The 54,253-nt window shown below is 40.9% G+C and overlaps 8 protein-coding genes across 16 annotated transcripts; 4 read left to right on the top strand and 4 right to left on the bottom strand.

Annotated features, from left to right (window-relative positions):
* Window positions 1–11,418: 11,418 nt before the first annotated feature.
* Window positions 11,419–16,132, top strand: LOC131103993 (polyhomeotic-like protein 2). 4 transcript variants are annotated; one of them, XM_078796656.1, is made up of 7 exons: window positions 11,419–11,718; window positions 12,148–12,310; window positions 13,596–13,674; window positions 13,955–14,066; window positions 14,638–14,764; window positions 14,904–15,120; window positions 15,207–16,132. In XM_078796656.1, exons 2-7 carry the CDS (start codon window positions 12,173–12,175, stop codon window positions 15,359–15,361), a joined length of 828 nt encoding a protein of 275 aa, XP_078652782.1. In that variant the 5' UTR covers window positions 11,419–11,718; window positions 12,148–12,172; the 3' UTR covers window positions 15,362–16,132. The 4 variants fall into 4 exon arrangements, with proteins under 4 accessions (XP_078652782.1, XP_057906622.1, XP_057906621.1 ...); XM_058050639.2 differs by having other exon boundaries at window positions 11,420–11,607; window positions 14,886–15,120; window positions 15,207–16,125; XM_058050638.2 differs by having other exon boundaries at window positions 11,421–11,718; window positions 14,886–15,120; window positions 15,207–16,125.
* Window positions 16,034–19,528, bottom strand: kiaa2013 (KIAA2013 ortholog). The gene is made up of 2 exons (XM_058050634.2): window positions 18,216–19,528; window positions 16,034–18,133 (listed from the first exon to the last, which is right to left on the bottom strand). The coding sequence occupies exons 1-2, from the start codon at window positions 19,189–19,191 to the stop codon at window positions 17,274–17,276; spliced, it is 1,836 nt and encodes a 611-aa protein (XP_057906617.2). The 5' UTR covers window positions 19,192–19,528; the 3' UTR covers window positions 16,034–17,273.
* Window positions 19,529–20,228: 700 nt separating this feature from the next.
* Window positions 20,229–31,029, top strand: plod1a (procollagen-lysine, 2-oxoglutarate 5-dioxygenase 1a). 4 transcript variants are annotated; one of them, XR_009119718.2, is made up of 19 exons: window positions 20,229–20,652; window positions 21,435–21,526; window positions 22,177–22,310; window positions 22,813–22,976; window positions 23,344–23,456; window positions 23,527–23,590; window positions 24,093–24,190; window positions 24,342–24,443; window positions 24,538–24,669; window positions 25,354–25,475; window positions 25,573–25,677; window positions 25,763–25,888; window positions 26,141–26,282; window positions 26,386–26,499; window positions 26,574–26,639; window positions 27,668–27,772; window positions 27,906–28,052; window positions 28,220–28,724; window positions 29,904–29,933. XR_009119718.2 is itself a non-coding variant. In XM_058050629.2 (19 exons), exons 1-19 carry the CDS (start codon window positions 20,565–20,567, stop codon window positions 30,057–30,059), a joined length of 2,196 nt encoding a protein of 731 aa, XP_057906612.2. In that variant the 5' UTR covers window positions 20,230–20,564; the 3' UTR covers window positions 30,060–31,029. The 4 variants fall into 4 exon arrangements, 3 of the variants coding, with proteins under 3 accessions (XP_057906612.2, XP_057906611.2, XP_078652885.1); XM_058050629.2 differs by having other exon boundaries at window positions 20,230–20,652; window positions 28,220–28,345; window positions 29,904–31,029; XM_058050628.2 differs by having other exon boundaries at window positions 20,232–20,652; window positions 28,599–28,724; window positions 29,904–31,028.
* On the bottom strand, window positions 30,626–35,429 carry tpx2 (TPX2 microtubule nucleation factor). Of its 2 annotated transcripts, none has more exons than XM_058050630.2 (16): window positions 35,268–35,429; window positions 34,898–35,016; window positions 34,541–34,663; window positions 34,376–34,448; window positions 34,239–34,301; window positions 34,047–34,145; window positions 33,753–33,840; window positions 33,347–33,512; window positions 33,129–33,267; window positions 32,844–33,057; window positions 32,664–32,759; window positions 31,922–32,086; window positions 31,689–31,835; window positions 31,326–31,437; window positions 31,048–31,214; window positions 30,626–30,861 (listed from the first exon to the last, which is right to left on the bottom strand). In XM_058050630.2, exons 2-16 carry the CDS (start codon window positions 34,992–34,994, stop codon window positions 30,751–30,753), a joined length of 1,860 nt encoding a protein of 619 aa, XP_057906613.2. In that variant the 5' UTR covers window positions 34,995–35,016; window positions 35,268–35,429; the 3' UTR covers window positions 30,626–30,750. The 2 variants fall into 2 exon arrangements, with proteins under 2 accessions (XP_057906613.2, XP_057906614.2); XM_058050631.2 differs by having other exon boundaries at window positions 31,048–31,211.
* Window positions 35,430–35,712: 283 nt separating this feature from the next.
* rhoaa (ras homolog gene family, member Aa) lies at window positions 35,713–41,035 on the top strand. Of its 2 annotated transcripts, none has more exons than XM_058050642.2 (5): window positions 35,713–35,853; window positions 36,759–36,914; window positions 37,518–37,638; window positions 37,726–37,856; window positions 38,413–41,035. In XM_058050642.2, exons 2-5 carry the CDS (start codon window positions 36,759–36,761, stop codon window positions 38,584–38,586), a joined length of 582 nt encoding a protein of 193 aa, XP_057906625.1. In that variant the 5' UTR covers window positions 35,713–35,853; the 3' UTR covers window positions 38,587–41,035. The 2 variants fall into 2 exon arrangements, with proteins under 2 accessions (XP_057906625.1, XP_057906624.1); XM_058050641.2 differs by having other exon boundaries at window positions 35,740–35,874.
* Window positions 41,036–41,115: 80 nt separating this feature from the next.
* tpk2 (thiamin pyrophosphokinase 2) lies at window positions 41,116–44,638 on the bottom strand. The gene is made up of 8 exons (XM_058050637.2): window positions 44,440–44,638; window positions 44,131–44,372; window positions 43,556–43,619; window positions 43,357–43,487; window positions 42,427–42,545; window positions 42,216–42,348; window positions 42,051–42,147; window positions 41,116–41,431 (listed from the first exon to the last, which is right to left on the bottom strand). Exons 1-8 carry the CDS (start codon window positions 44,507–44,509, stop codon window positions 41,385–41,387), a joined length of 903 nt encoding a protein of 300 aa, XP_057906620.2. The 5' UTR covers window positions 44,510–44,638; the 3' UTR covers window positions 41,116–41,384.
* A 121-nt stretch (window positions 44,639–44,759) lies between these two features.
* Window positions 44,760–50,809, top strand: gmeb2 (glucocorticoid modulatory element binding protein 2). The gene is made up of 10 exons (XM_058050635.2): window positions 44,760–45,021; window positions 45,637–45,785; window positions 45,888–45,970; window positions 46,127–46,251; window positions 46,434–46,537; window positions 47,581–47,738; window positions 48,500–48,562; window positions 48,649–48,786; window positions 48,859–48,981; window positions 49,103–50,809. Exons 2-10 carry the CDS (start codon window positions 45,646–45,648, stop codon window positions 49,729–49,731), a joined length of 1,563 nt encoding a protein of 520 aa, XP_057906618.2. The 5' UTR covers window positions 44,760–45,021; window positions 45,637–45,645; the 3' UTR covers window positions 49,732–50,809.
* A 549-nt stretch (window positions 50,810–51,358) lies between these two features.
* pdyn (prodynorphin) lies at window positions 51,359–53,007 on the bottom strand. Its single transcript, XM_058051817.2, has 3 exons — window positions 52,904–53,007; window positions 52,593–52,729; window positions 51,359–51,961 (listed from the first exon to the last, which is right to left on the bottom strand). Exons 2-3 carry the CDS (start codon window positions 52,713–52,715, stop codon window positions 51,455–51,457), a joined length of 630 nt encoding a protein of 209 aa, XP_057907800.2. The 5' UTR covers window positions 52,716–52,729; window positions 52,904–53,007; the 3' UTR covers window positions 51,359–51,454.
* Between the last annotated feature and the right edge of the window lie 1,246 nt (window positions 53,008–54,253).

Here is a 54,253-nt window from a genome sequence, read left to right as displayed (position 1 = left end):
ATTTCCCACCCAAATTGGTCATTAGCAAGCAGTTTAGGCCAATGACCTATTTTGTAGAAAGGGTCACCAGCTACCCCCAATTGGGATCACCCTCAGCGACCTAAACAGGGAGACTCCACACCTAAAAATTTACAACTGAAGAAGGTGAAACGTCTTCAACAAAGCAGTTGTTGGGAATTTCTGGGAATCTACACAGGAAATAGCAAAAGTAGATGTTTTTGCTGATCTCTGCTATCCTCCTCTGTTATAGACACCTCAGTTCCTGGTCCTGGACAGACACACCTGCAGTCACTCTAGTTAATCACCACGGCTCTTCGGTTCAGCTTCTGTTGTTTTCCATTTGCCAGTTTGTTGCCGACCTTTCATGCCTTAATGCAACCTCCATCAACAGTTTGGAACTTGAATAATTTTGCTAAGCCTATTTCTAAGCTCTCTTTGTTTTATTCTCTCGGCACCTCACCTAGACAACAAGTATCCATTTGTGCAACTCAAAGCGCCATCAGCATAATTCAGTTACAGTCGCTCCAGTGAAAACATACATTATTGCCAATCATCTACTAAAAAAACATGTTCATCCATTACTCAAGGTTGTCAGCACTTGTTCTATTGTTCTGACACTTGTTCTATTAAAAGCAAAGTAATGGCTCTTCATGACAGAGTCTTTGTGCGCTGAAGCGGCATGATGTGGAGATACGGGTTATAAACATGTTTTGCCTGTTTAGATATACACTGTTTCCACAATAGAGTACAAGAGAGCACAGAACAGCAATTGGATGGCAACAATTCATTTTAAGGTCTTTCATGTTCTTTTTACTTTCTTTCATATTTTCCACAATAAGTCAAACTGTGTGTGAAAATAGTACTGAAATGCTCTTTAGGCAACAGACCAAGCCTTCAAGACACAGTTAAGAGGGTCATTAAAAGATCTTTAGCAACATGGCCACCTGCTGGGTTCAGATGTTGTTCAAAGGCATGACCTCAGGCTGCGAAGACCCCCACCATTCACTTCAGAATTATAATAGCATGGACAAAATACTAGAAACCTCTCTCGATATGTTTGTTTTGCACCATTGAAAATGAAAGTGAAATTTAGAAATACAAATATTTTTTGGGGAATATCCTATTCTGATTGAAATCTGGTACCAAAGATGGCTGCACGGTGGATGAGTGGTTATCATGCAGGCCTCACAGCTAGGACACCCTAGTTCGAGTCCACTCTTGGCCATCTCTGTGTGGAGAAGCTCGCCAGCTAGCTTAAATGGCAACTCGTGGAATACCCATAGGTATAACTGTGAGTGTGAATGGTTGTTTGTCTGTATGTGCCCTGTGATTGGCCGGCGACCAGTCCAGGGTGTACCCCGCCTATCGTTCAAAGACAGCTGGGATAGGCTCCAGCACCCCTGCGACCTTCGTGAGGAAAAGCGGTAGAAAATGAATAAATGAATGAATGAATGTGAGTGTGAATGGTTGTTTGTCTATATGTGCCCTGTGATTGGCTGGCGACCAGTCCAGGGTGTACCCCACCTATCGTTCAAAGACAGCTGGGATAGGCTCCAGCACCCCCGCGACCCATAAGCGGTAGAAAATGAATGAATGAATGGTAAAAACAAAGATGATTGACAATAATAATACAGTAATCCCTCATTTATTGCGGCTAATTGTTCCCAGACCCGACTGCGCTAAGTGAATTTCCACAAAGTAGAATTACATTTATAGTATATTTTTATAGCTAGTGCATAAAAACAACACTCTAACACCCCTATAGTCACATTTACACCCTTATTCAGTTCAGTTTCTGTTTATTTTGAACAAGCATACAAAGTTACATAGGAGTACAACATATATACAGCATAATTATAACATTACTCAATATAGTACACATAATAAAAGTAAATAAACAATTTCAGACATAAATAAGACTTGTGCTAATGTGTTTTAATAAAATAATACAATATTACAGAATAAAAGGGTTTTTTTTTGGAGTGAAGGGACTTTACATCTGATGACTTAGCCAAATTAAGTATTTTGTGAACGGTTTTAAGACCTTTTAAGAAGTAATACTGCTGAGTACAAATTTGAGGCTACAATGTTGTTGCAGTCCTAAATTAGGCACACTGAAGTACTGACTGGGTGCTTCAGCAGATCTTTAGGGCACTCTGGTGGACAGTACAAAAACTGTTTAGGAAGAAAAAAATAAATAAATAAATGAGCCCATTCATTTTACTGCAGCGCTTATCATGGTCAGGGTCACAGGTGAGCTGGAACCTATCCTAGCTGACTACAGGCAAAAGGCCAATTAAACTCTGGACTGGTACACACTGACAAATAAACTTTCACACATATTGGTTTTGTAGTTTCCAATGAAGCCAACATGCATGTTTGTGGGAAGCCATTCAAGCAATGAAGGAACATGCAAGAGGCCTGAGCTGAGAGTCAAACCCAGAACCACCGAGCTGTGAGGTAGACTTACTAAACATACCATAACATTAAAACTCCCTTGTTCTGTTAAATATTATCCAGGGCTGACTAACGAGGTTATTGTTATTGTTGTTTTCATAGCCAGGCAAGTCATGTTTGTCTTCTCCATTGCTTCTGGATTGACAAGGCTGAGAGGACTCCGACCTTCCCTGCGGTCCCCCGGTCATGGAGTCTGGGGTATCGACGCTGCTACCTGAAGGCCCCATTTCAACTGTCACGCTCAGGCCTAGCTTATCAGATCGAGGCTGCGGTGGGGTGTGATTGGGCACGGAGGACGGAAGGGAGACTGGGGTGGTGGTGTTTTCGCTGAAGCTCTGCACCGTCACTGATGACTGACACACACACACAGAAATAATACACGGGAAAAATACATGGGAAAAATAAATTTCAGCTTGCTAATGACCGTATTCATATTCTTACTTAACCTCCTGTATTGTTAATTTAAAAATAATAACAGTTATACTCACATTGCCCACAGAAACATCACTGCTTGCCACTGCTTTCTTTTTTCTTGCCTTATTAGGATTCCAATGGCAAACCAGACTGTCGTTCTGGACGCTGTAGTTCTTATGGCCAACCAACCAATAAGTGTTCATTTTGCCTTTACCCTGGCAGGATCAGCAATAGGGATATTTAAGTAGAATGATCACTGGGAGTGTCAGTATTAATGAAAATCACATGAGTGTAGACCCTTGCACCTTAACTTCAATCTCTCCACGAAGCTGCAGTTCGTAGGCGTTGTCTTTGACCAGGGCCAGGTAGGTTTCTGAACTTGTATGGATTCTTTGAGCTGTCACATAAAGAGAAATAATGTTTCTCACGGCTGCAACAATGACCATATAGATGGATGGATGGAGGGATGGATGGATGGATGGATGGATGGATGGATGGATGGATGGATGGATGGATGGATGGATAGATGGATGGGTGGATAGATAGATAGATGGATAGGTGTGATAGATGAGATAGATAGATGGGATAGATAAGATAGATAGATGGATAGGTGGGATAGATGGATAGATGGATAGATGGGATAGATAAAATAGATAGATGGGATAGATGGATAGATGGATAGATGGATAGATGGATAGATGGATAGATGGATAGATGGATAGATGGATAGATGGATAGGTGGATAGATGGATAGATGGATTGATAGATGGGATAGTTAAAATAAATAGATGGGATAGATGGATAGATGGATAGATGGATAGATGGATAGATGGATAGATGGATAGATGGATAGATGGATAGATGGATAGATGGATAGATGGATAGATGGATAGATGGATAGATGGGATAGATGGATAGGTGGATAGATGGATAGATGGATTGATGGATAGATGGATAGATGGATTGATAGATGGGATAGTTAAAATAAATAGATGGGATAGATGGATAGATGGATAGATGGATAGATGGATAGATGGATAGATGGATAGATGGATAGATGGATAGATGGATAGATGGATAGATGGATAGATGGATAGATGGATAGATGGATAGATGGATAGATGGATAGATGGATAGATGGATAGATGGGATAGATAAAATAGATAGATGGGATAGATGGATAGATGGATAGATGGATAGATGGATAGATGGATAGATGGATAGATGGATAGATGGATAGATGGATAGGTGGATAGATGGATAGATGGATTGATAGATGGGATAGTTAAAATAAATAGATGGGATAGATGGATAGATGGATAGATGGATAGATGGATAGATGGATAGATGGATAGATGGATAGATGGATAGATGGATAGATGGATAGATGGATAGATGGATAGATGGATAGATGGATAGATGGATAGATGGGATAGATGGATAGGTGGATAGATGGATAGAAGGATTGATGGATAGATGGATAGATGGATTGATAGATGGGATAGTTAAAATAAATAGATGGGATAGATGGATAGATGGATAGATGGATAGATGGATAGATGGATAGATGGATAGATGGATAGATGGATAGATGGATAGATGGATAGATGGATAGATGGATAGATGGATAGATGGATAGATGGATAGATGGATAGATGGATAGATGGATAGATGGATAGATGGATAGATGGATAGATGGATAGATGGATAGATGGGATAGATAAGATAGATACTATATGGGATAGATAGATAGATAGATAGATAGATAGATAGATAGATAGATAGATAGATAGATAGATAGATAGATAGATAGATAGATAGATAGATAGATAGATAGATAGATAGATAGATAGATAGATAGATAGATAGATAGATGGATGGATGGATGGATGGATGGATGGATGGATGGATGGATGGATGGATGGATGGATGGATGGATGGATGGATGGATGGATGGATGGATGCATGGATGGATGGATGGATGGATGGATGGATGGATGGATGGATGGATGGATGGATGGATGGATGGATGGATGGATGGATGGATGGATGGATGGATGGATGGATGGATGATGGATGATGGATGGATGGATGGATGGATGGATGGATGATGGATGGATGATGGATGATGGATGGATGATGGATGGATGGATGGATGGACTCCCTTTATTGTCATTGCACAATAACACAGCAGTGAAATTGCCAATGAAATGTCTTTACCTGGCTCCCTTATAATAATAATAAATAATAATAATAATGTGGAGAATTGACTATTTGACTATATTCAGAACAGACTATTGAGAGCACCTGAAAGAAGCCACCACCATCCATCCATCTATTTTCTGTACCGCTTATCCTCATTAGGATCGCGGGATACCCCGCTGGGATCGGCTCCATCATGCCCGCGACCCTCGTGAGGACAAGCGGTATAGACAATGGATGGATGTCAATGTAAGAATGACATATTTAAGAAATTTGAGTTGAAAAATTTGTGTCATTGCTTGTCATGAACAGGTGATGGTTTGTCCTGCAGCCAAACCAGTTGAGAACCACTGGATTAAACCTATAAGATTTTATTTGACTTTGCAACTGTGATGCATAAACAGCATTAGACCAACTGGACAGTGTCATTTTGAGCATTCATCTTAGTCAAGAATCAACATACGCAGGCTGGTAGACTCCATTCTAGATGCCGTGTTCACTGTATCCCCAAACAGACAATATCTCGGCATCTTGTAGCCCACTATTCCAGCCACACATGGACCTATGAAGGGAGCAAAACAGGGATCAGCGAGCTATTACTCTGGGAATGTCCGTGTCACGGGATATGCTCCCACCTGTGTGGATTCCAGCTCGAAGCTGCAGCCTCTGGTTGGGCATGTGAGGGATGGATACCTGTCTGACGGCTGCAACCAGATCCAGAGCCATTTTAGCAATCTCATCAGCATGTCTGTCTCCATTCCTTTCAGGAAGACCACTCGCCACCATGTATGCATCACCAATTGTTTCAACCTAGTTTGAAAGGGTATATACAACATCTGTGTACCTCATATACAGTATGTCAATCATCTTGACTATTTCAATGGAATGATTTGATAGATAACATGAGCAGTGGGGGAAATAATGACAAGGGTACCTCCGTTTTTGTTAATGATTCGGTCCATTAGGTTAGACAAAAACACAAACGTATGAAAACCAAGTCATTTTTTCCCCACAGAAAATAATGTCAAACCATTGAACCCGTTCCAGACACCTCCAAAACTAATTTTATACATGCAGGAAACGATGCAAAAATAGGGCTACCTCCATTTTCGTTATTGATTCAGCCATAAGGTTTGACAAAAACCCAAATGTATGAAAACCAAGTCATTTTTCCCCACAAAAAATAATGTCAAACCAATGAACCTGTTCCAGACACCTCCAAAAATAATTTTATACATGCAGGAAACGATGCAAAAATAATTATAAATGACAATTGGATGTGGACTTCCTGTCCATCCTGGCGAAATCAAATTCAATCATGTTTATCTCACCTTATATGTCAAAGTTTTGACACTTCTAACTTTCTTTAGGGGCGGCATAGTGGTCGAGTGGTTAGCGCACAGACCTCACAGCTAGGAGACCAGGGTTCAATTCCACCCTCAGCCATCTCTGTGTGGAGTTTGCATGTTCTCCCCGTGCATGCGTGGGTTTTCTCCGGGTACTCCGGTTTCCTCCCACATTCCAAAAACATGCTAGGTTAATTGGTGACTTCAAATTGTCCATAGGTATGAATGTGAGTGTGAATGGTTGTTTGTCTATATGTGCCCTGTGATTGGCTGGCTTCATCACATTAATTATTTCATTCATTTTCTACCGCTTTTTCCTCGCGGGGGTGATGGAGCCTATCCCAGCTGTCTTCGGGTGAGAGGCAGGGGACACCCTGGACTGGTCGCCAGCCAATCACAGGGCACATATAGACAAACAACCATTCACACTCACATTCATACCTCAGTCACCAATTAACCTAGCATGTTTTTGGAATGTGGGAGGAAACCGGAGTACCCGGAGAAAGCCCACGCATGCACGGGGAGAACATGCAAACTCCACACAGAGATGGCCGAGGGTGGAATTGAACCCTGGTCTCCTAGCTGTGAGGTCTGCGTGCTAACCACTAGACCACCGCGCCGCCCTCACATTAATTCACTCAGACAAAAATCAGATTTTTTTATTACGTCACTGGTAGTGATCCCCTGATATTCTTGTTGTTTTATTATTTAACAATAATTTGTTAGGGTGGCAAGGCGGTCTAGTCTCTACCCTCGTGAGGAAAAGCGGCAGAAAATGAATGAATGAATGAATAAAGTGTTATTCTTGAACGACGGTTTGAAATTACCTTGTACACATCATAAGAGTCGATGCGTGTGTCGAAACACATGTAAAGGTTGTTGAGCATTTCCACCACTTGGAGAGGAGTACAGGATGCTGAGATGGAGGTGAAGCCAACGATGTCTGAGAAAAAAATAGTCACCTACAATACAAAAAAGAGGAGCATCTTTTAAAGAAATCATAAATGAAAACTGCATGTTCTTGTGTTTTAATAAATACTGACTTGACTTTGAGGTTTTTAACATCAGCACACAACAGGCTTGAGGTAGAAAGACACCAAAAATGATTAATCTGTTGCACTATTTTACAAATGAATGTGTCATTTCATAATTCCATATGAGTCTGTATTGGCGGTCAGTCATTTTATTTCACACCATTAACCCCCCCCCCCCCCCCACCCCACCCCACTGCTTTTCGGAGCAGCTGTTAAAACCTTCTTAACAAGCCAGATGCAATTTTCAGCTATCAAACTTGTTTTATCTTCTGATGAATATGGAGCAGGGCAATTATAGGTAATTATGTCGACAATAGCTACAAAGGGAGCAAACACGCAATCACTCAGCATGTCTGCAGACAATGCCTCCTTGCAGCAACCTTCATTTTAAAAAGCTCTGAATATTTTTTTTACAGGGAATCCCATCATTTTTGGAAATGACTATTAAAGCATATGTTAAAATCATAACATGGTTATGTATCATATGCTATGTCCAAATCCTTTCAATTGAGCTCATGAATTACTTTTCATGCAGTGCTGATTTATTTAAGCAGCATAGAACACACATACAGTATACTGTCTATAAACACTATATCAGGGGTCAGCAACCCACGGCTCCAGAGCCGCATGTGGCTCTTCACAATGCCCAAGCATGTCTTTAACACCTGAATGGGAAAGTACGCATCTTTGGAATGAGTTTTTTAAAAATCTGACTTTCTGTGAGACACTGAATGAATCCTGGCAGAGTTCTGACTTGCGATTGGATGAGCTCGAGGAATGGCGGGGAAGCGGGTGTTTACGCTTCACATGTGGCGAGAAACAACAATTGTTGTATTCTGCTGTTAAAAATGGTAAAATCAAGAAAGATTTTGTTTTTAAATCATTATTTTGCAGCTCCAGTCTATTTTCCTTTGGCGAACTTGAGAGTAAAATGGCTCTTTTGATATTAAAGGTTGACGACCCATGCACTGTATAGTATACATGGGGGGGGGGGGCACCCCCCGGCTCTTCTGGTGGACAGAAGTAACTGAATGAATCATCAAAAAATGCATGATGCGAAACCATTAAACTAGTTGTTGTTTTATTCATTCTAAACTCTTATTGATACTTGAATTGTAAATTTCTCACCTACCTTTTCATGGTTAAGTTGCTGTGTGAGGATTTTAGCATTGTTGTTTCATTCATTCTAAACTCTTATTGATACTTGAATTGTAAATTTCTCACCTACCTTTTCATGGTTAAGTTGCTGTGTGATGATTTTAGCATTTTTTTATTAAGAAGACACCGGTAATCAGACTGTTACATTAAGTATTAACCTCCTGTGATTTTTGAAGGGTTGACAAGCTCGTCGTAAGGTTTCTCATAGCTCATGATTGGTCAATATTGGTATATCAGGGGTCGCCGATATTGAGCATCTCTGCTATGAATCACTTGGATGTTTTAATTTAAACTCTAGAGGGAAACTAAGGAGACATGTGATCAATTTGTTTTATCACATTGTCAGCTATATGAGCACTAAAAGGTTCTGACACCAACCTTCTCATAGCTCTCGGCCTCTACGTGTTTGTGCCGGCGAAGCTGTTTGGCTACAGATTTTGGCAACATTTGATGCAGCAGATCTTCAGCTCGCTGTCTCTGATTCCGCAAGTCCTCAGTCTTCTCCTTTAAAGTACGGGCATAGTTTTGGATCCACTCAGTCATCTGCTTAAAGGAGAACATGACCACCGGGTAGCTGAGGCATGCGATGGCCAACAGGCTGATCTTCATACTGATGCTTGAGGACAACGATCGAGACGCCATTCTGAGTATTGGCACTGCACGACCAAACAAACACTTCTGAGTGTCTGTCAGAGCTTGAAGTCCAACGCGGGACCCGGGTAGCTCTTTTCCTGGTGAGAACTCCCACAGGTTTGTGTCAGGGATATGTTTAATACGTTGGCTTGAGTTAAATTTTCGGTCGATGTTCTCCAACCAGCAGTCATTCAGCTGTTCTGTCATAAGTGCAGCAAAGCTCAAGTGCTTTAACAAAAAAAGCCACTTATCCTGGAAGTCAGGTCGATCAGCCATGTGGGGGGAGTCCATCAGCTGGTAGTTGAGCTCTTTGAATATGAGCAGAAGTCTCGCAGCCAGAACATCTCTCCAGTTTGAGTTGCGTTTGGCTTTGCTTAAAGCGTCTTCTACCGTTCCCCACATATCGAGAAGTCCTCCAATGAACACAGATACACTGGTTTCATTGTTATCAAATGAAGCATTAAGTAATCCATGAAGACTCCTCTCTGCCTCCTGACAAAGTGCAGCCACCTCACCGTCGCAGGGGAACCCGTAGCCGTCACTGGGAGGCATTATCTCACCACAGAGATCAAACACGGGAGACAAACCCGCTGATACGTTGGCACCGAATACCTCATTCGCCGTGTCTTTTCTTAACAGGTGGCGCATCATTTGAAGCTTGCCGAGAAGATGCAAGATGGCTACAGCTCTGCATGAAGTCAGCTCTTCATAAGCAGCTTGTGTGGAGTGGAGAAGGTCAAAGTTGGACCCGATGTCAGTGGATACGGAACCAAGCAGGGCCAGGAGAGAGAGCAGGCACGCTGTTAGAATCCGTCGAACCATACGCCCGGTGCCAGATTTGGACAAAATGGAACACCTGGAAGGAAGGAACACGACAGCTAAGTATAAATTTAAGTGATACTTTTTTTTCCCAATTCTTATGGTAATACTTAATAATCAAGTCAAAAAAGTTCTGCTTAATTTATGATTGAATTGAATATACTGAACACTCATTAATTTAATTAAAGGTTTAATGTAAACACACCTTCTTTTACTTTATGTTGACATTTCTACCAAAATTCTTACATTTGTGGAAACTTTGTAAGAAAAAAACAAAACAAAAATGTCATCTTACCTGCACAGCTGACATTCTGTGTTCACATCCTTAGAGTTGGCCCCGGGAGCGACTCTCCTCTTTCTGATAAATCTTCTTTTCAAAGAAGCAGAGGACGGTGTCCTTGATGCAAAACAGTCCTTTTTCATCAATTCCAGTGTTGACATGAGACTTGAGCTGCAAGGTTGACTTTCTCACACTGTTTGCTCTCATCTCAAAGGATGGATGGATGGATGGATGCCAGGCAGTACTGTGTTGCTGTGTTGGTGGACGACAGATGAAGCAAAACCCAGCAATAGCGCATTGTTCATTTCCTCTTTTGTGCTTCAAAATAATAGTATTCATTATAGTCTTCAAATCCTCTTTTAAAATGTGTCCAAAATGCAATATATAAAATGCAATTGACTGTTTAATACTAATATAATATATTATAAGATGGTAAATAATACTGTGTGTTCAAAGGTGAGTACTGTGAGTAGACCTTTTAGTTATAAGAGTGAAAATAATCATATTATGCAGACAGTGAGATGATGCATTCATGTACAGCAGAGCGCCATCATCTAAAACAAGGGAAACAAAATCCTATATATAATAATAGAAGGAAATAACGTTTATTTCTACAATTAAAACCCAAGTATTATGTTACCTATACACTTTGTGTCATAAGGTCAGCTTTAATTTTGAAGGCTCATGCCGGAAGTTGTGCTTAAACATATGTTCGATAGTGCAAAATTTGACATCAAATCGATACCAAGTAACTAAAGCACTGCCGATACAGATACTTATACCGATTTCTTGAAAATTTAATGATTTGTGTTTTTTTTAATTTGTAGAATAAGAACAAGTAAGGCAAAGAAACAAAATAAGGTGGATCAACAACCTAATTTGGGGATAATTTAACGTTTAATACAACACTTATAACACAAAATAACAATAATAACAGAATAACCCAATTTCATCAACATAACAGCCAATATAGTAAATCATAACAATAAAGTAATAAATACGTCAGAAAAGGTACACATATCAATCTAACTAAGCTAGTATCTATCCGATAACGATACTGCTCTGATATCAATACTATCGATATTTGAATCGACCCGCCCACCTCCACCACACAGTGCCTGAACTACAAGAAGTGTTGTGCTTGTGGAGTGTTTAATGAGTTGCCTACATGTTGTATTTTAGTTCGCTTGAAGCTACGAACAATGAGAAGCTATGAAGTGATTTGCTTTTTCGCGTTGGCGGCTGTTTTGGCGGCGGGAGGACGGTGAGTGAATGAAGCGTCGGTCTCAGCACTTGAACAGAACAAAGGGTCTTCTTCGCTCCAAGTCACCATTGTTTTGCCCGGAGAGCGCCTCTTTTTCCAAGTGGTCCAAAGGTGGGTTCGGAAGGGATTAGGAAGCCAACACCTGAGTCCTAGCATCATCTCAAGTGCCACAGCCAACGGAAATGTCGACTTTTAATGCGGTGGAGCTCTTCTGAGACCTCACATGGAACTAGCCAAACCTCGAAAGCCATACATGAGCACCGGTGGGACAGAATGCTAGCTTGTATACTTGTACATTAGTTCCACTCTAAATAAACACAACTGCAACATAGACAAATACATAATATACATGCAATTAAACATATGCTGGGTTTTAGAGCAAAATAACACCCCTCAAAGCTATTCATTGTAATTGTCACTTCCTGGTTGATTCAAAAATCTGAATGAAAATAGTCATGTAAAGCTACAAAAGGTTGTTTTTCCTACTTATGTGTGACTAAAAAGTACTTAAATGCTTTGCAATGCTGCTTGTGTTGGTAGGTGAGGGGCAGCTGGTGCTCCAGTCATGACCCCTGGGAATGGCAACACAAACAGCAGCCAACACAGAGGACAGAGCAAGCCAATCCCAGCCCTAGTTAAATCCCACATCCTGACCCATTTAATAGAGGGCTTTGTTATCCAGGAAGGTGCTGAGCCTTTTCCGGTGAGTATTCTGCACGTGTTTCTCACGTCACTTAACTCGCATACACACAATTTGTAATACACTGTCTCAATAGTGTGTTACACAAAATCTGGCCTGGAGGGTAAGTACTAGCAACACACTGTTTTGTATGTTTTAGTGTTAATGCTAATGAGGTGTGTTCATCCAGCAAAACTATCACGCTTTAAAAAATATATTCATAAACAATGCATGGTTGAATATGGCCTATTCATTCATTTATCAATTTTCTACCGCTTATCCTTATAAGGGTTGCGGGGATGCTGGAGCCTAACCCAGCTGTCTTCGGGCGATAGGCGGGGTACACCCTGGACTGGTCGCCAGCCAATCACAGGGCACATATAGACAAACAACCATTCACACTCACATTCATACCTATGGACAATTTGGAGTCGCCAATTAGCCTAGCATGTTTTTGGAATGTGGGAATGTTCATTGTTGAATGTTCAATGTTGGAATGTGCTAGCCACTTGTGTGACGTGTAGCCCTTTGGCCTATTGTTTAGTTAAAAAAACATTTCAGCAAAATTATATATTTTTTTTGCCTAAACGAAGCATTTTCAAGTCATAAAAATGGCAGAATATACTAAAATACGAATATAAGGCTTCAGTTGGCTTTCAAGATGTGATAATATGTAGTACTCTACACTGGTCACTAGGTGTCAGTAATCATACTGTAATGATCGGTGCGACAAACAAGCACCAGACTTGATCCCCAGAACAACAGGCACATTCATTCATTTTCTACCGCTTTTTCTCACGAGGGTCGCGGGGTTGCTGGACCCTATCCCAGCTGCCCAGCTGGGCGTAAGGCGGGGTACACCCTGGACTGGTCGCCAGCCAATCACAGGGCACATATAGACAAACAACCATTCACACTCATATTCATACCTATGGACAATTTGGAGTCACCAATTAACCTAGCATGTTTTTGGAATGTGGGAGGAAATTGAATTATACCCTGGTCTCCTAGCTGTGATGTCTGCGCGTTAACCACTAGACCGCCGTGCCGCCTCAACAGGCACAGTAATCCCTAATAAAAAAAGGAGGTGACTATGTCTTATCACATACTCCGAACCCCCAAACCTCACTTGTGTTCTGTCCCACCGCTCAATTTTCCGAGGGGACACATTTGTAGCAACACACACTCGTCAGACTAGTATTGACATTCAGAAATAATACAGTACACATGGGGCATATTTGGTGATTGATCATGATGAATTAATTTATTAAAACAGATTAATCTGATTAAAATATTATCCTGTCTGCAGGTTGAACGTCCTTCCTTCTCAGTTGATTGCCTCAGGAGAGACACGTCAGACTCAAGGATGAATGGCCTCTCACCAAAGGGTAGAGTGATTGATTGGTTGTCCAGCGTAAACACAGTGCATCTCAGCTGGAAGTCTTGTCTCTGTCATAACCCAGGTTGTTAAAATGATGGAAATCCGTGTGCCTCCCAGCACACCTTTGGGTGTGTCCATCTCATGTTTCTTGAGCTGCGTCCACATTTGGAGCGTAGGAATTCATAGGAATTCAAACCCTGTAATTGTGCTAATGGGGAGAAGAAAGTGGTGCTACATGGTAATATGGTGTTTATGTCTAATTGTTTCATTTCTTTATTGTTTCTCAGATTTCAAGTCTCAGCAAGAGCCCACGCTTACTTGTGAGCTATGTGGCAAGGTGGACTTTGCATATGTCTTCAAAAGATCCAAGAGGTTCTGTTCAACAGTATGTGCTAAACGGTAATATGGAATGCAGAATGATTAATCCACTGTCTGACTTCAGACTAAACATCTTGAGCACTATCTCCAAATACCAATGTGGTTCAGACGATATAATATTGTGTGTGTTTTTGCCATTCCATTGTGGAATGTGTGTGGATAATAGGGACAATTAATCTTTTTTTAGTCGCCTTCCTTCCCTTCTTGCTACTTGGTGTTAAAACCAGTTATTATCCCAACTGTAAACTTTAAATTTAGATGCTTCCTCCAATGGAGGTGGCTGCTTCTAAGTCTCAGGAAACATTACACTAACATTACTGAAACTTAGTGACCAGTGTAGAATACAACATGTCATCCCAGTGATTTTAAGAATAACCTTTTGTGCAAACATTGGTCAATAAAAATGTGACATTTTCCGCATTGTCCTACCTAACTTACTTGGACCCTTGCGGCCCATTTGGGACGTAATATGCTTCCATTATAAATGCATGTTTTTGATATGCAATAATCCTGATGTAGATATTTCATATCTTTCAAGGGATGACTAATCTAAAAAGCACATTTATTGATATTTCTGCAATTTTTTTTCTAGATACAATGTAGGATGCACAAAAAGAATGGGTCTCTTCCCAAACCGCAAATCTACCCTGGAGGACATGAAGAAACAAAGAACTCTGACTGAAAACCACAAAAACTACAATATGGAGTCTAAAAACAAGGTGGGACTTCAGTGTGATGTTTCCTCTGTGTGTCACTTTTGCATTACTTCATGTTAAAGTCATATTTTGCTACATGTTTTTTGTTTTTGTTTTGTTGCCTATGACCCTACTGTGTTTTCAGACATCTTCCTGTGTGCAGAAGTCTGCTGGTCACATGACTCACCCTGCACAGGGAGAATCCAGCCAATGTTCAGACTTGACCAGCTATAATCAAGCCCCATCCCTCGTCTCAGACAACCAGTGGGGGCCTCAAGTGCAAGATTCTGAAGACCACACAACACTCTTCAACTTCCTATCCAGTAACCCCGGCGAGTGGAACGTGGACGATGTTTACGTATTTATCTGCTCTTTGCCAGGTACGCAATGTCAAAATGATTGAGGACACATTGGACCACCGGAGTTCACGGCTGTGCTGTAACCTCCACGTTCTCTTCGCCTACAGGTTGTCTGGAGATTGCTGAGGGTTTTCGTTCTCAAGAGATCGACGGCCAGGCTCTGCTGCTGCTGAAGGAGGACCATCTCGTGGGGGCCATGAACATCAAACTGGGCCCGGCGCTAAAGATTGCTGCCCAAATTAGCATGCTCAAAGACTTATAGCTCATCCCACACACTCTTTGTCTCAGGTCATCCATACGTCCATCTTGCAGCTGTTGAAATTGTCAAACCCTACTTACAGTATATGATTAATAGTACAGAACTAGTAGTACAGAACTACGTTCAAGGAATCTTATTCTCCATGTGCTGTCAACTACTAAAGTGTATCAGGTCAGTGGTATTTACATGAGTTTTTGGAAGAATATTCTGACTTCCTTAACACTTTGAAACACTGAATTGTTTTCATTTAAAAGAGAGTATCAACATGTGTTTGTCTGTTTAGGTTCCTGTGTGTGCTTGTATACTTCCAAAGCCACAATCCTACACTATACCATGTACACTACGCATTTCTTGTTAGCAGGTAGCGATAACATCGCTGCAGGTCATGTTTTGAATCGGTGGCGGAAATATTTTGTGGTTTTGTTGTAGGGGTTTGAGTCAGTGTTCATAATGCAATATGAGAGTTTAACTCTTCAGTTTAAGAAGCGTAAGCGTGTTTTTTTTTATGCATTTTATTAAACAGAATATTTTTGGATTTGTGTGTGAAGTTGTGATACACATTTTATGTACCAATTATTCAAGGGGGGTGTGAGAGGCAGCGAGTGCTTTTAGTGGTTTCTTTCAATGAAAGTCTCCGCTTTTCTTTGTCAGCATTTGATTTAGGTGAGGAACATACAACCTTAAATTGTTTATGCTTTTTATTTGTCATTTATATGCATTTCAAAGTGCTTTATACATGCAAAACTATAAAAACATGTCAAAGAACTACAAGGCAACCGCTGATGACATCATAGACATGGTCGTAGTAACCTAATAGGATACCAAGGACATTTTGTCATAACATGCCATAAGTATTTTTACATTATATGTTTTTTTATCACAAAATGTCCTTCCTTGGTTGCATCCTATTCCTAAACAAAAGGTAAACACATTTTTATAGTTTCACATGTATAAAACAACAAAAAGTGAGGATAAAGCCAAACAAGAGACAAGACCGAGGTGATTTCTTGTTCATTTTAATTGAGTGGATCATTAAAAAAAAACAACACACAGGAAAAGAAATCAATCAAGAGACTTGTAGCAAAGTGGTCAGCAGGTACACAAGTTCTCTACGGACGTCTCAACATGGAGCCATTTTACATAAGACAAATGTCCAACACCTTTGCAGTCGTACACGTTCCTACTTGGCTTGGCAAATCATGTCAGGTTTCTTGGAAGGTGAGTTCAATAATCTTAGTAAACAAAAGTGCCACAGAAAAGAAAATTATATTAGGTAATGGAAACAAATTTAGCTTGCAATACATATGACATCCTGTTCTGGAGGTGTATTAAGAAGGCGAAGACATCAATCAATAACTTCTGGCAGTTGGTTCAATTAATTTGCTAGTTTCTTGAATGTAACGGGCACTTCAGTTCATTTGCAAGTCACATGCTATGATGGATTAAAAATAATTCCAGAGCCTCTTACATGCAAAATCGGATATAACCTGACTTGAAAACACAACAGTTGATTTCCTAACACTAATTGTTCTTTGTACACTGATCCTTAGCATCCAATGATTGTGGTACCATTTCAGATCATTCTTGAGTTTAATGTAAACATAGTTTAATGTTAATGCTGAAATACTGGAAACGGTCCTTTTCAAAAGGAGGGGGTGTTAATATCCAGGTTAGCATTACTGCTGTGAATTTGTCACCTTATGATATTTTGGGATGTACAAAGTGCATTCAAAGAGAGAGCAAACAAAAATAAAATTGATTGTGGGTTGAGCTAAGGAATTGGTGGAGCAAAGAAGGGAAAAGAAGTCAATCTATGCTGCCACCGCCACGCACAAACACACACGCACACACACACACACACAAACAACTTAAAAAAAGATAATTCTGCAATTATTTATCTTCCAGTTCAATTTCATCATACCTTGCTCCTGAAAAGAGGCTTGGCGCCAGGGCCACAGTACTCATTGTAAATGAGTTTGAAGAGAAAAAGGTGAAAGAGTGTGATGAGCGAGGCCACACTGAACCAGAAGAGGAAGGGCAAACCCGGGTACCTGTTAGCCATGTGCTCCTCGTGGGCTAGGATGGCCTTGAGGTGCAAAGTATGGCGCAGGTCCTGCAGGTGGCGTAGGTCCGTAGAGATGTAGAGCAGTGGGGTAATGGGCTGGGTCACCATAACAGGAAATGTGTGACCTTTCACCTCCGATGTCAGCTCTACAGGCTCATTGAGGCAACCCGCCTCACAGGCGTACAGCTTGACGGGCTTCTCCTGCGGCTTGACGGACACATGGAGGAAAGGCTTGCCCTCCACGTCCAACAGAACAGCCAGGCTGATGAGGTCCTGGTTGTAGTGGATCCCCCTCAGGGCGTAGCTGTTGTGCAGCACATCTGGATCAGCCTGGAACTGGAGGTGGTTTTCAGTGAACTGAAGTCCCCCAAAGCTGAGCACCATGCCTTGCATGGCTCCGTGTGCTCCAGCTGCCACCAGCACTTTGCAGCCTCTCTTCTGCAGAGTCAGGGTCCAAAGCGTGACCAGCTGCAGGATCTGAGCTGTGCTGCTCACCCTCTCGGGCCACAGGTTCTCGGCGTGCATGGTGGCGTGGCCGCTGAAGCAGTGGTCGGCATAGTTGAGGCTGGATTCCAGGCGGGCGCGATCTTCACTGCTTAGCCTCCGCTCCAACAAGGGAGCCGTTGACGATGACAGGATGTAGTAGAGCGTGGCATTTACCGTGCGGCTCGATGGCGTGTGCGAGTCGGTGATCTTCCTCATTTCCACACCTGGACAAAGACACTAATTAGGTCAAGCAGCAGCCTTGTCGAACGAACACAATTTCTTTTAGGATGCAGATTTTTTGCTCACCTGAAATGAAGAGATCCATCCAGGCTTGTTGGTGATCTATGACCAGATCATCCACAGAAGCCCTCAACAGCTCTCCCAGCTCTTTTTTGGCACCATCGCAGAGGCTTAAAAAGATCTCCTCCAGCTTTGAGTGCTCAAAGGTCTCCTTTGAGGGCTCGATAGGCTCTGAAGTCCTCACCACAGACACAATATTGTCCGTGTACTCTGAGTTAGGAAAAACCTGGATTCTGTTGTTGAGCTTCTTGGTGACAATCACCACCAGCACCATTCGGTTCTTCTCTAAAGGCACTCTGCCCGAAGAGAGGACGATGTCTTTGTCCTCCACTTTGTCCAACCTGGAGGAGAACTTGCCGAAGTCTATGGGTTTGGAAGAGATCTCAAAGGTGGCTGGCTTGTCTGAAGGGTTGTTGATGTGGATTCTCTGAAAATAGACATTATGACGACTCCTGTGAGCGATAAACTCCTCTCTGATTGTGACACAGCCCCGTGGTGACTGCACGGCCACAGGTGAGGCACAGCGGACTGACAACACAGATCCTTTCCGGAACCACATCATAGTTGCCCGTGCTTCAGTCTGCTTCCCCTCGAGGTGAACGCCAACTATTGGGGAAAACTCTGTCTGATGGACTGGAGCTGAACCGGGCTGCGAAGACGACGCAACCCAGAGTTTGTTAGAGTCAGTGTCAATAAGAATGTGGCCGTTACCTGATACAAAAGGTGTATCAAGTTGTTCCTGAGATGTGCTGTATAAACCCTCCCCACGTTCCATAAGAGACTTCCACCTGTGGATTTCCGCCTGGAGACATAGTCCAACCGCCCCGCCGGGCATACCCGAGCCACTAAAGAACCTCCAACTGCGCTCCGTTCCAAGGTACCAGTAGAAAATGAAGAAGACGAGCAGTCCGATGAGAAGTCTTCTAGCCCAGCTGCTAGACAACAAGCCAGGTAGCCCCTTCAGTCGTTGCTGTAGCCACATTGTTTGTCCAAATGGGTGTCCGAATACTTGAAAGTGACACGTTTATCCAGTTATAAAGTCAATAACTGCTAGCATGTTAACAGATCCAGGATTCTATTCAGGCTACATTTGCTTTGCTGCGTAGTAGGCGCGTAAAGACAAACTGCCAATATTGTGCTTCCTTTCATCTTCTTCACAAAGCTACTAAATACAATCACCGATTAGGTAACATACCAGGTCCTTTGTGTTATGTTTGACTTTCATGTCAAATAAATAATTCTTGACAAACAGCGAGTAGCACCTGACACTTCCGCTTTGAACAACTGTCGTAAAGCTACTAGTCGTAAAGTAACCCGGAAGTTAGTAATTCTAATAGTAAGTATAATGTCGCCACCTAGCGTGTCGGAGATGCGGAGCTGTGATTCCAGCTCCAAAATGATAGGTTTGACAGGAATGTATCCCTTATAAACATTCGTTTGGCAGTGTTGTACAAACCAGGGATAGTATTACGACTGCTGCAGGGATTAGAAACTATAAAAATACTTTTTTTTTTACATCATTATATACATTACATAGCAGCAAAGTGGATAGTAGCAGAACACAAGATTACATATCAAGAAATAAAAAATAACCATGTCCGGCAATGAAAATTAATGTATAAATGAATATGCATGATGAATAATAAATACTATTCAGTAAATGTAGTGTGAATGAATAATAAAGAATACATGTGGAGATGTGAGTGGCAATTGTGCATGTTTAGAACATAGTTATTACACTTATTTTTTAAATCTTATTAACATTTAACAATATGTACTGTAAATACAACAACATAGGACAATGCAACTATATAGTAAATAATGCAAAAGTGTTGATTTACTTGTTTCTTGTAAAAGTGACGATAACATTCTATTCTATTGTAAAGCGTTTCAAAGCAAAACCACAGGCTCTCATATTACTTATTTGGCTATATCAATATCACCACGGTAGTAATCGATATGAGACTGATGCTCCTTTTGGTATCGATGTTGTCGATCTGTGGCTAGATCCACACACCCCTCCTGCGTGTAGAAGCTCACGTTCACCCAACAGCTGGGATTCCACTTTTATATTTACATTGTACATTTGCACTCGCCTCGTAAATCACTGCCTGTTTATTTATCACGACTGTGTAAAATCCCAGTCACCTCGGTGAGCCTTGAATCCATGGCTTTTTGTTTGTTCACAAACATTTGAAAGCGTTTGGTTAGAAAGGGTGAGAGAGGGAAAGAGAGAGAGAGAGGTTGTTGCGTTTGAGGCCACTCGACCTTTACACTCACGAGCCAGTCGGCTGAGGAAGTTCCAGGATTCCACACTCCAACCATCCCGTTAAACGGATATTACAAGTTCCCAAGATGAAACTTTGGCTCTGGTTGCTCCCGGTCCTTGTTGTCTATACGCTCCTTCCACTGAGCGACTGTGACGAGCAACACCTCAAAGAAGGTAAAGCCGCCTTGGTTAGTTAGGGAATGAGTGGCAAACTGTCTCAAAAATCGTGTGGCTTTAAACACACCAGATACTTTTTAATGATACTGTTAGCTTTAGCTGCGTGCTCGAGTTCCTCTGTTTTAATGCGGTTTGTTGTGTTGTGTATTTCACACCGCCGTGTTTCTTCCAAAGAGTTGAGAGAGAAAGGAAATGAGGGAATATACAGTACATTTGCCCCCTCGGGCCGTGAAAGAAAAAGCCAGTCGGTGTCGCTGACGTGGACAGCACTGCTCATGTTTGTTTCCGCCACTTTTTCTTCTCCCCATGGGATTAAACCTTTAGCTAAATTTGACATGAAGACCTGTTGTTGATTTCAACGTGCCGTGTCTCAATTCGAGGACTCCCATACTTAGCATTTTGAGTGTTCATTGTGCGCTCAAAGTTGGAAACGAGTATGGAAGGGCATTGTGTTGTTATTAATTATGAATAAGAACATTTCAGCCTTTGGCAATACATTCTGCTTTAGTTTTTGCTGTATTGTTCCCACTTTTACAGGCGAATATGCGACCGCAAATGGCCACTTTGGACACCCCTGCTCTACATGTATAAAAATAGAGACACGCTCTTGTACACATGTTATGTCACATATATAGATATACTATATACTATAATAAATATATATGTGTATACATATTGGTAGCTCACATGGACAGGATGTGCTGTGACTCGTCTATTTAATAAGTGTCTTAATGAGAAGTGTCATATTAAATTGTCATGGTGAATTCCTCTCCTTCCAGACAAACTTTTGGTTGTGACAGTAGCAACTAAGGAGACCGATGGCTTCAGGCGTTTCTTGAGATCAGCCAAACACTTTAATTACACTGTCAAGGTAGGAAATCAAGGTTTTTTCTGTATTGTTTAAAAGAAAACTGGCATGTTTTTTTTTCATTTCGAAAATATTACCCCTGAGGCACTTCTACTGGGCTCATTGCATTCACACCCTTTCAATATAAGATTTAAATATATCCGTTAAAACATAACTGAGATTAATTGAGATCTATTGGTCCGGAAATGGTTATAAAGTCATTACTAAAGTTTTGGGACTCTGGCAAACCACAGTGAGAGTCATTATCCACACGCAATGAAAACCAAAACCCCTGCTGACCAAAAAGAACATTAAAGGCTTGTCTCAATTTTGCCAGAAAACACCATGACGATCCCCAAAACTTTTGGGGATAAAATTTTAACTTTTTGGAAGGTGTGTGTCTCATTACATCAGGCCTAAAACTAATGCTGCATTTCAGAAAAAGAACATCATCCCAACAGTAAAATGTGGTGGTGGTGGTAGTATGATGGTCTTGACCGTCTACCAAAAAATACTGAAGGACAATGTCCACCTGAAGCTCAATGATCCAAAACGCACTTGGGTTTAGGTTTAGGTTTAAAGTAACATTTTAAATGTTTTCTTAAACACTCCTGTATCTATGAAACATTGTACAGGTTGAGTCGGTAATGATTATTTGTGTTGTGTGTTTACAGGTTCTTGGTCGGGGTCAGAAATGGAAAGGGGGCGACTACTTGTCAACCCCTGGGGGAGGACAAAAATTACGAATTTTAAAAGACGCACTGGAAGACATGAAGGATGAGGATAAACTTATTCTTTTTATTGACAGGTAATGGGGCTGCACACAAAAAATTAAAAAAAAATTGATTTCAATGCACACTAGTTTGCAATCTAATTTCTGCATTTAAAAATTGTACTTAATGAGCTGCATCACAAACAAACGCTTCCATTTTTACTTAAAAACTCAGGCTGCACTGGTGTTGATCAATAACATGCAGCCCTGAAACGTGCATGTGGTATTTTTATTTTTTTTGCTTTTGCTCTGTGACGTCACAAAGGGGCAGTTTTACCACGCCTTTTGAAACCGAACGTTTTGAGACATCCCAAACTTCTTTCAGGGCTCACTTCCAAATGCGCAAACACAACATTCCAACTACATTTATGTGTCAGAAAAGTGTAAAAAGCACAATAGGTCCCCTTTTGTGAGTGTCACATAAAGAAAAAGGCACATCCTCGGATTTATAAGCTGAGGCAGTGTTTGGATTCGTCACTGACCACTGCTGTGTTGGTCTGCAGCAACATTTCAGAACTTTCCTTCTTGTGTTACACAGCTATGATGTGATTTTCGCCTCAAGTCCCAAAGAACTGATAAAGAAGTTTGTGCAGGCCAAACACAAGGTGGTTTTCTCGTCTGAGAGCTTGATTTGGCCTGACAGACACTTGGAGGATAAGCATCCACACGTCCGTGAGGGCAACAGGTTCCTCGGCTCAGGAGGTATAAACTCATTTTGTTATGTTTGAATAGTCACTCGGTTATTATTCATGCAAAGATATTTTATCTTCAGGGACTTTGACATACAGTACTGTAGGGCTCAATAATGCAGGTAGATTGTTTATCCACACACAAACACTTTGCCTCTGTTCTATCAATCATCTGAGATTTTAGTCTAAGCAGAGATGGTTTTGTTTCAGCAGAAGTTTAATGCATGTAGTTACTGTAGCTGGTAGCTGAAAGACCACCTCTGTGGAACAAGAACATTTACATGAAGTAAGCACATGGCAGAGGCCATAAAAAGTAAACTCGGTGGTTATAATGAAAGCTTTTTGCATGTCAACTAACTCAAGTTTACTGCTTTCCTCAGGCTTCATTGGCTACCTGCCCAACATCAAGGAAATGGTTGCTGACTGGGCGGGAGCAGACAACGACAGCGATCAGCTCTTTTTTACCAAGATTTATATCAATCCAGATAAAAGAGTAAGACTTGGGACACTACTGATTTGACCTGGTGCTTTATTGTTTCATTAATATATTAAATATCTTTCAGAAATCTATAAATATCACACTGGACAGCAAATGCAGATTGTTTCAGAACCTTCATGGAGCCTTAGGTGAGTGAAATCATAATTTTCAAGATTATAATTAATATTTGTAATTTTTTAAAATATTTAATCATTTGTTTTGTACATTTTCTTATAATAGTCATCATTATTTTAATACCATAATTATTTTTAATCATAATTATTTTAATATTCATAATTATTTTAATATTCATATTCATAAATACAAATAAAATGTATTTCTCTCGTGGTATTTATTGTATATCACAATGAAATACAGTAGGTTGCAGCTGCCTAGACGGGGATGGCATGTTTAAACATGAGCTGCGCAATGCAGTTTCCAAGAAAGGAATTTGTTAGGTCTACGTGAGGCTGGAGTGTTAAAGCTCTCATAGGTAACATCCTTCTGAGCCAAACGATGAAAACTTCAGACTTGCGATTTCTAAAGAAACAGGGGACAACACCCTACAGTAGCTCTCTTTCTGCACACAGCAGTCGATGAGTGAAAATCACTAGTGAATATCGTGCATATATGTGTGTGTTGCGTTTGCAGATGAGGTGGTGTTAAAATTTGAGGATGGGCACGTGCGAGCCAGAAATTTGCTGTATGATACTCTACCTGTCATCATCCACGGGAATGGACCGACCAAGGTACTTACTAGTTATGACTTTAGTGATGACTTTATATTTGGATCCTATTTTGGCACCAAATTGATATCGTAAGAAAGTAATTTATAAGAGAAAATGCTATTTTGCTGGATATTTGAGATGCGATGATCTACAAGAAGACTTTGTTTTTCAGCTTCAGATTAACTACCTCGGTAACTACATACCAAACACGTGGACATTTGAGACTGGCTGCACCATGTGCCACGAGGATCTACGCCCACTTGCGTCTCTAAAGGTTTGTTACAACTCTGTCTTACCAGCTTTAAGTTTATTTTTGATGTTAATAGATGATCACTTTTTCCTCACAATCAATATTCCCCCTCCATCAGGAAGATGAATATCCTTTGGTGGTGATTGGCGTCTTCATTCAGCAGCCCACCCCTTTTGTCGCTGTGTTTTTTGAACGCCTGGTGAAGCTCCAGTATCCCAAGAATAGACTCCAACTCTTTGTTTTCAACAAGGTAAAAGGACAAGTTTACTACACCAGTTTTATTTGTTGTTGTTTTATCACTTCACTGCTGGCGTGTACAATGGCCTCATCAATAAGTGGACACAGTTGGATATGTCTATGACACACCCCTAAAACAAGTCAAAATGTCTGATCTACTTATCGGGACTGATTTTCATGTTATTATTTTTAGGGTTAAGTGCCTGAGATCAAAGGGACAATATTGTGGAATTGGAATAATTATTGGACAAAAGATGGAATAGGCTTCTTCTGGGTAGGATTTTGTTTTGGCGGATGTCTCTGGACAAAAATATGCTGATGTTATTGTGTAAATGGAACAAATACTAGAATAAATGTCAGTCAGTGTTTCTGTGTGTTCAGTGTTTAGTCCAGCAGAGACGGACTTGCTGGCCCTGATGGCGCACCACTGGTTCTATTAAATTTGTATTAGGGATGGCCGGTACTGCTAATTACAAGCCAAGCCCGATATCAAACTAAAATGATATGTGATAAGTGATATCGGTCCATATTGGTATCAGATTTTTTTCCCTATCATGAAAAACAATATTTTTTAACGCTGTATACAACACATATGTAGGTGTTCATTCCATCACAGGAGATATGATCGGAAATTAAGACGTGGACAACATCGACATATTGGACATCCCTAATATTTATAATATCTTTATTTTTGTAGGAACTTCACCATGAGCGTGAGGTTAGTTCCTTCCTCCAGGATTATGGAAATCTTTATCTGGATGTCAAGTTCATTGGGCCTGAAGAAGGGTTGGATGGAGCAACTGCACGCAACATGGGCTTGTGAGTCAACAAGTCACAGCACATTTTCTAGTGAATTGACTCAGCCTATATTTTAACCTATGTCATTGTTTGTGGTTTTTACATTTTCCTCTTACAGTGATATGTGCAGGAAGCAGGCAAACTGTGACTATTTCTTCAACTTGGACGTTGAAGTTGTTTTGAAGAATGAGAACACTCTTAAAACTCTAATTGAACAAAACCTGCAAGTATCAAATGTTTACTACTAAATTCCACCAACTGTATTCAGAGAGCTATAGAATTCTAATAACACTTCAATTGCTTTTTAGTCCTATTGTGGCACCGATGTTGACCCGTAGTGGCCGATTGTGGAGCAACTTCTGGGGAGCCCTCAGCGCAGATGGTTACTATGCCAGGTCTGAGGACTACGTGGACATCGTTCAAGGACACAGGACGTAGGTTACTTAAATGTTTTTTTTATCGAAAATGTTCTTATTTTATCATTATACGATGAAACCTTGGCTAGTTCACCTCTAACCAAAACATATGCTAACTGAATCAGTTTTTTATTTAATGTTGTGCATATAACATAACTGAACCTCAACCTGGCCAACTGAAGCAATCCCAGATCATAATGTTGGTCCAGTTGTGAGAGCGTGTTAATAATCTGGGTGTATATAAAATGTCTAACGTTGTGCTGGTTTCAGGGGGATATGGAATGTCCCATATATAACCAGTGTGTACCTGATGAAGGCCGACCTCCTCCGCTCAGAGCTCTCAGACAGCGATCTATTTCACTCGCAGTCCTTGGACTCTGACATGGCTTTCTGTCAACACGTTAGAAATAAGGTGACTGAAACATAAGAGAGAAATTCTCATAAATGAGAAGCAAATTGGATTGCACCTATATGAAATACATAATAAATGTAAAATGCCTTGCCTTTCTTCTCAGGGTGTTTTCATGTATGTAACCAACATGCAAACATTTGGACGGATCCTATCAACAGAAAACTACCAGACCAGTCATCTGCATAATGATCTGTGGCAGATGCTTGAAAATCCTGAGGTGGGAAACATAGATAATCAGCTTTATTGTGTTGTTTGAATGTCAGAGTTATTATCTTTTGTGTGTTATTTCAGGATTGGCAGGAGCGCTACATTCATGAGAACTACACTCGCATCATGAAAGATAAACTCATTTTAACCGTAAGTTCAGATGAAGAAGTTTTGAATTGTAATAATTTTCTCTTAAAGGGGACCTATTGTGCTCATTTTCCGACCCTTTTGCATTGAGTTGTGAACTCCTACAGAGCAGCTACACATAATAACCCGCTACTTCAGCTTATGGAGTGAGTGGTACGACACTCAATTTGCTTGTTTTTTATCATTTTCCTTTCAGAAGTTTCAACAAAACTAAGGTGCACAGTTAGTAAAAGATACTGATCTCACTGCAGCAGACAATTAATGCATTCATTAGAAGATACCAGTAGAAGGTCCAGAATCCTGAGTCTCAGTCTCCCAATCCGGTCAAACAAGGGATCCCACTTCTGATAGCATGTTTTTAGTAGCAAACCCTGTTGGCAGCAATACATGAGATATTGTGTTGAGGGTTTGGGGGAGGGGAGTGGCCAGGAATCGGCAGCAGTATGTACTGCTAAATTATCAGTACCACTAATCAGTACCACAAGGTATCATTGGCTATCGCCATGAGTGCAAAGACAACAGAGTGAGAGTGAATGTCAACAGGACACACATGCACAAAATAACTAAAATAATAAAATATCAACACAGACCTCACAGCTAGGAGACCAGGGTTCAATTCCACCCTCGGCCATCTCTGTGTGGAGTTTGCATGTTCATCCCGTGCATGCGTTTGTTTTCTCTGGGTACTCCGGTTTCCTCCCACAATCCAAAAACATGCTTAAGGTTAATTAGCGACTCCAAATTGCCCATAGGTATGAATGTGAGTGTGAATGGTTGTTTGTCTATATGTGCCCTGTGATTGGCTGGCGACCAGTCCAGGGGTGTACCCCGCTTCTCGCCCGAAGACCGCTGGGATAGGCTCCAGCACCCCCGCGACCCTCGTGAGGAAAAGCGGTAGAAAATGAATGAATGGATGAATAAAATATCAATATAACATGTTTGTGGTGTGACTTCAATAGTCTTTTGTATGGTCAATTTATACACAGTAGATTAAACCCCTTAAACCTTGCTCTGTCATTTCTGCTTGGCAGCCTTGCCCTGATGTATACTGGTTTCCAATTTTCTCCGATGTCGCTTGCAACCACCTGGTTGAAGAAATGGAAAACTTTGGGAAGTGGTCAGGAGGCGGTAATGTGGTAAGGTTACCCTCCTACATTTATGTGAGAATATAATGACAAATATCAACTTTTTTCAATCAAGGGTGATAAAATAATCAGTACATGTTGTTGTCCTTCTCTAATGAGTGACTGATGCATTTGATGTATTCAGGACACTAGAATTCAAGGTGGCTATGAGAATGTCCCCACCATCGACATTCACATGAATCAGATCAACTTTGACAAGGAATGGCAACAGTTTTTACTGGAGTACATTGCGCCAATAACAGAGAAAATGTATCCTGGTTACTACACCAAGGTAAGACAAGTTGCACATTTATGCAAGAGATGTGGGACTTAATCTTCCGTTTATATTCCAGAGACTTAGATTCTGCAGCTGATATGCTTATATGTTACTTTTGGAACCAGAACTTCCCTCCCATTGTTGCTCTGTTTCGTCTTCTGCTGACAAACCTCTTCTTACAGTGTTCTACCCCCTTGAACTTTGTGGTGAGGTACAAACCGGACGAGCAACCCCTGCTCGAGCCTCACCATGATGCCTCCACATTCACTATAAACATTGCTCTCAACAGCAAAGAAGTTGACTACCAGGTAAACAGGGGAGAAGCAGGCCGGTAATAGAAGCTTCAGGAACTGATGATGCGGGTGATGTGCACCACTCTCTGCTTTGTTCTCCTCCATCTGTGGGCCTGAATGTTGGATGTGGAAGCAGGCTGATGCTTGTCTTTTGTTAAGCAGGAACCGCGCCGCCGTACACGCGTTGGCAAACACTCTCTGTGCGGCCACTCCAGCAGTCTCCATGTGAATGCTTGCATGACTTTCCTCCTTTCTTGTGTGTTTGCAGGCTCAGTTTGACTTGGCCTTTGTAGTTAGATATAAGCCAGATGAGCAGCCATTTTTGAGGCCACATCACGACGCCTCCACATTCACTATAAACATAGCACTCAATCAGAGGGGCCTTGATTACCAGGTGAGTGGCCATTACATGTTGAATAAAACATTGCAAAAAATATTGGAACAGTCAGTTTCTGCTGATTTATATGCAGTTCATCAGTCTATGGGATGGGAGGGTAAACACATCAGAGCATTTTCATATTGCTGTCAAGTACTATAGTACAAAAGGCAAGCTTTATCCTCATTAAAAGTGCATCGCTTTGACTGGCATGTACATTACATTCCTGGTGTTTCACATGTTTCCATTTCATTTTTTGTCGAATCTGCATTTGTAAGTTTGTCCCCTTTTGCATGAGTCATGAATCTAAATGCTAAGACCTTTTATTCTTGTTGCATCCATGTCATTTCCCTGCATCTTCAATACACTGGGCTAATCACAGGATCACACTGCTCGATGCTGATGTTGTTCTATATTTTGGGACTGTACTACCTTTTAGTTTTCGTTATGAGCTCCTAAAGGTCAGATGAAAACCGAAAAGCACAAAAACCAAGGACATTTTTCTCATAGGAAATCATGTAAAGTCAATTAATCATTTCCAAAATGACATTCTATGGAGAATTCTCATTTTACATCATTCTTTTTGCCGCCATAACAGGTTATTTAGCAGTCATACGCAATAAAAAGTACATTAACAGTGAGTTGGCCAAAATCGAGTCATATGAAAACCAAAGTTTGACTGTATATTTCTTTTTATAATCTTCAAATGACAAGTTCAGACACATATCCTTTTATATTTTGAAAAATAAACAGAAAACATCCATGGTAAGCAATCATAAATCACTATTAAATTTTTTTGAATTAAAAGCTATTAGGGTGATAAAAGAACTGCACATACTTCAAATCGTAGCCTTCACGTTTCATTGTAGGCTCCACAAATGTGATTTCCTTTTTAATATGACTTTGTGGTACATGTGGTTCACAATGCCTGATGAGCACACATGGCATCTGTAAAGCTGACATTTAAAGTGGAGTAAAGCAGTAGGTCAACCCCTCAGAGTATGACAGGATTTGTTAAAAAAAAAAAGTCACAGCCACATTAAGGAAAGTCAACATTACAGTTAAAAGCCCTACATCTTTTTGTCAATATATTAATAAATATAAGTGTACAAATACCACAGAAACTATTATGAACAAACAGGAAGCACCGTGGCATATTTCTGTTGGTAATATCTTAATGTCTAATTGTGACCTTAGGGTGGTGGATGCCGGTTCCTTCGCTATGACTGCGCCATCGATGCCCCACGTAAAGGCTGGGCCCTCATGCACCCGGGGCGTCTCACCCACTACCACGAAGGTTTGCCCACCACAGCCGGTGTCCGCTATATTGCAGTGTCATTTGTGGACCCCTGAACGAGCACACGCGTCACCCAAGGACACATACACACTGGCTGTATATTTAAAATAGATAAGTCACACTGAGTGTTGACTGCCGCTTCACTTGTTTCAATGTGACATATATATTCTGTCCAACAATGAGTGGACAGACCTACAAAAAAGGGTACTGGCGCCAGTAAATTGTTTCAAAAAGGTCAACTTCAAATGTACTGTCAAAACTTTACATATTTATTTTTTCATATAGTGTGAATGATGCTACCGAAAAGCCTAGTATTTTGTGCCCGTAGCTGGTAGTATGTGGGGTATGCCTCAAACCCTGGTTGGTACGAAACATTTACTACTCCAGTTCGTGTAAAAACAGGTCAGCGCAATAAATAACCTTTACCGTCAACACTGATTTTTATTGTCCTTTCATTTTGTTCCAGGGTACTAGTACATAGGCTTGTGGCTTAAATAGCAAGTCTATGTAAAAGTCAGGCACATTCAAAACGAACTATGATACATTTCCTGTACGTGTCAAAACAGCATTGCAAACACCAGGGTGAATCTTGTTTTGTGACTTTATTTTACATTTAAAATAAAAAAAAAAGTGAGTAATGAGGGAATTTTGAAGTTACAGCTAAAAGCCATCAAGTAAAACACTCACTAAATAGAATAAAGACTTTATAACAAAAAAGACAAAACGAAGAAAAAACAGGCAAAGTGATTATAAGCGGAAGCGGTCAGAAAAGTTGGGTGATTTGGGAACAGTCAGTGGAGCGTCGCTCTTCTTCACTTCCACAGTCTTGTAGTGGCGGATGGGTTGTGCCTTGTGGACCTGCAGCGGAGGGCATAAAAAGGTGATGCAGCAGCAATGTTAAGTTAGCTGATACAGTACTGTATATTCCACTTTTAGGAATGTATAACCACAGTAAGGGTGTTGAACTCCTATTACGCATGTAACTGACTGAAGAGGACTAAAGCGGTAAAACATTAAAATGGATGTGTTGTTTTAGGCACGCACTTGTTCTTGTCGTAGTTTGACAATCTCCTTTTTCTGTTTCTCCTCCTCCTCGCGTCGATGTTGCTCTTCCATGTGCGCAGAAAGAGCCTCTTTCTGACAAAGTAGCTGCTGAAACTCATTGCGTTCTCGAGCACGTTGCTCTGTTGCCAGCTCAAAGGCCTCCACTGCTATGGAAAAAGTAAAAGGCATCAAGACTGTACACTGATGCAGCGCCGTTAACCTTCAGCCTTCTTACAATTGCACAATTAAAATTATCAGGTAAAGTCGGAAAGCCTTACCCACTGCGGTCCGGTCTTCCTTTTTGGGCTGGAAAGGTTCTTTGTGGGTGACTTTGTTTGGCCTGGCTTTGAAAGTTGCAGCCTCTTTAATTCTCTTCTGCTCCTCTTTCACCTAAATGCCAAGTAATAAATAAATCCCATTTTTTTTTTAAAGTAAGGTACAGTAAATGCAATACAAATGTTTTCACTTAGCCCACTGTATTATGGTTCTGTCAATCAAGTCTGGTGTTTGTGTATCACTGAACATTACTCACAACCAGTGACCAAAGTAGAATTCTACATAGCGGCAATATTTTTGAGTGAGTCTTCTGAATGCTCACAGGCTGTAGGAACGATGTGTGTTTTGTATATGAGGTTGCCTACCATCTGTTCCCAGCGGTCATTCTTGACAGAGCCACGTTGGTCTGCCAGCAGTCTGAAGGGTTCAGGCTTTGTGGGCTCCAGCTTCTTCCTCTCAGGAAGGACCACCGTGTCAAAGTCTGGCAATGGCTGAGCTTTAAATGTTGGAACCTGGGAGAAAGGAGATTCAGAGAAAAAAAATTGTTGGAAGAGAGGTGTGTAAACAGACTGTCCAAAGACTTGTGTCGAGACGGCACCTCTTCCTTTTGCTCCCTTGTCTCCTTCTGCTTCCTCTTCTCTTGCTCCCTCTGCTCAAAAGAGAAAGGACACACCTCGGTGTGTCGCTTCTCCGGCAGCATGGGCTGGAAAGGGACTCCAAAGTGAGGAACTGGGGGAGGCTTGATAGGCGAGGGGGGTTTCACCTGAAAAGAGTGTTCAACATCAGGAGGGATTTTAACTATTTCACATTGAACCCAATAATAACAAAAAGGTGGTCCTGTTTACAACACTCCCATAAATTACCTATTATTTTTATTCCACATCTATTATTTTTTTTACATAAATGTTTTATCGTGTTAAATGATGCCAAAGTTTCAGATAATGAGGTTTATTCTAACATTGGCTATTTGTGATGTCAGTGGGCCTTGTGAGAAGTCACCCACACCATCCAGCCGGTGACTTCCTTATATGGGCATGCCCAAGTAAAAGCAGAGTGGGACCAATCCTGGACTGGGTGTGACACGGGTGGAATAAACTAAATTAGACAGTTTTGAAAATCTAAGGAAATACAGCTGGAATAGGTACAGATTCTGGAAGATCTACAAAGGTTTCTGTGTGGTTTATTGTGTGTAGCTGCTCTATAGGAGTCCACAAATCAATACGAAAATAAGCATAATAATAGGTCCTCTTTAGGTTCCCATTTACACTTAAATCGACTTGCGCCATATTCGGAACAGAACTCAGTCGTAAACGGCGGACCTCCTCTACACACGTCCTTACCTCCTCAACTTTCATGTCAATGCGAGTTCTCTTGGAGAGGATGAATGCTGGGGACTGTGGCACCGTTGGGTGCTTGACTTTCTTATCTGGAACTCCCTGTTGATTGGGAAATCCCAGTCACATTCACTTGAAATGATCTTTTATACTTTGGCTTGAAACGTTCCCGACGAGTAAACTCACCACGACTCCTTCGAGGATCTTCCTGGGCAGATCGTGCGCTTTGAAAGTGGCCTGCATCTCCTCCTGGGATTTGGTTGCTTGCCTCTCCTGGAGTCTCTTTTCAATGTGCATGCTGAACGCCTCTTGTACAGTGGGTGCCTTCACCTCAGGCTTCTTCAATAACTCTTGTTGCTCCAGAATTTTTTTGTTCAGCTGTTGGGCCTTGAAATTGAATCTATTTGGAATATAAACAGTTTAGATAAGACGCAACAGAGATTATAGTCAATTAGATTTGTCAAATCTTACTTATGAAGCTCATCTGCCTCTTCGGCCTCCAGTTCAGCACTGCTCTTCACAGTAGGGGGTCGGCTCCTCAGTCTTTTTGAGAAATTAGGGGATTGAGGCCGAGTGAGCTGCAGGCGCTGACCCTGTGCTTTGGGTGGACCTGGTGAAAGGATTGTATCACAACAATGTCAACCTAGGAATTTCTCAGATCTCATGCAAGCAAAAAAAATAAAACCCACCTCGCTCTATTGCCTGCCGACTGAGTTGATGGAACCGTTGAGGTGTTCGCTTCTGTAACTGCATTATGTGCTGGGCCACTGGCACATAGGGGTCTTTGGTCAGCTTCTTCTTGGTGCTCATTGAAGGTTTCACAGGTCTGGGCACAGCGAACCGGCCTACATTTGACTAACAGGAAAAAACAAAACAATGGTTAAAAAATAAAAACACCCATTCAGTGTGCATCCATCAACAATGTCAAGCATCATATTGGCCTCCCACCAGCTATGTTCCTTCAGTGGTCAAAATGACAGTGTGTTTGCGGCATAGACAAAACTATCATCCTAAATGTATTACATCACAAACTAATTGAGACCTAATTAAAGTAAACAGCAGAAAGTTTGTTTTTTTTTTGCAAGAACTACTTACTGAGAAAGAATGTTCTTTATGGCTCTCAGATGGAGTAGCTTCAGGTTCTCCCTCTTCATTGTGGCCTTTACTGACTTGCGCCTCATCACTGTTGGAGTTCAACAAATATAAAAGTGTTACATCTCAAGTACTGGAGGGACAATTTTAAACATCAAATAGAAATTTGGAATAAATTTCCAACTAAATATTCCAAGTAAAGCATATATGCAAGAGCCCATAATCAGAGCATGTTCATTCACATACAGTACATGCATAAGAAGTGTGAAGGCACCATTAGATGAGTATGAAGCTTACTTTGTGGTAGGTTTAGCACGAGTCACACTCCGGGTCCTTGGCCGTATGCGCTTGCGCTGCATCAAAGTGGATTTTTGAGTTGACTGCTGAACAGGACTCCTTTAAAATAAATACATAAATGAAACATAAGTCTTTCCAGCACACGTTTACTGCTAAATGTAGCGATGAGAAAATGAAAAAAACAGCACTTACTTTTTATACTTTTTGAGTGGTTGGGAAGATGAATTGCATCCATGTCCTTTACGTTTTGAAACCCTACACAAATAAAGTTTACATCATGAAAATGACTAATATTTGGAAGAAAAAACACAAAGGTTCCCCAAGTGTACCTGCGCGGTTGGGTGCTGGTCTTTGGTATTGCTCCGCCATTGGATGTTTGCTCAGAGCCAGCAGCGCTGGAATCTGTAATAACAGTCACACGTGCAATGTTTATATTAACATAAAGGACTAAACTAACTCCCATTTGCCGATGGAGCGCAACAAACACCGCTAACCAGCATCTGTGACTGCAGTAGTCATTGGAGTCACACTGGCTCTGGGTATGGTCGTTCCATCATGTGGTTTGAGAAGCTGTACAGCTTTGTCAGCACACACATCTTGTCCAATGGCCTGTTGATCTGCACAATATATCATTAAACATTATTAATCATTACTAATCAAGTCAATATATAATCATCTATTCCACCTTAGGGGGAAAAATACACCTAGCATTTCAATGAGCATGGAAACTATGGAAGAGGGGTTACACCCTTTTGCTGTAACCCCTCTTCCAACACAATTTTGGCGTTAAACTATTAATCCAAAACGCATTATGGTAAAATATCATTAACAAGTCAAACTGAGCCACCTACCAAACCATGAATCATCGCAAGGCTCGTTTTCCAGTTGCTTGAAGTCGACAACATGAGACGGGGCATCGTACTCGTACATGCCCGCCTCTTCGGCCATTTCAGCAACTTTTCTTTATCGGCTAGTCTGAAAAAATGACCAAATATCAGCTTATATATGGCAGATGCATTGTTGTAAACCTGCTTAAGGTTTTATACGCGTAACCATCGTGAATGAAGCGGACGGTTGCACTTCAATACGCGTATACAGTTAAAACACACAATAAAGCAGCATATAGTCTCCAGTTTAAACATTTAGTGTCGGGGTTTCTGAGTTGACCCAACATAATAATTAAATGTCACATATATATAAAGTATATGAGGTAATACATACCGTGTGTGAGCGCGAGAGACTGAGTGCAACAGAGTAACAGTGAAGTTGTTCAGTTATGGCGGAGCTTTTTAAACTGTCCAATCGCTGGCCGTGTCCTCTCCGCCTTGAAAGCTTATTGGCCCGTATGAAGTCAGGTTGACCGCGAGGGCAGACACTCACAGAATTTCGACCGGAACTTCACAGGACAAAAATATCCAAAACAAAACACCAAAAATTGACTGAGAACGTTTATTCAATTGTATTTGAGGAGGCGCACATTTTCAACTATAACGGTTTGATAGTTATGACTCGTTGCTTTGAAACCATACCAGGAAACGAGTATGACGCTGTTTTAATAATCGCAGGAAAACCATTTTCGTGTTTTACTTCCACCGACTGTGAAGTGAAAATTAACCATTATATTCTTTCACTGGTAATTGCGCACCAAACTACAAAATGAAGCCCATCCGCAATCTTGACGTGGACGTATTGGAGGCGGGGTTTGCCTGTGACAACATCAGCGCTCATTGGCTGAAAGTATGCATGTTCATGACGCAACCTTCCAACACTGAGGAACTGGTCGCTCCGACAGGAAAACCAAAGAAAGGCGAGTACTTCGATCTAAACTGTAGGTGTATTTTACTTCACGTCTATGTATAACTTCTTTATTGGTTTCGTGGCCCTGGAAATATATATCTATACATATGATACACCGCTAGAAATTACAGAAGAAAACCTTAGCTTGACAAGTGGCAGCTGTCAAATCAAGCTAACCATTAGCATGCTAGGCGCTGTCTTCCTGTTTGCTACAACATAGCTAGCTAACATGCTACTTGGTAAAAACAGAGGCCGTATTATAACTGTCACTGTTTAGTGAGTTAAATTATGATGGAACGTTAGGGCAAATTGACTGCTATGCCGTGGTTTCTATCAATCAGCTTGACATTTACTTAATGGGCCTTAGTGAGAGGAATATCCTGTACTTCTCACTCCTCCCAGGAAATTAATGCATTGCTACAACGCGATGCAAACATAGTCATGCTGATTATTAACACATATACATATGTGTGTATTTCTTTTGAAGGTCTTTAAACTGTTTGCTTTCGGGATGTGTTGAAAAACTGGTTCTACACTTCCTTGTTTCTGTAAATGGCAAGAAAAAACAAGAACGCCCGCCTATCCAATCAGCAACACGGTTCCTGTGATGCTTCCGCTCACAAACATATAGTTACACCATGACATATTCCTTACGAAATGCAGGAATATCATAACCCGATTTACAGTCATACGATTTACAGCCCGATTTACAGTTTGTTTTTAATTGGCAATCCTTATTTTAACTTCTTCTACACTATTATCCTGGCTGAATGTTCTGTCACTAATCATGGACTATGGATGAGAAATGTTCTTTTTGTTCAGTAGTGATGCGGTTTTGCAGAGGGGGAAATGTATTAGTCAGGCCTTTGTCAGGAAAAAGTAATGCCCTATTGTTGTCTGCTTCTTTTCTTTTAGATGGCTACAATCCGAAAGAAACTAGTGATAGTTGGAGATGGGGCATGCGGCAAAACATGCCTCCTCATAGTGTTCAGCAAGGATCAGTTCCCTGAGGTGTATGTGCCAACAGTGTTTGAAAACTATGTGGCTGACATTGAAGTGGATGGTAAACAGGTACAGTATGTCTGACAGTTTTTTGTCATAGTTACAGAAATTAACAAATAGTAGACTTTTTAATGTTCATGTCTCACATAAGGGTTGTGGATGATGGTCAAAATATTTTTGTGCAGTTTTCCTTTACATAGTATATCGTGTGGTGTACCGCAGGGGTCAATACTGGGACCAAAATAGTTCAACCTATACATTATTGACATCTGTAACCATGTAATGCTAGTATTATTTGCAGACTAGATTCTGGAGAAAGCATATGAGCTAATGAAAAAAATCACAGCTGATATGACTATATTAAAATATGGTTTGATTAAAAACAGATTATCCTGAACCTAAGTGATACTAAAATAATACTATTTGGTAATAGTGTAAGAGATACTCCTGTGCGAGTACAATTTGAAGGCCTGGACATTGGCAGGGTGATTGCTCTGAGGTATTACCATATATAATTTATTGTGTGGAGTTAAGAGGGAATGACTATGCTACAAAAAACAGCTAGGATAGTCCATAATTCCACAATTAAAAAAAAATTGTTGATGTAGTAATTTTTCAAAAAGCTTAAATTACCCTGCTAAATATTTGTGGTAATCGGCTGTCATGCTGCAGGTGGAGCTGGCTCTTTGGGACACAGCGGGCCAGGAAGACTATGACCGCCTGCGACCTCTCTCTTATCCAGATACAGACGTCATCCTCATGTGCTTCTCCGTGGATAATCCTGATAGTTTAGGTGAGGTTTCGCTCTTGGGTATTATTACATTTTTTTTCCTCTGCTCTTGATGTCCAACACAAAGTTTTTTATTTGTGTGTGATGCAGAAAACATCCCTGAGAAGTGGACACCCGAGGTGAAACACTTTTGTCCCAATGTGCCCATTATTCTGGTGGGAAACAAGAAGGATCTGCGTAATGATGAGCTCACACGCCGAGAGCTGGCAAAGATGAAACAGGTGACGGAGAGGGATATCATGGTTGTATGACTTACTATTGTGTACATGCACATCACTAGTCTAAACCACCTTATAGCTGATGTTTGTTCTTGGCATGTACTTAACACAAACCGGTGAGAATAACAGTTGAATGCATCAAAACAAAGTACTATTGGAAGTTGACTTCAGTCATTTTTGACTTATTCGCACAAGAGGCAAAAAGATGTGATGACGCAACTCCATAATCGGGGAGAGCACGTTTGGTGCAGTTTTAAGCCAGTAAAACAGCCACAAGGTGACAGAAGTGCATTTTATAAGAACTCTGCCTGCAATTTTCCCATGGAAATACACACCCAGCAACCAGGAAGTGGTTGTAGATTATCCCGTCAACAGGAAATTGCGCACACATGCACATACAGTTCAGTTCCAACTGTGAATTTTGTAAATACTACATGGTGTTATATTTGTAAATAAATGGTGTGTATGTTGTGGCATAGCTGTTTATATATTTTGGCTAAATTGATATTTTGTGCGTGTAGTTTCCATGTCTGATTATTTTGTCATTCTATATTAACAGGAACCTGTGAAGTCAGAGGAAGGGAGGGAAATGGCAAACCGCATTTGTGCCTTTGGCTACCTGGAGTGCTCGGCGAAGACCAAGGACGGTGTGAGGGAGGTGTTTGAAATGGCCACCAGGGCAGCACTGCAGGCCAAGAGACGGGGTAAAAGGGGCACATGCCTTCTTCTATAGAGTGTCAGATCACACAGGGTGAAAAGTAGAAGGGCAACAAAACCAAGCCAAGCAAATGCCATCATTTTGATACTTTTTTTTTAACCACAATGGGCCAAATTAGTATACTTGCCATTAGAAAGTGGTATATACATTCATGTCTGATATTGTAATCGGTATATTTTCAGTACAAGTAAACTGTTTTGTTCTACAAGAATGTATTATTTGGCCATTGGGTATTAAATTATCCTTAGTGCAACATTTTGTATGAATTTCAATGTCAAATAATAGTTAAATCCACAGATATGACATTGGTTTGTAATAAGGGGAATAGTGTCTGTCATTGCCATGGTGACTGTTGATAGCCTACTTTAGCAATATTAATGGGCCAATTGGGTGTGTTAATGCTTGCGTCGACTTTTGCGTCACAATTGAAGCACACCATTTAGCTTTGACACTCAAGTTGGCGAGGTTGTTTTGCTTTTTTTCTTTTTTTAAATTTACCGCACAAATTAATTTGCCTTCTTGTTTAGCTTGGGACAAAGATGACTAACAAATGCACAGTTGAACTATTTACTATTAAGTGGCTTAAAGCTAAATTGCTCGGGAATAAAGACCCGTATGTGCTGCTGCGCCAAAGTACTCTACAGAGCAGAATGACTGTTACAGTGAGCTATTGTGGACCTCCAAATACACTTTACGTCAGTAATGACTTGTGTCTGTTGTGCAAAAGAAATTGCAGTACAAAAAAAACACAAACATTTGAATCCTAATTAGCAACTGTCAGGTAGCTATAATGCGAGAGAATCGTGTCGTTAGTTTTAGGTCCCTACCTCTGCTTTGTGTGATTGGAGGCTATCGTATTTGTTCCACATTGCCAGAAAGAGTGCAGTCAAGTGCCTTGAGACGTGTTTGTCTTTAGTCATCCACTGACTTGGGGCTCATCTTTTTAAGATCACACATGGGGATCTGTAGACATTTTATATCCACTGTGGTGGCTAAATATGTAAATGACTCAATGAAAAGTATTGAGAATCATGAGCAATAAAAGAATGACTTTTTATGAAACGTATACAGGTGGTTCTCTGGTTACGAACGAGTTCCTTTCCTAGACTGTCATGTTTTAGTGTAAGTCAGAATTGAGAACTAAATAAGTCACTCACGCTGTACACAGAAAACATAAAGGATGTATAAATACAGTGATAAAAATATTAAATACAGAATTCAGTGAAACGTTGATAAATAATAATCTCTGTGGTTCTCCTAGGCTGAAAAGATAACCTCATCTCATTTTTGATAATTTTCACTCCCATGGTGATAGCTTTCCTTTTCATTGGTGCACCTGGGGATAAAATGAAGTGTAGAAAGTTGACTAATAATCAATGATATTCCATCTCATGTTGTACACTGTATTCTTCCGCTCAGCATTCTTGTGCTGTGAATTTAATTCATTTTTGGGAATGTGTTGCTAACCCGGGAACGTCAGAAGCCGAGGACCACCTGTATGCAGCCTCAACTAGCTCTCTTCTACATATATGTATTTGAGCAGAGGAGCCTTGTGCCACACAATTTAAATTTACAATTTAAAGAATCCTGTTTTACAGTTTGCTTAATTGTCATATTGTGTTATGTCCTTCCGAGTAAAATAAGTAACTAAGAAACTTAAAACAGGCACTGTATGTTTACTCATTCAGGTGTATTGGGATAAGTCTAGCATTAACGCGGGATTAGCCTATTTTTCCGTGATTGTCTTGACAAGGTATGTGTCTGCTTTCTGATTTAACTTGTTTGGTGATCAGTGACCACATTAACATAACTTTATTATACCTGCCTTGCTACTGTGTTGAGAATGTCCTTAGATGCAATACTGTGTTTTGTATTTTTGCTCCAATTTTAATCATTTTATCTTAACTACTGTTTTTTTTTAAGTCACACACTATTAAATGTGTGATAAAACACACCTTTTAATGGTAAATGGTGGGGAAATTAGTATGTAGCAGAATAAGTAAGTAAGTATATAGTCACACTTTTTCTTCCTTTTTAAAATATGTGGTTGGTTGAGGTCTCTGCACAGTGAACAGCGACTATAAACACACCAGTAGAGTCATTTGGCCTCGATGGTAAACAATGTGCAACTTTATGTGACTGAATGACAGGACTGAGCAAATTCTAGCATTTGTTTTCCTTATAAGACACAATTTGCCAGCTTTTACATGAGGAAGTACAGTCTGTGAAAATGTTTAAGTCTCTCATGTTTTCCATGTCATATTCTATCTTGCTTAGATTACCTCCAATCCACAGAATTTACAAAAAAAAAGCTCATTGTGATAAAAGATCATTTTCAAGTTGTGAAATGGGATGCATTGTTAATGAATTAGAGATCCCAATGTCTTTTTTTCATGTTTATCAAACAACCTCAACAATAACCCAATGAATACATTATACTGGTGTAATAAAAGTTTCGACCTCACTACATGTGTTATTCAATGATGCAGCAAATGTAGTACATTCCCATTCGATGTGGATACAATTGAGTCTCATTATTTCTCCACTATATCAAGTGATATGCAATGACGCTCTACTATACCGGCATATTCTCAATTTTAACTCTGCATAATTTGTTAACTTCAGTAATAAGTAAGACAACATGATCAGGCAATTTAATAGAGCTTTAATGTGCTGGTACAACATTTAGATTTTTAACTAGTTCAACATTGATGTGTGAGTAAAATGGGTTTTTGTGTTTTTTTTCTTTTTTTTAACAATCCTGCTGTTTGATTTCTATCAATGCCGTTGGCCTTAAATGGTGGAGACGTGTTCTATAACGCTTGATGGAGTCCGGATACAAAATCTTGGTAAAATGGCTCTGAGTAGGAAAAATTCAAAAGAGTTGAGTCACAAACAATAAATCGATACACACAGGTGCAGCTTAATAAATTAGAATATCTCTGAAAAGTACATTTGAGTATTTCATATAGTTTTTTTCATTTTTAGCCAATAACCATAGGTATGAATGTGAGTGGGAATGGTTGTTTGTCTATATGTGCCCTGGGATTGGCTGGCCACCAGTCCAGGGGGGACCCCACCTCTCGCCCAAGACAGCTGGGATAGGCTCCAGCACCCCCCGCGACCCTTGTGAGGATAAGTGATAGAAAATGAATGAATGAATGAACCCACAAATTTCATGAAATGTGAAAAGCTGTACCAAAATCATGCTATCAGCAAATTCATTCATTTTCTACCGCTTTTTCCTCATGAGGGTCGCAGAGGGGTGCTGGAGCCTATCCCAGCTGTCTGTGGGCGAGAGGCGGGGTACACCCTGGACTGGTCGCCAGCCAATCAGAGGGCTGTTATCAGCAAATGAACTGGAAAAAAAGTCCAGAGTCTTTAATATTGCTCAAGTTAAATTTAACTCCTATCTTATCACCTTTGCACAATACTGTAATTTATTGAGCTTCACCTGTATATTGTAGAACGTGACTCACCTTTGTCAGGCTCAATAAATGAATGTCTAATGAGAAAGTCCAGCACCACCATAGCACAGTTTGGTTTGAAATCTTCAGTGGCCAGAAGTTCCTTCACCTGAAACCGAGCCTTTATAATAATTATTTGGAAGTTGAAGCATGTCATACATGATTATGTGAACTCGCCTCATCTATGGGCAGAAGGTAGAAGTCCTGCACTTCTCCATCGCCGACTCTGGGATTGAAGGAGGGTGGAAGTTCCAAATCAAAGACAAACTGGCTTTCTGCAAACACCCCTTGTCCATCTTCATATGTGTAGCTGCAGAACAATTGTAATAGATGTAATGTGGTTAGAACAACGTTAATTTACATGCTCGGTGTTAAGATGGACACGTACCTTACAGTGGACACAGGGCGGGCCTTCTCTGCAAGGGCTTGTGGGATACATGCTTCTTCCTGACATTCTTTCACTAGTGTGTGCTTGATGCTCATGCCAGCAGCCAGACCGCCTGCTGCCTTCAAAGACACAACGTCTAGTGCAGGGGTCTCAAAACACGCGGCTCGTGGGCCATATGTGGCCCGCAGGACACTAGTTTGAGGCCCCCGCCTTGATATGAAAGTTTAATGTCAGTGCGGCCCGCGCAAGTTTGATATGGATGCTGTATGGTATCATGTACCCAGAAAAAATACCCAGAAAAAATTATTACGTTTGATTAATGTTCATGTTAAAGGTTAAATAACTGTTAATAGTTACTATTAACTCCCTATCCGTGTGGAAGTGGTAAGTTTTTGGCTATTTAAGTTTAATGGAAATAACTTGAAGGCTACCGTTTAGGTCGCTAGCTCTCTAGTTTGCGAGTTAGCATGTGTCTCCAGACCCTGCAGTTGCGCAATATGTTGTAAATAAAAAGACTATAAATGTGACTATAGTCGTGTTTTGTCATGTCTACAGGGCTCTAATAATGCTTTGTTAATTTTAATTATTATTATTATATTTATTTATTACTGATTGATTTTCTTTATTCTTGATTTGTTTATTTATTTTTCATCTTATTTTGTGCAGAAAAATAAAAATTAAGATATTTATATCTATTTATATTTGAGAACAGTGGAATGTTTTATCAGAGCTTTTATTGTAGAAAATCGGAACCAAAGCACTGAAAAAGTTTGCAAAAATTTTTCTGTTTTTAATAAATGCGTTTTTTTTTTTAAACCTGATGCGGCCCAGCCTTGCCCAGACCCTAGCTCCAGTGGCCCCCAGGTAAATTGAGTTTGAGACCCCTGGTCTAGTGGATCTCACCAACTATTAGAGTCAATTTGTACTCACTATATTGTCCAGTAGTCCAGGATAGGTCTGTTTTGTGGGGGAACGCCGTGCAAGCCACATGCTGACCTCCCCATTCTCATGAACGGTGTATCCATTGATGTGGACTCCATAGCGCTTGATGCCAAAAAGACCTGTTGAACAGTAGAAGAGGCAGTAGACAGGCCACAAGCATTAAAAAGGTGCATATTGGGTGACTTACTGGTAGCTGCTCTTTCCATCCACATCACAGGTGAGTCTGAGAATTTGTCCATAACGCTGTACCTCTGATAGAACACAATGAATGAGTGTAAATGTGTTGGAAAGTTGTTTTTAGGTCACACTGAACTGTTCTTAAAATAAACAGGATGCAATATTCATTCATTCATTTTCTACCGCTTTTTTCCTCACGAGGGTTGCGGGGGTGCTGGAGCCTATTCCAGCTGTCTTTGGGCGAGAGGCGGGGTACACCCTGGACTGGTCGCCAGCCAATCACAGGGCACATATAGACAAACAACCATTCACACTCACATTCATACCTCAGTCGCCAATTAACCTAGCATGTTTTTGGAATGTGGGAGGAAACCGGAGTACCCGGAGAAAACCCACGCATGCACGGGGAGAACATGCAAACTCCACACAGAGATGGCCGAGGGTGGAATTTAACCCTGGTCTCCTAGCTGTGAGGTCTGCACGCTAACCACTAGACTGCCATGCCGCCCTCAGGATGCAAGATGCAATATACCATCAATATTATATCATTTCCACTACATTACACCCTGTTGGAACATGGCGCACCTCATCTCTCCATCCTTTCAGGCAGTGCAATGAATGATCTTGTCTAAGAACCGACAGGACATCATCCACCGCCTCTGATCTTTTCGTGTACGAATCCAAGCTCTCGCACAGGGACACGGCGCCCCCTTGTGTTGATTTGAACACATCTCCATAGCCTGTCAACAGTGAAGCGACGTGCGGGAGGATCCAACCAACTTTGCTTCCGTTCACCTCAAAACGCAGGCAACTTGCACGACAAGAACCTGTGGACATGAATTCATGAGTGAATCGCATTCCAGAAAAGTTACATGTATCCTGTTTGTCATTTACCTGGTAAATAAAAGTTATTCATTCGGTGGAGCAGCTGGAGTACTTTATCTGACCAGGCAGCGTTAGCCATTAAGGATGCAATGTGTCTGGACGAAATGAAGTGAAATGAAACAATTTGGAAGAAAGGTTGCTGTTGTAAGAGGTGATTTACATTTGTGTCAATGACTTCCTTGTCTAGAATTGATTTCTTCTTTTCTGCCAGCAAAAACTGTTTTTAAGTAGAATACTGCCACCTAGTGGAGGGTGGACCAGACGACGTACGCTTCAAATGCATGCACGTACACATCTTTGTCAGTAGGTGGCGATGGTCACTGATAATGTTTGGTCTGAAATCGCAAAGGGATACAGAATAAGAAGCATCAGCTCCGTAGTGTGAAATGTAAATGAAGGAAGTCAGAGGAAGATGGAAATTTGTTGGCCAAGTTGCGTATTTATGTTTCATGTTGAATGGAATCGAGTCGATGCTTGTCATCTGTTGTTTCTGAATAAATCGTAAAGTTTAGCTAGCATTAGCAATCATTTTGCTAACGTCAGCGGTCATTCGGCTCAGCTTGGCTAGCAGGCTAACAACAGTGACAGAAGGTAAGATTTCTTTTTACCTACAGAGTCTAACATTAATAAACTGACTAATTTCGTTTATGTTTATTCATGTAAATCTCCAATTTTTTTGGCTTGTACATTGCTTTGTATTTTCACTGCAAAGTATCTCCAGCAAAAATCAGTAAAAACATAAATGGCACCCCCTTGATTTCTTTGAATTCTTAGCGTGCGGCCCACGGTGGAAAAAGTTTGGACACACCTGGTCTAGAAAATGGGCCGACCCGATCCAGTATTGGCATCGAGTTCTGATACCATCTGGAGAGATTTACGATCCGTTAGCCACGTCGGTGCTTTAATGTTGTCTGCTCGTTGGTTGACTTGTTTATTTATTCAGCTTTGAAACAATCAAGTCTGACTCAGCATACATGTTATTCAGCAGGTTTCTGCCCTGCAGAACACATACATCATCAAACAGGGTAAAAACGGTAAACAGGAAGTCTACTGAAACAATCACAATCTGTGAGCACAGCAGTAGCTGTCCTTCAGAACCTAGCCAAAAGAGTATCAGAGTATCGAATATATGTTTACACATTTCAATTCAACTTCTCTCACTGCCATCACTGTTCTAATCAACCATATTGTTATTGCAAACTCCAGTTGTGCACCATGGCTTCCCCCGAGGTGAAAATGCAGGAAATGAATGAGGTCGTCATCGTCACAGTGTCCGAGGAGGCCAGTGGGAACCTCACGTCTGTGGTGGAGGACAAAACGGTGCTGGTGACGGCACAGCTCAGCCATCAGCCAGGGTTTGTACCATCACACCAAAGAAACACATTTAAGGGTGATATGAGCATCTGTGACAGATCCAGTAGCACATCATGTGTTTTTGTTTTTGTGTAAATTTCCAGTGAGGAAGTCCTTACAGTCACTCAGGTTGAAACAGATGATCAGAGTAAAACAGATGGCCTGTCCAGTGAAGAAGATGTAATTGGTAAATTGCTTCATTATATACATCAATTGTAAGAGAATTTTAACTTTGAGATATAATGACTAAAGCACTGCTTTCATGTTGGCTTGGAATTTTTTTTGCTCAGTTAAAAGAGAATTTGGTCTCGTCGGCTTTGATTGTTGTCTTTTTTGTCTGCAGTGAAGTTAACAGAGGAGGTGGATGTGGAAGCTGATGTCTTCTACCCCATCACGTGTGGAGACGCCAAAGCCACACTGGTGTGGAAGAAGTTTGTCTGCCCTGGGATTAATGTGAAATGTGTCCAGGTAAAGTCTAGGGTTGACAAAGCAGTACTAATGAATCAGAAACTCTTGGTTCATTATTCCATTCCCATAAGGCATTGCCTTTGACCAATGTATTCATTTGGGCGCTGCAATGACATCAGCTTCTCTCTGGGCTTTGGCCTCCTAGTCCTCTGACTCTCTCTTTGTGTTTTGTATTTTATTAGTTCAATGATCAGCTCATCAGCCCAAAGGAGTTTGTCTGCTTAGCAGGCAAGTCCACCCTGAAGGACTGGAAAAGAGCCATCCGATTCAACGGCACCATGCTCAGGTTTGGATCAAATACTCTATTGTAATCAATGACTTAGATTATTTAGCTTAGTGAAGTTGTTAATTATCTGGCTATTAGCAGTTTGTCCTATTGCTAAATCAGTGTTTACCAACCTTTATTGAGCCGATGCATATATTAGACCAGGGGTCTCAAACACGCGGCCCACGGGCCAAATGTGGCCCGCAGGACAATAGTTTGAGGCCCCCACCTTGATATGAAAGTTTAATGTTAGTGCGGCCCGTGCAAGTTTGATATGGATGAAAAAATTATTACGTTTGATTAATGTTCATGTTAAAGGTTAGGTAACTGTTAATAGTTAACCTCCCTATCCGTGTGGAAGTGGTAAGTTTTTGGCTTTTTAAGTTTAAAGGAAATAACTTGAAGGCTACCGTTTAGGTTGCTAGCTCTCTAGTTTGCGAGTTAGCATGTGTCTCAAGACCCTGCAGTTGCGCAATATGTTGTAAATAAAAAAAGTATGAATGTGACTATAGTTGTGTTTTGTCGTGTCTACAGGGCTCTAATAATGCTTTGTTCATTTTAATCTGAAAAAAATTGTCTACCCACCAACTATATGTGGTTTCTTAAGTTTTTATTTGCCGTTTTATTATTATTATTATATTTATTTATTACTGATTGATTGATTTTCTTTATTCTTGATTTGTTTATTTAGTTTTCATCTTATTTTGTGCAGAAAAATAAAAATTAAGATATTTGAGAACAGTGGAATGTTTTATCAGAGCTTTTATTGTAGAAAATCAAAACCAAAGCAAAGTTTATTCATTTTTCTGTTTTTAATAAATGCGTTTTTTTTTTGGAAAACCTGATGTGGCCCAGTCTCGCCCAGACCCTAGCTCCAGTGGCCCCCCAAGTAAATTGAGTTTGAGATCCCTGTCATTAAAATGTTACTATGTATAAAAAAACAGCCGCTTCTATCTACCTGAAGTATTTATTCTTCTGTATGTTACAGAATTTAGTAAACATTTCTATTATTGTGTCGTTTTATACCATCCAAAACAAACATGTCACCATAAGCTATTTCTCAGGAAGATCATGGACTCAGGCGAGCTGGACTTCTACCTACACGCAAAGGTCTGCTCCAACACCTGCCGCAGCACCAAGATTGACGTGGTGGGAAACAAAGTGGCCGTCAGCTCTGATCAGTCTGCTGATTTGGCTGGTGCTGCTTCATCCAGTGCTTACTGTGAGTAGACCAGACCTCAATGATGAATGAATGAATGTGCTAGCGTATCTTCTGTCCTCGCTGACATTCATAATGGGACATCTTGGAAAAACATCACAATTGCTATTTTACCGATATTAAACCAATATCAGCATGAGTCACATATGCTTCTATTACTTATTTAGTGGTGTGGAATGCTGGAAAAGGATAGGTCAAGTGAAGCCGTTTTCCCATCTACTGTCTTCATCAAAATGTTTTTCTAATACTAATGATATACATGTCCAGAAAGTGGACATCAGTGTATATATTTTTTTTAAATGTTGTAAACAGTTCAGCCTCGGTGAAGGTCTATGCGTCATACTCCTCCCCAGAAACTGGGTAAGGAGTTTTCCCATGACCCTGCTAACATCACATAGACAAAGTAAGGTTATATATATACTTTTGTTAAAATTGTTGTCCTTGAATGAGTTCTACTCTCTGCGTAATCATGTTATTTCATTTTTTTTTTTTTGTGGCCTGGTACATAAAACGTCCTTCGGCTTCTTGAAAGACGATATACAAAGGCATTTCAATAAGTTTGAATAGCAGTGCTGTTCAGAAAAATGATCATCCGTGGCTCGTGCTATTACAGCCCGTAGAGATGCTTTTTTGTCATGTATGGAACTTCAAAACGACAGCCAACTTCAGTCGTTAAAACTGGCCTGTATGTGCATAAGAGACAGACTAAACAAAAACCCGAAAAATGGAAATTAACATAAAAAAATGTGTTGTTTGCATTGTAGTGAATGGAGGATCCCTTACAGAGTCACCCGAGGAACCTTCAGAATGGGTCACAGCCATTAGAGGTGATTCTGAGTCTGCACACACCAAATATGTTTAACATTGAGAAGCTGTGGTTGTCACACTGTTTTGTCTTCTTGTGTGTCTCCAGAGGACTCGATAACATTCTGGCATGCAGTGAAGGAGGCAGGGCTGCTGGAGGAGGTGATTGAGGACTTCCAGAAAGAGCTCCAAGAAGTGCTGAAGGGCCTGCAAAAAAGAGTGTCTGAACCACCACTGCAGGTTAAAGGTTAGAACCCCAAACTGTGATGGTGTCCGATGCTTTACATGGCTGTTAACATGGGCTCATTTGTTTTGTCAGATGCCGTTTTGCTCAATAACATTGCGCAAAACTTTGGGATGCTGGATCTGGTGAAAAAGGTTTTGACTAGTCATAAGAGCCAGATGGATCATTACAGAGAGCAGTACACCAACAGCCTCGCTGGTCAGTCTTTTTTTGAGGATGGTGCCACATATACAGCAAAGCTAGCTATTGATTGTATTATATTCCACGTTATGTGTATGACTTGGTTTTAGTATTGATGAGATGTTGTGTTGCTCCACAGCTCTGGAGCAGCAGTGTGATCAGCACAGGAAGCGAGCCAAGGAGCTGAAGAGTAAATCTCAGCACCTAAACAACGTCCTGATGAACCTCACCCCGGCACCAGCAACCCCACCACGAAAACGTGCCCGAGTCAGCCACGCCACTACCACCCCAGCCACAATCAGCCCGGCGCCCACACAGGTCACGCTGCCTCTCAGCCAGCTCAGCGGCGTAGCGCTCGGCAAGCTGCTTACTGTGGCGGGAGCTCCCGCCGCCACCAACTTGGGCGGATACACTCTACTGACCTCGCCGCTCAACGGCTCGGAGCTGGTGGCCGACGCGTCCAACCTTACGGTGCTTTCCACCGTGGCAGGTCAAGAAGTGACATCCGCCGAGAGCAGCTCTACCGTCTCTTTTGTCAAAATGGTCAGCCCTCAGTTCCAGTTGGTAACTCTGCCAGCCACGTTACAGGGTCTGGCCGCCACTCAAAGCACCACCATCGCACAGCCGGTCGGAAGCATCACAGTGGTGGATGCCACGGCGACCAGCGCAGACATTTTTCTACAGGGAGTTCAAACTGGTGAGGATGAAGAAGGTCAGCCCAAAGAGGTGAGGGGCGATGACATGCAGCAGCTGGCCGAGCAGCAGTGATGGAAAATTAGCATTCCGTTTGTTCAGGGATACATCCTTAGTTTTGCTTTTTTTTTAAAGTGCAACTTTTGCCGTAGCAGTATTGAAGATGTTCTCATATTAATTTAGAGCAAGTCATAAGATAGCTGAGGAAATGGTGCACACCTTAACTAGTCAGGTTTAGGATTACTTGGCTTCTACTCTCGTCTCAGTCCTTGCTGTGTGTGTACATGGTTTATATATATATATATATATATATAGACACAAAATGTAGTATATAAAACATTCTAGAATGTATGATGAATGTTGTGGGGGAAAATGAATAATGGCACATTATCTGTACATGCTGTGTTTGTTTTTTGGACAACATTGGGAAAGGGGAAGAACAGTGTTTTTCCTAAAACTTGGAGTAAACGATCGCACACCAATGTCTTCTTCTGCCTCGTTCTGCTTTGCATTTGAGTTTCTAATCATCCAGGTGTGTTAGGCCGTTTACACCAATGAACAAAATGTACCAGTTTTCTTTGCTGATGTATAAACTGCTCGTAATAATATGTTGTATCTTAATTTCTTGTAACTGATCGACATGAAAAAGGACATTTTTATTTATGATTTTTTTTGTGTTTTCCATGTGACATGTTGCTGCTCTTCTAACAAACCCGGTTAGACTATGGCTTTGCACTAATGCACACTATTACATATAAACCTAAGTCTAAATTACAGAGTAGTTTATAAAATACATAATGCACTGTATAGCTGTATTTAATTCATGTTGGAAAATCCTGTACTTTGCGTTCACATAATGTAAGATGATACATAAGCACAGCAAATTATTCTGCCATTGGGTGAAGATATGATCGTGGTATAATTGAACAGGGTGGAAGTGGTTTCATTCTACCAGTGGGGCACCTTCGTACCTCTTGCCGGGGATGGAACCTGCCTCCGCACATCCCAGCTGAATGAGAATGAAGTTGAACAGCACTAGACAATGAGCTCAAGGCCCAGTGCAGCTCTTAAGGGGTCGGAGAGTCTCCAGTATCTTGGCCTGCACTTGAGTGGTTTAAATAAAAAAAATGTAATAAAAGCTAGTAATATCAAAGTGGCCCCCACTGTCCAGTATTTTTTCTCGGTGGGGTAAGTTTTGACACCCCTTTCTTCGTCTGATATGATGTACAAAACAAACCTACATGCCAATGAAAGCAACGGGAATATATTCCTTGGCCACAAGGGGGCGTGAAAGTATACACTACAAGTGCATTAAATTAGACTGATGCTAAGCCTCAGTAGTTTACATTACTGAACGTTTTTACAATATTTGGAATTTTACGATACTGGATTTGAGGCTATAATAAAACTACTATACATTATTTAAATACTTCCCAGTAAAAATGTAACTATTTGGTGAGAGGAATAATATATTAATGTGACTATTTTTCCACTTTAAAATTGTTTTTGGAGACAGGGCTTCGCTTAAATACGACATTCTCAGTGCAGCGTGTATGAATTAATTCATTTTCAATTAATCTACGTTGAGAAATAACCAACACAACAAAGTTGAAATACATCTCGGACATCACTGGCAACAAAAACGTTTGCGTTTTTATTTGCTTCTGTGGACAAAAGTTGTAGTCTTGGTTTGGTTGATGATTTTATTAAACAAGCAGTGGTGGGCAGCAGACAAACTATTAAACACACAAAAAAGCGGTCGAGCATAGCAGGCGTGGTTTCGCCGTATTTTTTTGGTTCATCTTACTTCCTGACTCAGGTGGTCGTAGTTTGAGAAGAAAGGCTCCTCGACGGAGCGCGTTGACATCTTGAAATGACGACGCAGGAAGCCTCCATAGCGTTTGTCCCACTTGATGTTGTTCAGTTTGGGTCGGATCCTCCTCATGAAGCCCCCGTAACGCTTCTGCAGCTCGCCGATCTGCTCCTCGGCGTCGCTTCTCTTCGTCTTGGGTCCGAATTTGCGTAAAAAGCCACCGTAACGTTTAACGAGGTCATAGCCGCGGAGCGTGTGGTCCTCTGCGGAACTCTCGACTTCTTCACCCGGCTTCTTCAACAAGTCGCGGTGGCTCCACCAGGGAGAAGCAAACGGGTGCGTATCGGTTTTGTCAAGCCTCTTAATCAACTCCACTTCTGATTGTTTGCTTAGCTCTTCCTCCTCGTCTTGTTCCTCTGCATCTGTCACGTCCTCCAAGCCCGGAGCGTCCTCACACAGCCCCGCTTCATCCTGACACAACACCCCGCACCACTGCAACACACCCACGGAGGAAAGTGAATCACCCGGAACGAACGAGTCATTAGAGTTCGATTCATTTATCGATGTACCAGAGTCATCAGTTTAACCACAAATTACTCTTTTCTTTTCTTCGTGTGTGTGTGTGTGTGTGTGTTTTTCACATTTATTGTTGCCAAACTGTATTTTTACATTTAGTTATTTTGCTCTATATGTAATCAAATGGAAATTGATTGATTTAATATTTTTTTTTATATATTGTTACTATATCATTTGTACATTGTTAGATTGATCACAAATATTTTTATTTCTCTTAAATATTTACCCTGTGTATTCTGATTAAAATAATGGTCGACAAAAAAATGTTCAAGTAAAAAGTATCAGCAGTACTGATACCGATACATGTAGACATTATATATGTATATATAAATAATATAAATAGGAATGAAGAGAACAGTTGTATTATACAGTAATATATTTTACAACCTAGTCAATATACATACTAAAATGATGCAAACACTATGAGATCACGTATAAAACTGTTACAAATTGTGTAGTTTTTCAAAATATTACACATAAGTAAAAACAAACATGCCATATATATGTATATTTTTTTAAAAAGGGTAATTGAATAAAATGTTCTCACCAGACTACTGAAGGCGCCATTGGGCTTTAGAATGTGCTGCAAGCATTTGTGACACTGTGAGGAACAATGTGTATGCATGGATGGGGGCAAGCTCAGCATCAGCACCAGAACATACCACTCCATTCTTCAATCGATTCCTGACAACACATATAAGCATAAGTTAGGTCTGGGTGGTAGTGATCATATATCTCATGTTGATGTCCAACTAAAGAAAGCTTAAAATTCAAAGGCGGAAGCTATAATTTCCAAATGTACAATTTTCATTGAGCTCCAAGATGGAGAAAAGTTTGTTAGAGACCGACGAAGTGTACCTGTATGTACTTCCAGCCAAGTGAAGATGTGCAGAGTTGCATCCACCATCAAACGTCTCTGTCCTCCCTCTGACTCTCAATGCTTGTTTTCTCCTCCTCTTTGCCGTCTCTTTTTATTACGGGAATTATGACGGTGTCACTGCATGCGTATCACCGCAGCATCCCAGTGCACCAATGGGAGAGATCCAGAATGCGTGAACATGCTTGGGGAGTTTCTGACAAAAACACCCACACACAGGGGGCACAAGGCACCGAGAAGACGTATAAGGGAGACCACGCACTTAGTCCTCACAAACATAATAATAGTCTCTAATTATGTACAGACCTGATCAAAATCTTAAGATCAGTTGAAAAATTGCAAGAATTTTCCTTTTAATGAGGTTTTAAGTAGAACAACAACAATTAAATAGAAATAGGTTGTTTATCAGCTGATTAAAAGTTTAAGACCATCACTCAAAATACCACTTTTTCCTCACGAGGGTCGCGGGGGGTGCTGGAGCCTATCCCAGGTGTCTTGGGGCAAGAGGCGGGGTACACCCTGGACTGGTCGCCAGCCAATCACAGGGCACATATAGACAAACAACCATTCACACTCACATTCATACCTATGGATAATTTGGAGTCGCCAATTAACCTAGCATGTTTTTGGAATGTGGGAGGAAACCGGAGTACCCGGAGAAAAAACCCACGCGTGCACAGGGAGAACATGCAAACTCCACACAGAGATGGCCGAGGGTGGAATTGAACCCTGGTCTCCTAGCTGTGAGGTTTGCGCGCTAACCACTAGATCGCCGTGCCGCCCTTCACTCAAAATTATTACAAAAAAAACCTCTCCAAACCAGGACCAAATAAAATTCTCAATGATTAACTCCACCGTTCTTGTTAATCACCTGAAAAATTGTTTGATGCTAGAGGCTATTGGGAACATTGCCGGAAGCCGTTTGACGACCCTGCACCACCTGACGCTCCAGTGTTCCATTGAATGAAAAAGCACCCCAGATCATGATGGACACCCCCACTGTTGAACACATCTTAGGTGGGATCTCCTTGTCATGCCAGTAACGTTGGAAGCCATCAGAACCTTCAAGGTTACATATTTTCATATATCAGCAAAACCTTTTTCCACCTTAATAATGTAAAAAGATGAGAAACAATATTGTGTACTGTTTTGCATTAACATTTTTCAGAGTCAGGTGCTGATGACATCATAGGCAGGTAACATAACTTCCGGTGTTGCCAACTCTGCGATTTTGTTGTTATACCTGGCAACATTCCAACATTCTCCTCTGTGACATCACAAAGGCGTGGTTTTACCACGCCTTCTGATATCAAGTGTTTTGAGCCACCCCA

Source organism: Doryrhamphus excisus, linkage group LG15 (assembly GCF_037039965.1).
Source record: "Doryrhamphus excisus strain RoL-2023G ecotype Guam linkage group LG15, RoL_Dexc_Guam_v1.1, whole genome shotgun sequence".
Lineage (NCBI taxonomy): Eukaryota > Metazoa > Chordata > Actinopteri > Syngnathiformes > Syngnathidae > Doryrhamphus > Doryrhamphus excisus.
Note: the sequence above shows the minus strand (reverse complement) of the source record. Positions and strands in the feature narration are given on the sequence as shown.

Excerpts from the sequence above, each read along its gene's own strand:
- rhoaa (XM_058050642.2), top strand. The coding sequence starts at position 36,759 with ATGGCTACAATCCGAAAGAAACTAGTGATAGTTGGAGATGGGGCATGC. Across the intron at positions 37,639-37,725 it reads GGATAATCCTGATAGTTTAG|AAAACATCCCTGAGAAGTGG; the intron begins GTGAGGTTTCGC and ends TGTGTGATGCAG. Across the intron at positions 37,857-38,412 it reads AGCTGGCAAAGATGAAACAG|GAACCTGTGAAGTCAGAGGA; the intron begins GTGACGGAGAGG and ends CTATATTAACAG.
- pdyn (XM_058051817.2), bottom strand. The coding sequence starts at position 52,715 with ATGGAGTGGTATGTTCTGGTGCTGATGCTGAGCTTGCCCCCATCCATG. Across the intron at positions 51,962-52,592 it reads ATGGCGCCTTCAGTAGTCTG|TGGTGCGGGGTGTTGTGTCA; the intron begins GTGAGAACATTT and ends GGTGTGTTGCAG.
- plod1a (XM_058050629.2), top strand. The coding sequence starts at position 20,565 with ATGAAACTTTGGCTCTGGTTGCTCCCGGTCCTTGTTGTCTATACGCTC. Across the intron at positions 22,311-22,812 it reads CTTATTCTTTTTATTGACAG|CTATGATGTGATTTTCGCCT; the intron begins GTAATGGGGCTG and ends TGTGTTACACAG. Across the intron at positions 27,773-27,905 it reads GGTCAGGAGGCGGTAATGTG|GACACTAGAATTCAAGGTGG; the intron begins GTAAGGTTACCC and ends TGATGTATTCAG.
- tpk2 (XM_058050637.2), bottom strand. The coding sequence starts at position 44,509 with ATGGCTAACGCTGCCTGGTCAGATAAAGTACTCCAGCTGCTCCACCGA. Across the intron at positions 44,373-44,439 it reads GAATAACTTTTATTTACCAG|GTTCTTGTCGTGCAAGTTGC; the intron begins GTAAATGACAAA and ends TCATGTCCACAG. Across the intron at positions 43,488-43,555 it reads GATGGAAAGAGCAGCTACCA|GTCTTTTTGGCATCAAGCGC; the intron begins GTAAGTCACCCA and ends ACTGTTCAACAG.
- kiaa2013 (XM_058050634.2), bottom strand. The coding sequence starts at position 19,191 with ATGTGGCTACAGCAACGACTGAAGGGGCTACCTGGCTTGTTGTCTAGC. Across the intron at positions 18,134-18,215 it reads GATGGATCTCTTCATTTCAG|GTGTGGAAATGAGGAAGATC; the intron begins GTGAGCAAAAAA and ends GTCTTTGTCCAG.
- LOC131103993 (XM_058050640.2), top strand. The coding sequence starts at position 12,173 with ATGACCCCTGGGAATGGCAACACAAACAGCAGCCAACACAGAGGACAG. Across the intron at positions 13,675-13,954 it reads GAATGGCCTCTCACCAAAGG|ATTTCAAGTCTCAGCAAGAG; the intron begins GTAGAGTGATTG and ends ATTGTTTCTCAG. Across the intron at positions 14,067-14,637 it reads TCAACAGTATGTGCTAAACG|ATACAATGTAGGATGCACAA; the intron begins GTAATATGGAAT and ends TTTTTTTTCTAG.
- gmeb2 (XM_058050635.2), top strand. The coding sequence starts at position 45,646 with ATGGCTTCCCCCGAGGTGAAAATGCAGGAAATGAATGAGGTCGTCATC. Across the intron at positions 45,971-46,126 it reads CAGTGAAGAAGATGTAATTG|TGAAGTTAACAGAGGAGGTG; the intron begins GTAAATTGCTTC and ends TTTTGTCTGCAG. Across the intron at positions 47,739-48,499 it reads TGCTTCATCCAGTGCTTACT|TGAATGGAGGATCCCTTACA; the intron begins GTGAGTAGACCA and ends TTTGCATTGTAG.
- tpx2 (XM_058050630.2), bottom strand. The coding sequence starts at position 34,994 with ATGGCCGAAGAGGCGGGCATGTACGAGTACGATGCCCCGTCTCATGTT. Across the intron at positions 34,146-34,238 it reads CCACTCAAAAAGTATAAAAA|GAGTCCTGTTCAGCAGTCAA; the intron begins GTAAGTGCTGTT and ends TTTATTTTAAAG. Across the intron at positions 31,836-31,921 it reads CAAGGGAGCAAAAGGAAGAG|GTTCCAACATTTAAAGCTCA; the intron begins GTGCCGTCTCGA and ends CCTTTCTCCCAG.